The sequence below is a fragment of the Panthera uncia genome, assembly GCF_023721935.1.
Source record: "Panthera uncia isolate 11264 chromosome C1 unlocalized genomic scaffold, Puncia_PCG_1.0 HiC_scaffold_4, whole genome shotgun sequence".
Lineage (NCBI taxonomy): Eukaryota > Metazoa > Chordata > Mammalia > Carnivora > Felidae > Panthera > Panthera uncia.
The window spans coordinates 68,502,450-68,573,098 of NW_026057585.1; the positions used below are offsets into that span (position 1 = coordinate 68,502,450).

Below are 70,649 nucleotides of genomic sequence, written 5' to 3' on the forward strand. Positions count from 1 at the left end.
CTCAATTTTTATCTTTGGCGACTGGTACTATCAATTGTTTGAATTGACAGTGACAGGCTTACTTTGTTCATTTTTCAAGAGAATGCTAGTTATTAAAATACAATTGATTTTTGTCTGTTGATCTTACATCCTGAGACCTTGCTAAATTAAATTATGTTTCGGTAACTTTTTGGAACTATTTCCACTTTTTCTGTGCACGAGGTCATGTTTTTTATAAAGACATTTTTACTTGTTTCCAATCTGTATGCCTTTTGTTTTCCTTTGCCTTATTTTACTGTTTATGACTTACAGCACACCATTGAATACAGGTGGTAGTAGTAGATTGCCTTGTTTCCATTCTTGGGGGAAATCACTCAGTATTTCATCATTATATATGATGTTATATAGGTTTTTTTTTAAAAAAACAGATGTCGTTTACTAGATTGAGAAATTTCTCTTTCTTAGTTTGCTGAGATTTTTTTTTTTTAAATTATGAATGGTTGTTGATTTTCTTCAAATGCTTTTCCTGTATCTATTGAGATGATCATATGATTTTTCTGCTGTATTGTTAATATGATGAGTTATATTGCCTGATTATCAAATGATGAACCAACTTTGCATTCCTGTAAAAAAACATACTAGTTCATGATGTATCATTATTCTTTTTATATATTGTTATATTTTTACATCTGTGTTCACAGAGAATATTGGCCTGAAATTTTCTCTTTCTGTAATATCTTTGCTTGATTTTGATATCCAGGTAATGCTGGATTCATAAAATGAATTTGGAAAGCATCCTTTACTCCTATTTTTTTCCCTTCACTCCTATTTTCTGAAAGAATTTTTATAGGATTGGTATTGTTTCTTCCTTAAATTATGGATAGAATTCACCAGTGAAGCCACGTAGAGTTGGGTGTTTGGGTGGCTTTGTTTTTGTTTTTTTTGTTGTTGTTGTTGTTTGTTTTTTTTGGGGGGGGGAGGGTGTACAGGGTAAGGTGGAAAGGAAGGTTTTTAATTGTGAATTCAGTTTCTTTCATTGACATAGGGCAGTTATATTCAACCAGAGATGATATCCCTTCCCCAGGGAACATTTGGTAACATCTGGAGATATTTGGGGTTATTATAACTATATGGTGCTTCTGGCATCTAGTGGGCAGAAGCCAGGGATACTGCTGAAAACCTTATCCCCCACACAAAAAATTATCTAGTCCAAAATGTAAGTACTACTAAAATTTGAGAAACCCTGATATAGGGCTATTTGAATTTTCCAGTAGCAGTTTTAACAATTTGAGTTTTTTAAAGAATTTGTTTCACATAGGTTGCCAGTTTTCTTCACATAAAGTTGTTCAGAATATCCGCTTATTACCCTTTTAGTGTTTGTAGCAAGGGGCATCAACTATAGCCACAAACCAAACTCAGCCTCAGCCAATTTTTCAAATACTGTTTTATTTTTACACAGCCACCTTTCATTTACTGTGGCTCTAATAGAGATGAATGGTTGCTCAAGAGATCATATGTCCCACAAATCCAAAAATATTTACTGTCTGAATGTTTACAGAAAAAGGCTGCTGACCCGGTTTGTAGGATCTATAGTAATGTCCCCTCTCTCATCACTGATACTGGTAATTTGTGTCTTCTCTCTTGGGTACTTTTGTCAGCCTAACTACAGGTTTATTTTGTTGAATTTTACAAAGAACCAGGTTTTGGTTTTATGGGTTTTCTCCTTTCTTTTCTCTCTTTTTTTTTAAAAGTTTATTTCTTTATTTTTGAGAGAGAGAGAGAGAGAGCAGGGGAGGGGCAGAGAGAAAGGGAGACAGAATCCCAGTAGGCTCTGTATTGTCAGTGCAGAGCCTATTTCAGGCTTTGAACTCACAAATGTGAGATCATGACCTGAGCCATAATCAAGAGTTGGATGCTTAACCAACTGAGGCACCCAGGCACCCCTCCTTTCTTTTCTATTTCATAGATTTCTAGTCTTTATAATTTCTTTCTACTTAATGTGTTCTTCTCATTGTAAGCTATCTTTAAAAAAAATTTTTTTTAATGTTTATTTTTGAGAAAGAGAAAGTGGGGTGGGGGTGGAGGGGAGCAGAGACAGAGGATCCAAAGCAGGTTCAGTGCTGACAGCAGGAAGCCCGATACGGGGCTTGAACTCACAAACTGTGAGATCATGACCTGAGCTAAGTTGGACACTTAATCGACTGAGCCACCCAGGCACCCCTGTAAGCTATCTTTTAAATAAATTTTTTAAATGAGATAGAATATCTATTCTATTTAATATTTATTTACCATTTCTGGGACTGTTTGTTTCTTTGTGTAGATCAGTTTCCATTTAGCATTTTATTTTTCCTGAACTATCTTTAATATTTCTTGTAGAATCCAAGTCTGCTGACAATGAATTCTGTTTTGTTTGTTTAAAACATCCTTATTTTGTTTTCATTTAAGGATATTTTCACTTGATACAGAATTTAAGGATAAACATCTCTTTCTTTCAACACTTTATTTTTTAGAGAGAGAGAACATGTGAGTGGGGGAGCAGGGAGAGGGGCAGAGGAAGAGAGAAAGAATATCAAGCAGGCTCCACAGTCAGTGCAAAGCCCGATGTGGGGCTCAATCCCACAACCCTGGGGTCATGACCTGAGCTGAAACCAACTGAGCCACCAGGCGCCCCTTTCAAAGCTTTAAAGATGATTTTTCTTAGGAGAAGTGGGTAGTAATTCTTACCATTGTGCCTCTGTATGTAATGCATGTTTTCTTTTTGAGATTTTCACTTTATCACTGGTTTTCAGCAATTTGAGAATAGGTGACTTGGTGTGATTTCCTTTCTGTTTATACTGATTAGAGTCTGTTGAGCTTCTGGGAACTATGAATTTATAATTTTCATTAAATTTGTAAAATTTCAACCATTATTGTTTCCATTTTTTTTCTGTTCCAAAATATCTACTTAAGTTTTTTCATTTATAACATTCCTTCAAATAAAATAATATGGTATTCCCCACCACCCCCCAAAATTTGTTTTTCTCTCTTCCTTCCCATCTCTCACTTTCTCTCTCTTCTGACCATGTGATGTTGTCTCAGTTTACTTTTTCCTTGTTCATTTATTTTTAGTGTTTTTTTTCCTCTTGTGCTTCAGTTTTTATAGTTTCAGTTGCTGGGTCTTCAAGAGCATACCAGTACACATACACTTTTTTTTCTTCACTGTATAATCTTGTGTCAGTCTTGTCCAGTGAAGTTTAAATTTCAGATATTACACTTATAAGCTCCAGAAATTCTATTTGATTTATTTTATATGTTGCACTTCTCTCATTATGTTCATTTCCCTTAAATTCTTGGGCATATTTGTAGCTCTTTCAAAGTCCTTGTCTACTATTTTCTCATCTTATCATCATGTGTCTGTTTTTATTGACTATCTTTCTCCTGGTCACATTTGCCTGTTTTTGTGCATGTCTAGCAATTTTTTATTGAATGCTTGGTATTGCAAAATTTACATTGTTGAATGCTAGATTTTGTTGTCTTCTTTTAAAATGGCTTGGACTAGGGGCGCCTGGGTGGCGCAGTCGGTTAAGCGTCCGACTTCAGCCAGGTCACGATCTCGCGGTCCGTGAGTTCGAGCCCCGCGTCAGGCTCTGGGCTGATGGCTCGGAGCCTGGAGCCTGCTTCCGATTCTGTGTCTCCCTCTCTCTCTGCCCCTCCCCCGTTCATGCTCTGTCTCTCTCTGTCCCAAAAATAAATTAAAACGTTGAAAAAAAAAAATTTAAAAAAAATAAAAAAATAAAAAATAAAATAAATAAAATGGCTTGGACTTTGTTCCAGCAGGCAGTCAGGTTTTTTGTGAATCAGTCTAATCCTTTCAAGGCTTCTTTTTAAGATGTGGTATAGCCTATCTTCAGTATCCTCTTTCTAGGGCTAGCTTTAGCCCTACTGCTGAAGCGTCCACTTCCGGAGTCAATGCTCCAGGTGTTCAACAAGTTTAATAGGAATTCCCCACATTAGCTCGCCAAAACTCAAACAACTCCCAGCCTTCTGTTAACTTTGGGAATTAGTCAATTTATAGGTACCCAGTAGTTCTTAGCCTGGCTACACAGAGTGTTGCCCTATTCAATTGCAGCTTAATATTCAGCAACAGACTCAAGAATCCTCTAGGCAGAATTCTGGAGCTTTTTCTCTGGGTAATTCCTCCTCTCTATGATAAAACTAATAACACATTACTAACCATTCACTGAAATCTGAGTGATGAGTTTGGAAATGTTCCCTGTAAAACTTCAGCTTTCCTATATGTTTGAATTTTAATGAGCTGTTTGAAAATAATCAGATTACATACAACAAATACAATCCCACTATTTTTAAAGGTATTTTGTGAGATTATACATCACCATGAAATGGGTTCTAAGTCAGAAATGGCTGGGAAATGCTGGCCGTCCCTGTAGCTAGGACAACAGGTTGAAAGAGCTTCTAGGTTCAAGTGGCCCTTTGCCCCATTTTTGCAAACATAATCCTTCAGATTCTCAGAAGCTCCACTGCCATATTTTCATCTATGAAGCTTTCTGCAGCCTTACTGGCTATACTGAGTATCAATTACTTCTGAAGCACAAGGTACTCATTTTTGCCATGGTTCACTTTCTATCCATATATAACTATCTGCATATTGTCTTTTTCATTTGCAACCAGAGGTTGCAAACTAGTGAGCCAAAGCCAGCCCATAGATGTGTGTTATTTGGCCTAATGCTTTTAAAAAGTTAGTTGTCCACATTTAAAAATTGGGAGATGGGGACAGGAAAAAAAAAATTGGGAGAGCTAACATAAAACTTGGATTTCTGGCTCCTTACCAAGTGGTCTGGCAACACTGGCTGTGTATTCCCACATAGCAACAGCTTATGCAGTTGGAGCAGTTTTCCAACATCTACAGCGCCAGCTTCCCTCAGCACTCAGGTGGTTCAATTTGCAATGCCTAGACCTCTGCTGTCTAATATGGTAACCACTAGACACACGTGGCAATTTGAACATAAATTAATTCAAATTTAATTGCAATTAAATAAATTTAGAGGCACCTGGGTGGCTCAGTTGGTTGGGCATCCGACTTTGGTTCAGGTCTGATTTCACCGTTCAGGGGTTTGAGCCCCATGTTGGGCTCTGTGCTGACAGCTCAGAGCCTGGAGCCTGCTTCGGATTCTGTGTCTCCCTCTCTCTCTGTTCCTCCCCTACTCATGCTCTCTCTCTCTCAAAAATATTAAAAAGAAATTTAAAAAAAATAATAATAAATTTAAAACCTCAATACCTCAACCACATTTCAAGTGTTCAGTAGCCATCTATGGCTAGTGGCTACCATATTGGACAATACAGAATAGATACCAGTTGCCCCAATAATGTCCTTAATAACAAAAGGATCCAGTTTGAAATCACATGTTGCACTCAATTGTCTTGTCTCTTTAGTTTCCTTTTATCTGGAGCAGTTCTTCAGTTTTTCCTTGACTTTTACCATCTTGATACAAATGAGGATTACTTTGTACGATGTCTAGTTTTATAGAATGTCCCTCAGTTTTATTTATCTGGTTAGATTCAGCTTATCTATTTTTTGCAGGAATCAGTGATGCTGTGTTCTTCTCATTGCTGCCTACAGCCATGTGTCTCCTTAGTGGGGATACCAGCTTTCATTTAAGCTACAGTTTGTACATTCTCCTTTTGTAATATGTATCACCTTCCTTACCTTTTTTTTTTTTTTTAGGTTTATTTATTCATTTTGAAAGGGAGAGAGCACACATGCAGGTGGGGGAAGAGCAGAAAGAGAGGAGAGAGAATCCCAGGCAGGCTGTTTGGCTCATGACCTAAGGCAAAGTCAGACACTTAACTATCTGAGCCACCCAGGTGCCCCCCTCACCTAACCTTTAATTGATTCACTTATTTTTATTAGCTTGGATTCCTGTATTATTTTAAATTGAGTTACAACCCAGTACTATCATTATATATTTTGATGCTCAAATTGTTCTGGATTTGGCTAGTTGCTTTTGTGTACTTGACACGTCCCTATTGTTCTTTGAGCATTTCCTTCTTTCTGGAACAAACAAATGTCTTGTACTTTCCCAACTCTGGAATCACCCATTCCTCCAAGGAACCCTGGTTCCTTTTATTGGGGAATAAAGCCCTCTTTGTGGGCTGAGCTAAAGAAATATGTATCCCCTACATGTTTATACACTGGCATCTGTATTTACTTACATTGAAATCTGTATTTATTTAGATCATAAATACCTCAACACTGTTCAATTCCTTCTGGTTTCTTCCTATTTGTAACTCATTCTCTGCTAGCACTTATTACCTTCAATATACTAACTTACTAGATGTCTTCTACTCATATGTATGTAACCAATTTCCCATTGCCAGCACTGCCTACCCAGGTGCCCTTTTTTCATCCTTCTTGGAATCCACTACCTTTCCCCTCACAAACTTATTATCTCCTCACTCCTTTTTAAAATATGTGTGTATGTATGTTATTTCTTAAGTAGGCTCCATGCTCAGCGTGGAGCCCAATGCAGGGCTTGAACTCATGACCCTGAAATCAAGACCCAAGCTGAGATCAAGAGTCAGATGCTTAACTGATTAGGCCACCCAGGGGCCCCATAATTTGTGTATTTTAAAAAAGCAACCTTGGGGGCGCCTGGGTGGCGCAGTCGGTTAAGCGTCCGACTTCAGCCAGGTCACGATCTCGCGGTCCGTGAGTTTGAGCCCCGCGTCAGGCTCTGGGTTGATGGCTCGGAGCCTGGAGCCTGTTTCCGATTCTGTGTCTCCCTCCCTCTCTCTCTGCCCCTCCCCCGTTCATGCTCTGTCTCTCTCTGTCCCAAAAATAAATAAAAAACGTTGAAAAAAAAAAAAAAAAAGCAACCTTGTTGAATACTGAGACCAAAAACTGTCAAAAGACGCTTGTAAGAGAGAATTTCACATGGACTCAGCATTCGATGAAATTGAGCCATCCCTGTTCATGTTAACTGTGATAATGGCATCAAGGTAAATTTTGTATCATTAAGAGATGCATACTTGCTAGGCGATGGGTACACGGGAGTTGATTATTGTTCTACCTAGTCTTATGTTTGAAATTTTCAAATTAAATTTAAAAAAAGTACAAGAGGCAGCAGGTCTGCAGATCACTGGCCTTTATTAAGAGGAATCACTGCTAATTACATAGAAGCTACCTGCCTAGCTAAAATCCATGAGGTTCACATGAACTTACAGTTACACAAATAAACAAATGGCATGGTCAAAACCATAAGAAAGTATCCTGATGACCAGGTCATGAAGGCTGGGGTGAAGTCTGCACATTTATTTCAAGCTGTTAAAGAGTTTGTGGGCCACCTACATGGGGGAAAGAAAAGGATGTCATCAAACGGCAGCTTTAATATCCTGGCTTACAAGGTCCTTCATGACCTGGAACAATACTGCTTCTTGTCTCTCCACAGCGTTCCATACACCCACACCCCTCTTGAGCCCTAGTGAACTCCCTAGTTACTTGAATACTATCTCCCTTCTACCTGGAACTCTTTCCCACTTTTTTCATCCTTTATTTTTCCTTTAGAACTTAAGTTTACATGTAATTTCTTGTAAGCCTTCTCTAAACAAACTCCTATCCCCACACAAATGTGTCTCTCCTCTGTCTTCCCCACAGAAACTTATACGTCCCATATCACAGTGTTTATTAACTCAACAAATGTTTATATATAATATCTACTATATGCCAGGTACTGTTCTAGATGCTGAGTAAGCTACAATGGTAAACCAGGTAATACCTCTGTCTCTTAAGGAACTTACACAATGACAGAATTATAAAATACATATAAGATTAACTTCTGATAGGAATGCTCTGAGGAAAATAAAAAGGCAGGGAGGGCTAGCAGCTTTAAACAGGAGGATCAGTGAAGGCCATCCTGAAAAGGCTACACCCAAGAGAGTTTACTACTCTACAATCTTCAATTTCCCAAACTGAAACTATGTACCTATTAAGGAATTCCCCATTTCCCCCGACAACCACCATTCTACTTTCTATGAATTTGACTACTCTAGGTACCTAGTAAGTGGAATGACCTATTTGTCTTTTTGTGATAGGTATATTTTACTTAGCATGTCTTCAAGGTTCATATATGTTGTAGCATGTCAGAGTTTCTTTCCTTTTTAGGACTGAACAATTTCATTGTATGCATATACCACAATGGACATTTGGGCTGCATCCACCTTTTAGCTACTATGAGTGCTGTGACCATTCATGTACTAATCTGTTTGAGTCCTTGAACAGTCTCAATTCTTTAGGGTATACAACCAGAAGTGGAACTGCTAGATCATATGGTAGAATTTACATTTTTGAGTAAAGTACGTGATTTCTTTTTACTGTCAAATAATATCCCATTATACAGATATATTACATTTTATTTATCTATGTATCAGTTGATATATATCGTTTCTACTTTCTGCCTATTATGAATAACGCTTCTGTGAGTATTTGCGTACAACCTTTTATATAGACATGTTTTCATTTCTCTTGAGTATATAGGTAGGAGTGGAATTACTGGGTCATATTAACTCTAACTTTTTGAAGAACTGCCAGACCATTTATCTATAGGGCTATACCAATCTATATCCCCATTACTAGTGTATGAGGTTTCCAATTTCTCCACATTTCACCAACACCAATCTATTTCTTTCATGATATGGAGAATTACAGACACATATTTTATATATAAATTTTGCTTCTTTCCACTAAAATTATGTTGAAAAAGAAATGCCTCTATTCATATTTTATATGTAAATGTATCTATGATGTCATTTTTATTTAAAAATCTGATAGTATATACAAGAAAACATGGTTATCTCTAGCCAGTATGATTTCAGTTAGATTTTTATGTATTCATAAAATACCTTCCTTGATTATCACAATGTGTTTAATGGGGGTACATGTGTACATTTGTGTATTTCCAGTGTATATTACAGAATTAAAACACAAATATTGGATTGTTGAAGCATAAAATTGGTTGAATGGAGATCATTAACTTTTTCATGGGGGCAAATGTCATTTATTTTCTCCTTTTTACTTTTTGACCCCCTTCACCCATTTCTCCCTATCTTTTTGATTATAGCCATCCTAGTAGGTATGAACTGGTATCTCATGGTTTTGATCTGTATTTCTCTGAGGGGTAAAAGTATTAAGCACCTTTTCATATGCTTATTAACCAATCAGTTTTAATGTAACCAATCATATCCAACTTTTGCCTCCTCTGTAATTTATTTAAAATACCTTACTCTTACTTATAAAAGAGTCAAATACAAATTTTAAAAATTTAAAAAAAAAGTAAGGGGCACCTGGATGGCTCAGTCTGTTGAGTGCCTGACTCTTGATTTTGGCTCATGATCTCCTGCCTGGGATTCTGTCTCTCTCTGCCCCCTCCCCCCACCCTTCTCTCTCTCAGAATAAATAAACTTAAAAATAAACAAATAAATAAAAAGAAAGAAAACTTTTTGGACCAACTGCTATGTATAAGACACACTGAAGGATATAAATTATTATTTAAAAAAATTTTTCTTAATGTTTATTTTTGAGAGAGAGACTGCGCGCATGCACGCACATACACCCATGCATGCACACATGCACTGAGTGGAAGAGGGGCAGAGAGAGAAGGGGACAGAGGATCTGAAGCGGGCTCTGTGCCAACAGCAGAGAGCCTGATACAGGGCTCAAACTCACGAACCATGAGATCGTGACATGAGCCAAAGCTGACGCTTAAGTGATTGAGCTACCCAGGCGCCCCAAGGGTATCAATTATTTTAAAATAGCCTGTTACTTAAAGATACAAAACCCAGCTTTCTCACTGGATTCCCAATCCAAGTTGGGACATCATTTCTCTTCTTTAAGCCTCAGTTTCTTATCTGCAAAATGGGGATAACGACCCCTTATCTCCAGTGAAAACAGAATTAGATAAGACTATTTATGTAAAGTGCTCAGAACTGGACCTGACATATATTGGGCCAATAAGTAAATGCTTATTGACGGAACTGTCCTAGGATGGAAAGGCTGTCAGCACCAAGTCTGCCTGGCCACTATAAGTTTCCCCCTTCCTGACTTTAGGATGACTTACACAATGGTCCCTTGCATGCAGGAAGTCAAAGAGCTCCTCTGTGCAATCCTCCTCTGTCTTTGACCTGGAGGATACGCGCTCATCACAGAGCTCTAGCCGCTCCCGAGCCTTTACACATTTCTCCAGCTGCTCGCATTGCTCTCTCACCGTTGTTAGAGGATCCTGAAGGAGAAACACAGAGGGAACCAAAATGGGGTTATAGGAGGAGACCCACAACCATCCGCTTTGATTAATACAACCACCAAACCAAGGTGCTGCCTCTGAATTACCGTGCAGAAGGCCAGCTGGCAGAGCCACACTGCCTCCAGAAATGGCAGAATGGGGTCTCCCATTCAATTCTGATGCTAAGTAGTAGGGGAAAGTTTCACATTCCTGCCTTCCAAGGTTGCCAGTATGCACTGAAAGCCTCAGTCCTATCTGAAAAACAAGGTGGTAAAGGAAACCTAGCCAAACTTGAAGTAGATCTATAGGAGGCCTTACTTGTTAACATAGCATTTTGGGATATGTAATGTCTGTGAATTTGAATTCTCCTCATCTGACAGCCAGGCCTATGCAACCCCAGCTGTCCAGCTAGATAGGCAATGTTAACATGGAGAAGGACTATATAAGAAGAGTTCCTTCCAGAATTCTTTATTAAACCACAAATAGCAGGTAATTGAGTACTAGGTCCTCAACATGCTGCTCTGCTCCCTGACGCCATGACTAAAGCCCCAAACCCAGAAAAGACTGTTTCCCAGGCCCACACCACCCCCCAAACACTCCACAGCACAGGAAGGATTAAAGGCCTTTTCCACTTCCATCTTTTCCAAGGTGTCAAGTAAAGACACCTTAAAATGCCCTTAAGAGTTTCACGAAGCTCAAACTTTCTTTTACTGAGGTAGTTCCAAACCTGAGACGGCTCTTACCACTAATTCCTCCTCCTCCTCTTCCTCCTAAAAAAGGAAAACAAAATTAATGTCAGCAGCAATTTAGGAAATACATATTCCCAATCATACCGATTGTTGTAATTACTGAGGATAAGCATTGTATTAATTGTGTTTTTTTAAATTTTCTATATTTTATGATGCTTTGACATTGTAGGGCATTGCTACGTTACTAATCCAGGAGAGAAAGCCCCTCCCAGGGCTGGCTAATTTCTATGCAGCAACTTGCTTTACGGACACATCTTTCATATGTAAACCAACCAATCCAAAACCCTTATTACCAACTACCTCCTTTATCTAACTCTCCTACACTAAACCTGTTATTGCCCCTGCCCTAATCACCTTAGAGTCAAGTACCAAACAACTGGAGACCACCTCTATAGCCCAGAACCCAAGGAAATTATTCAAACTATCTAATCCTAACCTTGCCAGAGCTTGACTATCTTGCCTCACCCATTCTTTCCCTCAGAAACCAAAAGTCTGGTTTCCCTTGCTCTCTCCGCTGGTCCAGGCACTTTCCCATATGGCCCTGGGTGGTGTGGCCTTCCCCCCTTCTCTTGGAACCCATACAAACTCTTCTTTCAAAAACAGTTGTCTCCATGCCTGTAACCTTACCATACCTAATTAAAACAAACCCTGAGTACATTGCAACAAGGACACACTATCTCACTTTAATTAGCAACAACCTAAAGTGTGCAGGACACTCTAAAGCCTCTAAAGTACTTATCTGTAATCTGATTAATTACAACAGCCCCTTAAAGGGCTCCCAGTTTAGAAATAACAAACACTAATTAGACATTTTTTTAAGTGAGCTCTACACCCAGTGGGGCTTAAACTCACCACCCCAAGATTTAAAAAAAAGTCGCATGCTCTACAGCCTGAGCCAGGCAGACACCCCTAATTAGACATTTTCTGATACAGGTTCAAGCTGATGTTCACATGGAACCTATATAACTTAAAGTATTTTGTTTGGAATTCTGGTTTGTTTGGTCCTACTAGCACCAAAAATAGCTTAATTTCATCCTTACATCCCAAATGAAATTAGGAGGAAAACATTTTTTCTAGACACTGAACTTGAACTGGGAATATGAAAATGGCCAAACCTAAACTCTTCTATAGCCAATGCTTTCCAGTTACTGCATTTGGCTTGCTGAACCCTCAGGACTCTAAGTAAACTATCAGTGTTAAGTGCATCAAAAGTCTAGAGTAGTCCATTCACAAACTTGGAACCACGCCCTAACCTATTTACTTCTGATTCAGGGACACAACCTCAAATTTACAAATAATGTAAAAGATTCCCTGTGGGAGCATCAGCATAGGCTTAAATCTCAGGCATAGCAGAGTCTGAACTGCAGTATCTCAACCTGTCTAAATTAAGGTGTTTGCCTTCCTGTGAATGCACATGTCCACATTTGGGGAAGGGAAAGAAAAGGTATATACGAAGATTAAAAAAAAAAAACAAAAACCCACAACAAATTAGCTTGGCAATCCTTCATTATGTTTTCAAAATTCCAACACAATTGGCTTCATTCTAATGAAAGCTGGGAAGGGTAAGGCAGGTTCAACCCAGGCTATTTATTCTCACAATTAGCAAAGATCTCTTCTAAACATGAAGATGATTTTTAGGATGTCAAATTCCAGTTTTTCATTAAGGTTTCTTAACCTTGCTCTTTAAAAAAGATTCATACTGAAAAAGTTTTTCCAGGGGCACCTGGGTGACTCAGTCGGTTGAACATCCCAACTCTTGGTTTCAGCTCAGGTCATGATCTCACTGTTTTTGGGCTTGAGCCTCATGACAGGCTCTGTGCTGACAGTGCAGAGCCTGCTTGGGATTCTCTCTCTCCCTCTTTCTCTGCCCCTCCCCAGCTCACTCACTTATTCTCTCAAAAACAAAAACAAGGAGTGCCTGGGTGGCTCAGTCGGTTAAGCGGCCGACTTTGGCTCAGGTCATGATCTCGCGGTCCGTGAGTTCGAGCCCCGCGTCGGGCTCTGTGCTGACAGCTCAGTACCTGGAGCCTGTTTCAGATTTTGTGTCTCCCTCTCTCTCTGACCCTCCCCCGTTCATGCTCTGTCTCTCTCTGTCTCAAAAATAAATAAACGTTAAAAAAAAAATTAAAAAAAACAAAAACAAAAACAAAAAAAACAAAAAAATCCTCCCACCCACCAAATTGAAATCCTAACCTGCCGGAGTTAGAAACCTGAAATTTGTATCCCAGAAGCAAGACCTTTGTATCGTTTCCCTATTAGCAATGCTACTACGTTGACCATTTTGATGATTTTGTAGCAGAAGTATCACAGCATGTTTTGGAAAAACAAATCCAAATACAAGTCTGAAAATGGGACTACTTCATATAAAATTTCCAGTCAATGACAAAAACCAGGTCACACTAGATAAAAAGATTTATTGTCCAAAAGGTATAGATAGGTTCTTCATAAAAGACCTCAGTTTTCATAATTAAAACAAAAAAAAAAAAAACAAAAAAACTGACTACTTTCTTTTTCTCATCTGCTGCTGTGGTGAGCTCTACTGAACTTTCTGGTATACTTCCTGCTGAACTTCCTGAGGCAAGCTCCATTTCTTTCTGGTCCTCTTTCTGAAAATAAGACTAAGAAAAATCATGGGATCAACTAGTTTCCAACTACTCTGAATCCATAAACCCAGAACAGCTGCCCAGAAGTGACTAGAGAACAAAGCAAAGGATAGGAAATGTGACTGAAAACCAAAAGTTAGCTGGCTTCTCTAAAGCTGTACAGCACTGTGGCTAAGTCTTGGCTCTGGAACCATGTGGCTTGGGTTCAATTCCTCGCTCCATGATTTCTTAGGTGTGGTCCTTAGAAAAGATGTGTAACCTCTCTATGCTAGCTTCCTCACCTGTAAAATGACAACAGGAATAGTACCTAATACTTACCTCATAGGACTATGGGGTGGCTTAAAGGAATGAGTACATATAAAGAACTTGGAATGGAACAGTAAGCTGTCAATAAATTATTACTAGGTTGGAATTCTTCCTCTGGGAAAGAGCTCCCTCTTCCATCCTCACAGAATTATACTGCACACTCCTACACCGTCCCCAAATATACCTCCCACTCCCACCCCCACCAAAGAAAAAGAAACCCCTTCTTCACAGAAACTAGCATAAGGCCAGATCTCCGGAACCTCAACAGAAGATGTAGCAGGATTCCTGACCTGAGCGGAGGGAAGCGCTAGGGTTGGTCTGCTTGCTCCCTGACCTTGTCAAACCAGGATCTCAGAACACCTGATTGACTAAAAACACAGATACTATTTTTACAAAAGTTTAGGCGACACAGCATTTTCGCTCTCGTTAAACCGTCACCGCTTTCACAAGATGGGGAAACCAAGGTCCAGAGAAAAGCTAGTCATCTACTAGCCCAAGATGAATCGACGAATTCTGGGGGCTGGGTCGAGGGAACCAGTAAATCCCGACCGTGCAAACTCCAGGGGCGAATCCAAGGCCAACAGGGCCCCGCGTGTATTTTGGCGGGCTTGGTCTTGAGCCTCAGGGCAGTGAAGAGGCCCGAGTCGGTCGCCTTGCCTTACCTCTTTGGGATCTCCGGACCCAGTCAGCATCTTTCGCTCGTCCTCCAGCCCCATGTTCCGCTACGGTCCTGAATTCAACACCAGCAGCAACAGCGGCACCTATTCCACTTCAGGATCAAGAAGGACTTGTAAGGGTCACTCAGCGGATATCCGGCGATCTGGCCGGAAGTGCGGCAGACTCGTCGTAGTCGCGAACACACGCTCGGATTGGCATATACTACCGTCCACAGGCAGGGGACAGGGGGAGTTAGTATTCGTGCCTAAGGAGGATTTGCTAAGAAATATCCCCTTGATCGCGCCAGAGCCAAATACATTGATATACGAATTTATGTAAAGTATTGGCTTCTAAGAGACTTGGTAAGAATGCGCATTGACTCGACGTTCCTTTAGCGCAGTTCCCAGTCTTCCCCACATCGCTGATGAAACCGTCCTAACTGCTGACCTTTTCAAGATGGCGGCGCGAGGGTGCCACTCTCGGGATCGCGCACCTCCCCAAGATGGCGGCGCCCGAGGCCTGGCGCGCCCGGAGTTGCTGGTTCTGTGAGGTAGCGGCGGCAACGACCATGGAGGCCACGTCCCGGGAGGCGGCGCCAGCGAAGAGCTCGGCCTCGGGCCCCAGCGCTCCCCCCGCCCTGTTCGAGCTGTGCGGGCGGGCGGTGAGCGCCCATATGGGGGTTCTGGAGAGCGGGGTGTGGGGTAAGTCGCGGGGTGAGGGGCTACCTCTGGCAACGAGCGGAGGCGGCCCAGCGGCCGGGGGGCGCGGGGGGCGAGGCCGGGAGGCCTGGGGCAAGGCCCGGCCCGGGGTACTGGAAGCCGCACCGTCGGGTCGGAACACGAATTCCGTGACTGACTGGACTAGGCAGAGTAAAAGCAGGGACCAAATCGGCAGGTGGACCTGCACCGCGGCCTGGCTAGGGGGGCGCGGGGGGCGAGGGCAGGAGGCCCGGTCTGGGGCCAAGCAGGCAGGGCCCAGACGACAGAGGCTGGAGTGACGGACCGGCCGTGGGCACCGAACTGACGCTCGAGACGGGCCGGGCTGGGGAGTCTCGGATGTCGAACCGACGGGCAGAGATGGCCCTGCCGCTTGGGGGCGGGGGCCGAGGTTGGGAGGCCCGGCCTAAGGCAAGGAGGCCAGGCCCGGGGCCACCTAACCTGACTGACGCGCGGGGCCTCCGGTGTCTGCTTGACGGACCGCGGGTGCTGAGACTCCCGAGGCCAGGCTGACGGGCCAGGGCAGCCCAGTGGAATGGAGAGCGAGGGGCTGGGGGAGATGCCGAAGGCTTGGGGCGCCGAGGCCTGTCCGACGACCCAGGGCTGAGGGGAGCGCACTGACGACCGGGGCCTCGGGTGCCCAATTGCTTCAGCGCAGGACTGACTGACTGACGGGCAGGGCAGGGAACGCCGGAGGCCACTCGGACTGGCCTGAGCGGAGGAAAGGCCCGAGCGGGTGAAGGGAGGCCGGGAGCGGGTCAGCAATCTAGGGAGGCTCGAATGACGGACAGGCGGGAAGGGCCAGGGAGGCCCCAGGCGGGGCGACGGCCCGGGGATCCCGGCTGGGAGGGGGCGCGTCGCAGCTAGGAGGCCTTGGGCTGAGTCGGAGCCAAAGGAGGCACCGGGCCCGAAAGCTCGAAAGCTGCCGGGACCGACGGCCCGGCTCCGGGCTGAGGGTGCCCAGGCTGAGCGGCCAAGGCGGGCGGCCCGCGGCCCTGGGCCGAGGGGCCGGGAAGGGCAAACCGACCAGCCGGGCTGGTGGGCCTGGGAGTAGGGCGGCCCGGCGCAGGTCAGGTAACGCAGGAGAGAAGGCCCGCAGCCGGATGCGCACGCGGAGGCCGGGCTTTGGGGTGGGCCCCGCCGGCCCCAGCCTGGCAGCTGGTGAGGAAAAACTCGGGTCGGCTGGCGAACACTGATGGTGAGAGTGATAGACAGCAGAGTGAGGGCCGGGGGGGGGGGGGGGGGGGGCCGGGGGGCGGGGGGGGGGGGGGGGGGCGGGGCGGCCCGCCTGGGTGACCTGGGGGGGGGGGGGCCAGGGGGGGGGGGTAGGCCGGGCCGCACGGGGATGAGGGAGGCCTTGGGCCTGACAGACTGGTGGTGTGAGGGGGTGGGGTCCAGAGGCCCGGCCGAAGCTGGGTGAGGAGATCCAGGCCAGGCCCAGGGCCCAGGGAACCCGGAGGGAGTGGCAGGAGAGAAGAGGAGGCCCCCAGGCCTTGAAGGGGTGGGGGGGGTGAGGTTCTGGAGAAGGCCTCGGGAGTGGTGGTAGTGCCTTTGCCAGGAGGAAGGCCCTGGTAAGGTCAGAAGTGAAGGCTTGAGGTCCTGGGATTCTGAGTTTGAGTTGCACTTTGAGGAGATGGCTGTGAAGAAAGGGCCCTGGAGTTTGACGGGTTGGGCCTCCAGGAATAAGGCCCAAGGCTGTGGAGAGTGGTTAAAGAAGGCCTAGGGATGTGGGAAGGCCCTTGGTGAGGTGGGGGTGGGGCAGCGATCCTGAGGAGGCCCAAGTGTCTTCCTGTAGTGGGGAAGACTGTTAGAGTCCTCAAGCTGATGGGGGGAGGGGTTGTGGAGGCCCTGTGCCAACAGATGAGAGGAGAAGGGTCAGGCTGACCCATGGGGAATAGGTGAAGTCTCAGTGGAGCTGGGCAGGGGGCTCAGAAGAGTCCTGAAGAGTCTGCCTGGAAGAAGGCAGAGAGAGGATTGGCTCTATCAGCCTGGAGCTTCTAGAATGCTAAACTTGGCTAGGAGGGAAGAGGACTGGGTATAGAGGCCCCAAGTTGGGAAGAGGAGGCAGTAAAGGTAGAGGCTGGAAAGAAGAAAGGAAGAGCCTGGCTTAAGAAGAATGGAGAAAGGAAGAGAGGAGTTTGTGGATAATAGGGGATGAGAATCCCTATGGCTGTGAGAGGGGATGGCTAAACAGAGCAGATTGGAGAGACAGAGGAGGACGAGCTCCTATGGGCCTAGCCTAGGTAAATAGTCACACAGAAAAAGCTGAATCAGGTTAGGCCTCTTAGGAGGGCCAAGTAAGAGGCCTGGGAAGAAGTGCTGCTTTGGAGGAAGGTCTCAGTGTGGGCTAACAGCCAAGAAAGGCTTCCTGGAGGCAGTGGACTACCGTTGCTTTGTGTAGGGAGAGAGAAGGGTAAAGTGAGTAGAGGCAGCAGGAAAGGATACAGTGAGGAAACAAGTAGAATAGGTATGTTATACCTTGAATGCCAGGATATGGAGCTTGAATGCAATAGAGAACTTACGTTAATGTAATAGCTTAGGGAATTAATACTTTCATTCAGCAAGTACACTGAGTACTATGTACAAAGAATTGTACTAGACTGTGGACATCAAGATTCACTTATTCCACAAGTAAAGATAAAGGGAGATCCTAGAAGTTTTGAAAGATTTTACTTAGATATGGTATACTCTAAGATCTTAGACTGTTCTTGGCAGGACAGAGATGGTATTGACAGGATAAGGATAAAAATAGACAACATTTAGTGAGCTTATTATGGCCAGGAATGGTCTTAAAAAGATTACAGGTATGATCTTCTTTAATTTTTATAGCAATATTATGAGGTAGTTATTATTACTTCCATTTTAAAATTGAGAAAACTGAGTCTTAAAGATGTTAATTTGCCCAAGGATTCCTAAGTAATAGAATCAGAATTTCACTCAGTTTGGTCCAACTCTAGAGACTAAACTGTTTAGCCATAATACTATAAAGCCTTTCGGCTCTAGACATCAGCAAGAGCAAGTTTTGTTTTTATGATATGTTGAATTTAGAGTTAGGGCTGGATTATTTCTATTGTTCACCGGAAAGTACTAGTTCAGAATATAGTAGGGGCCCAAAGGATGGGAATCACCAACCTGGAAGAGTGGGAAGGGGATTCAGAAAAGGCTTGATAAAAGGCACATGATACTTGGAAGATGAATAGTTAATATGATGAGAATGGCAAGGACATTCCTAGTAGAGAGCAGCATGACAAAGGCACAGAGACAAAAAATAGTGTGACACGTTAAATAAATGTAAAAGTAATTTAGCATGGATAAAGCATAGGAGGCAAAGCAGGGAGCTGGAAAAGTTAGTACGGCCCAGATTATGTTGGACATTTTTATCACACATATTCAATAGGAATTTTTATTTGTTTTGTATTTTTATCTTTTTTTTTTTAAAGTTTACTTATTTTCAGAAAGCGAGATCAGGGGAAGGGTGGAGAGAGAGAGAATCCTAAGCAGGCTCCACACTGTCAGTGCAGAGCCTGATGCGGGGCTCGACCTCACAAACTGCTAGATCATGACCTGAGCTAAAATCAAGAGTCGGACACTTAATCGACTGAGCCACCCAGGCACCCCTTTTTATCTTTTTTTTTTTTTTTTTGAGTTTATTTGTTGTGAGAGAGAGCAGAGGAGGGACAGAGAGAGAGAGGGAGAGAGGGAGAGAGGGAGAGAGGGAGAGAGGGAGAGAGAATCCCAAGCAGGCTCCGAGCCGCCAGCACAGAACCCAATGCAGGGCTCATACCCACAAATTGTGAGATCATGACCCTAGCTGAAATCAAGACTCAGTTACCTAACCAACTAGGTCACCCTGGTGCCCCTCAATAGGACCTTTCAAATGCAGAATGCTTCATTATGCTTGGGCAGAAATGAACTGACCAGCTCCTAAATGAGTATATCAGCTTGCTTTATTATCTCACCCTTGAAGATGTGCATGTCCCTGAAATTCCAGGTGCTAACTAAGTGGCTAAAGATAAGTGGATTAGAGTTTGAATTAGACTTAGGTTAGCTACTGGAGGTTCCATTTGCCAAATGAGAAGTCTGTCCTTCTGTTTTCCTTTCCAATAGTATAAATAATGCTTGGAACCCTAGGAGAAAAAAATAAATTTTGTGGTTTTTTTTGTAGCTCTCCCAGGCCCAATACTTCAAAGCATCTTACCTCTGCTCAATATATATTACTTGGAGAGGATTGAGGAAACTGCCCTCAAGAAAGGTGAGTGTCTTTCTCTCTTTCTCATTCAGTGATTATAAGCCAGGCACCATAATGTTCTGGTAAATATTACACCTGATACCTGTGTAGAACTCACGCTTTTCAAAAGTACCCTCACACCTGCTTTCTTACCAGATTCCTTACAGTGTCCAGTGAAACACAAAGCAAATAAATGATCCCAATTATACTAATGAAAGTGAAACCATAGGCACACCACAATTAATAGCTAAGTCAGACTAAAACCCAGATCTTCTGAATCTTAATTTTTCTATTTTACCTTGCTGTTTCCCAAACCACTCATTAGATCTTTTTTTTTTTTTTAATTTTTTTTTTTTTAACGTTTATTTATTTTTGAGACAGAGAGAGACAGAGCATGGACAGGGGAGGGTCAGAGATAGAGGGAGACACAGAATCCGAAACAGGCTCCAGGCTCTGAGCTGTCAGCACAGAGCCCGACGTGGGGCTTGAACTCACAGACCGTGAGATCATGACCTGAGCTGAAGTCGGCCGCTTAACCGACTGAGCCACCCAGGCGCCCCTAGACAGATCTTTTAATAGCCAGCATTTATCTAATCCTGATGTGCCAAGCAATCTCCTAGGCACTTTACTTGGAGAAACACATTTAATCTTTTCAACAACTCTATGAAATAACTATTATTAACTATGTTTTACAGATAAGGTAACTGAGGTACAGAAAAATGAAGTAAACTTGCCCAAAGTCACACAGCTAGAGTGTGGTTGGCTGATATTTAAACCCAGGCAGTCTGTCTTTAGAGCCAGTGCTCTATACTAGTCTGCCATATTGCTCCTGTGAATCCAGAGAAGGCAACAATAAAGGCTGATGTACTTCACTCATGGTGGCCAAAGAGCAGCCAAATAAAAGTGATATTTCTCCCCACAGGCCTCTCCACTCAAGCCATCTGGCGCCGACTATGGGATGAGCTAATGAAGACAAGGCCTTCCAGTTTGGAAGTAAGTTAGCACCAGGTAGAACTCTGGCCTGACTTTGCACATTGAAAGCAGGAATAGCTTACAAACACAAGCTGGGTACTGGTAAAGTGCAGACACAGGGTTGGAATGAATTTGGGAGGAGGGCTCTGATGTCTTGTCACAAGGTTCTTTCCATTTGGCATTTGTCACTGGCTTGATTGCTCACCGTGTTTATAGGTTAACACAAAACAGAGGAAGGTAGTGATCATAATGGAAGGCAGAACCCAGATTCGTAGAGGTCTTGACAGGGCTGGAGCAGTGGTCAAACCTAACAAGATAAAATTTAACAGAATAAACCAATTCCTCACTTGAATCTAAAAAATTCCAATTGCATGACCTCAGGGAAAGAGGTGGAGGGGCCTGGCTTAGCAACTTGTATAAAAATGAGTAAGGGGGTTTGGTCAACAGTGTGCTAAAGTAATTCATACAATGACTATACCCTGAGCTGTGTGAATTAATGTAACTATAACATATGCTAAAGGACAAGGGGGATGATAGACCTGCCTGGCTTTGCAGTGGTCAGGCTACCCTTGGAGTATGGAGAAAGAAGTCAAGGCCACATCATGTGAGTCACACTTGGAACACTGGAGATGTTTTTCCTGAAAAAAAGAAGACTTGGGGAATATGAACTGTCTTGAAATATTTGAATGATTATTATATAAAAGAGGAATTAATAGACTTGTATGGGTAGAAGCTAAAGGAGGATAAATTTTTGCCAAAGTGATTGTAGAACTTTTAAACCCTGAACTTATTGGTGATGAAACAAGCTAATTCCAGAGGTAATAAGCTTCCCATCACTAAGTGTTCAAATAGAGTCTAGATAACTACCTGACACAAAGATATTGTAGAAGAAATTCAGCATTGTAAGAGAGGTTGGACAAGATGACTTTTAGGGCTTCTTGTAGCCCTGCAGTTCTATTATGTGTTGGTTCAGATATAACTCACTGGATCTCTCTTTTAAGCAGAATTTCTTTTGCTGCTCCATAACTAGGTGACAGAACAGATTGAGTTCAATAAACATTACTAAAACTTCCCACATGCCAGGTCTTATGTTAGATATTGGAAGTACAGACACAGTCCCTAATCTTCAGGAACTTCATGTTTAGCAGGAAGTCTGCAAAGAAATACATTATGCATGGGAGGATAAGTGGTGTGATAGTAACAAGAAGGTTGAGGGAGAAGGGAGCATGAAAGTGTTTCTTGGGAAGTAGTATTTGAACTGGTGGGTGAGGCCAAGTGATAAGAAAACAAGCTCTTATCAGGAATTGGAGATTTAATTTCTGGGGATGCACTGGGTTCAGTAACATTCAGCTCCATATCCTTCAGCTTTTCTACTTCCAGATCTGGATGCAACTCTTGAAGTTCAGTGAGACAATGCTAAGGCCCAACAAAATCTTCAGGCACTATATACAGGAATTAGGCCTCATGAGGAGAAGTAGATGCAAGATTTGAAAACAGTAACAGCTTCCTGAAACCTTTAAAGAAGCATGAGAGTCACTGTGGCCTAGTGTTTCCCAAGCAGTATGGTTGACTAGCAGTTGATGGAGATTGTAATATCTTTCACTTAGAATACGCTTTTTTTCCCAACATTATCTCAAGCTTCCTGGTAAAGAATATATGTTTGTTATCTTTTCTTGTCTCAGAGCATTTCAGAACATTAAGGAAACCCCAGGCTTGGTGGCCTAACAGTCACCTAGACAGAGGTCCTGACTTGGATCATATCCATTCCAAAGGGTGCCTCTTTTTGTTTCCCAGTTTTGCATGACAGTAACCTTAACCTCATAATTCAGAAACACTTAATAAGTGCCTGCTCAATTCCAGGCACTATACTAGGTTCTAAGTATACAGTGGTGAACAAGATAGCCATGGTCCCTGATTGCTTATAAAGAAATAGAATTTCAAATTGTGCAGTACTTTATGTGTATTAAGAGATCTGATATTCTGGAGACAAGGCAATGGGGAAATGAAGGATTATTCAGTAAATGATTCTCTAGTTACTGGTTCACTATTTGGAAAAAATCAAGTTAGAGCCTCATTTTACAATATACTCAAATAATTTCTATATGGAACTAAAGATTAAACTGTAAAAAGTAAAAGCATAAAACAACTAAACAAGAATAAAGGTGACTGGTTATCTAATCTCAGGATGGAGAGTGTTAATTATTAAATGGGCAGAACCAAAAAAAAAAGTATGGACAATAAATGCCAATACAATAAACACAATTTAAAGGTACATAAACTAGGAAAGAATGTTTGCAACAACATTTGTAAAACAAGAAGATACAGAGAATAAGACAAAGACAAGCTATTCCAGTAGAGTACGTAAAGATTGGGACAAGTCACAAAATATACAAAAATCTCCAATAAAGTGAAAACTATTCAATCTCAATAATAAAAAATGGGAAAATAAACTTATAACTCTTAAATTAGTGAAGTCTTGTTTTGGTTTGTTTTAAAAGATAATTCCAGGGGTGGGTGAAACTTGCATTTTAATATGGTATTGGTGGGAGCAGAAATGTTACATAACTGTCTTGGTGGGCAATCTGGTGATAATTGTCAAGAGTCTTTAAAATATTCTTAGACTAGAAATTCTATTTCTTAGAATTTATAGTACATAAAAGTTGAGATACTCATGAAGATTTATTTCAAGATGTTCATCACAGCAACTTAATATCAAAACCTGGAAATAATTTCTTCAATAATGCATGAATTATTGAATGTAGTATATCCAAATTTTCAAAATATTAACAAAGTCATGTTCTAAAAACATTTAAATACATGGTGGTAAAATGTAATGACACGGTGGTATAATGTTTAAAAAGCCCAGAATTTGAAATTGTTCAAAATTGTCTCAATGTTATAAAAACAATTATAGCTATATGGGGCCCCTGGGTGGCTCAGTCGGTTAAGTGTCCAACTTCAGCTCAGGTAATGATCTTGCGGTTTGTGGGTTCGAGTCCCGCATCGGGCTCTGTGCTGACAGCTCGGAGCCTGGAGCCTGCTTTAGATTCTGTGTCTCCCTCTCTGCCCCTCCCCACTTGCACTCTCTCAAAAAAAAGAAAATAATAAATGTTTAAAAATTAAAAAAAAAAAAACAATTATAGCTATTCACATTTACATATACATTCCAAAGAGTTGGTTTACAGATTTTATCTCTCCGCAAATAATATTTCTGTTGTCAGAAAAATAGTGGACAATAGTTTGTGAACATTTGCTGGCTCTGTTTAGTACAAGAAAATATTTAGCCTTCTCTAGTTTGTACACACACTTCTTCCTCCCCAGCTGGTGCCTAAGCCACCAGCCTGTGGATGGGCCAAGGACTGTGTTGGTAGACAAATGTTATTTTACCTCTTTGGTGGTGCCTTATTTCCCCTACTCTTGCCTGAAAGAATGTGTGTGGTTTTTTTTTTAATGTTTATTTATTTTTGAGACAGAGAATCCCAAGCAGGCTCTGCACTGATAGCGTGAGGCTCAAACTCATGAATTGTGAGATCATGACCTGAGCTGAAAACAAGAGTCTTATCACTTAACCTTGACTGAGCCACCTAGGTGCCTCCAAAAGAATGTGTTTAAATCTTTTATTTTTGGGGCGCCTGGGTGGCTCAGTCGGTTGGGCATCCAACTTCGGCTCAGGTCATGATCTCATAGCTTGTAAGTTCGAGCCCCACATCGGGCGGGCTCTGGGCTGACAGTTCAGAGCCTGGAGCCTGCTTCGGATCCTGTGTTTCTCTCTCTCTCTGCCCCTCCCCCACTCTCACTCTCTGTCTCTCAAAAGTGAATAAACATTAAAAAAAATTAAAAAAACAATCTTTTATCTTTAAATTTATTGAGTTTATTTTGAAAGAGAGAACCTGAGCAGGGAAGGCTCAGAGAGGAGAGAAAGACTCCCAAACAGGCTCCGCACCGCCAGTGCAGAACGCAATGCAGGGCTCAAACTCATGAACCATGAGATCATGACCTGAGCCAAAATCAAGTCCCACGCTTAACCGACTGAACCAGTCAGGCGCCCCAATTTTATTTATTTTATTTTTTGATAGACTGTGTGCACACATGCACAAGTGGTGAGGGACGGGGGCAGAGGGAGAGAGAATCTTAAGCAGGTTCCACACCCGGCATGAAACCCAATGCAGGGCTCCATCCCACAACCTTGAGATAATGACCTGAGCTGTGATCAAGTGTCGTAAACTTAACCAACTGAGCCACCCAGGCACCCCCAAAAGAATGTGTTTAAGTCATTTTGTATTCAATAATGTATAAGTTCACACAATGAATGGCTTGAACTAGATCTCTTAGCTTGTTTTCAGTTTTGAAATTAAAAAAATTAATGTTTATTTTTGAGAGACAGAAAGTGAACAGGGGAGGGGCAGAGAGAGGGAGGGAGACACAGAATCCAAGGCAGGCTCCAGGCCTTGAGCTGTCAGCACAGAGCTTGATGCGGGGCTCAAACCCATGAACCATGAGATCATGACCTGAGCTGAAGTCATGCTTAACCAACTGAGCCACCCAGGCACCCCTCAACTTTGAAATTTTAGCAGAGATTCTTCTAAAAGGTGGTGATGGAATAAAACGCAGTGAACTGCTGTCTGCTCATAATTAATTGACATAATTGTCATAACTAACTTTACTCATCTAATCCTCACAACTCTATGATGTAGGTAGGTTTAGTTACCTTCCTCACTTTATAGATGATGAAACTGAGGCAGATAGAGGTGAAGTTACTGTCTGAGGTTATAGTTAGTGAATGGCAGACCTAGGATTCAAGTTGAGGCAATTTGGCTCTGGAGTGCCTGCTCCTATTCACTATGTCATGCTGTTCTCACAGCAGTTACCACATGTCTGGGTGTTCCAGTTTCAAATATTCTCCCACTGTCTTCATCAACCAATAAAATGTGGGGAGAGGGGAACACTAATATTTAGTTACCAAAACAACATATTACATGTGCCTCCTGGTCAGAAACAGCCACAATATCTTGGTTCACATTTTTGTCCATATTTTAGGCCTTGACTGTCTCACTTGTGAAGTTGAAGCCTTGCTAGGTTACCTGCAGATGTTTTCCAAGGCTGTGAGCATAGGCCAGCAAATGTGTAGGAAAAGTGTTAGAGATAGGATTCAGGAATACCCGCTCTGCTTCTACTGTAGGCTGAGTGGAGATTTGGTTGTCAGGTAATTTTTCCTGGTCCCATAATGCCCCTACATTATTGCTGGTGAGAGGTCCTTCTCCCTTGTTGCTGCCATGCAATTAGCTCAAACACGAAGAAGTCATTCCCAATTATTACCACAGCAGGCAGTGTCATAGGGAATGGCCAGGGCAAAGGGAATGACACTTTTGCCTAAGAATAGGGGCCCAACTCCTGCCAAGAACCTCAGATATAAGTTGAGGGTGACTGTGGTATGAGCGAATGCATAGAGGCAGGGCAAATACCAAAGAGAAGTGCCTTTTTAGTCTTGGGAAACCTCAGGCCCCTACTGCCTTTGCTTCAGGCTGAATAAGCACCCTGCTTAACAGGCTCTGCCTCCATCAAGTTCATTTCACATTGCCCATCTGGGCTATTATCATTAGCAGTAACAGAAGTAACATTTTGTACTTTACAGTTTACAAAGTGCTTTGACTTGCATGGTCTCATTTGATCTTCACAACAAACCTGTGAAACAAGTGATATTATCCACCTTTTACAGATGAAGAGATTCAAGAGGTCCAGAGTATAGTGGCAGAGATAACACTTGTATCAAAGTCAGCAGACTTTCTACTGCACCTTAGGAGAGAATGGGAACTTAAGGAAGGCTGTGTGCCCTTTTGGGGGTGGGGAGGGTAGGTAGCAGTAAATGCTGACCTCTGATATATATCAGAATCATCTGGGGGAAGTTTAAAAAATAAAGATGCACAGGCCTTGGTGGCTCAGTCAGTTAAGCGTCTGACTTCGGCTCAGGTCACCATCTCGTGGTTTGTAAGTTCGAACCCTGCATCAGGCTCTGTGCCTGACAGCTCAGAGCCTGGTGCCTCCTTTAGATTGTCTTTCTCCCTCCCTCCCTCTCTCTCAAAAATAAATATTAAAAAAAATTTTTTTATGGGCCTTACTGCAGATATAACATAAGAGGATCACCAAGTCTGGGTAGCTGACATGAATTTTGGAGAAACAAAAGCTCCACAGTAAATCTTGATGTGCACCAAAGGTTAAGAAACACCTGCATTCAGAGATCTTCTAAATGTACCAGAATAGTCTGATAAAATCTCATGTGCATCAAAGCCAGTAACTATTGCCTTGGAGAATCCAAATCTAGGATTTGGACCTTGATCTCCAGGAATTTTTCATCTGGTTGGGATAAAACATGTGCAGAGACACCACCATGAGACAAGGTTACCAATGTCTAACACCTGAGTAGTCAGATTATCAGAAGAGTCCCACAAGAGAGGCAGGGGAGGGGTAAAAGGGGGCACACAGAGACACTGAGATGAATAACCTCAAGAAGAGTAAAATGTTAGGGCACCTGATTGGCTCAGTCAGTTAAGCATCCGACTTTGGCTCAGGTCATGATCTCACAGTCTGTGGGTTCAAGCCCTGCATTGGGCTCTGCTGACCACTCAGAGCCTGGAACCTGCTTCGGATTCTGTGTCTCCCTCCCTCTCTCTCAAAAATAAACATTTAAAAAATTATTTTTTAAAAAAAGTGAAATGTTAGTAGGTCTTCTCAGGAAGCCTATTTGGTCTGGCAATGAAGAGCATTTCTGGCAGATGTAGGAAAAGCACGTAGAAGGCAGGTCTCGGTCAATAAGGTGATCAGTTTGTCCAGAACAAAACATTCACGTGAGCAAGATGTGAGAGATAAATCTTAGAGGCCACATTGTACAGGGCTTTCCCTCCCAGGCTAAGGAACTTCAGATTAACTCTGAGCAATGGAAAGATTCTGAGGGTTTTAAGGCAGAATGTAGTCAGGCATGTTTTACAAAGACGAATCCAGTGGACTTGTGTATAAAAGTTTGGGAAGGAGAAAATGAGATGGGGAAGTAATCAGGAAGCTAATGGTCAGGTGTGAGGGGGTAAGGGTCTGAACAAATGTGGTAGTGGTAAGAGTGGAAAGTTGGGGTCAGGTTCTAGAAACAAACATGGAAGAAACTACAGGAGTGAATGTTTCACTTGAATGGCAGTCACTATAACAAAATAATCTCTGGAACCAAATTTCCTGGGTTCAGATCTTGATTCTACTATTTACCTGTGTAACCACAGGCAGTAACAACATTTGTGCCTTATTTTTCCTATCTGTAAAATGGGGATAACTAATATATGCCTCAAAGATGTGAAGATTAATTTGTATAAATTATTTAGAATGTTGCCTGACTCATCAAATAGCTATTGGAACAGAGGAACTTGGGGAAATGATGGTTCAGTGGGTAGCCCTTAGTATCACAGCTGTCTGGCATGTTCTCTGCTTTCAGAGTGTGACCTGTTGGCGAGCCAAGTTTATGGAGGCCTTTTTTTCCCATGTTCTACGTGGGACCATTGATGTATCTTCTGACAGGCGTCTCTGTGACCAGCGCTTCTCACCTCTTCTGCATAGCTCCCGCCACGTCCGACAGCTGACCATCTGCAATATGCTGCAGGGTGCGACTGAGCTGGTGGCTGAGCCCAACCGCAGGGTTCTGGAGACCCTGGCCAGTTCCCTGCACACCCTCAAGTTCCGCCACCTGCTGTTCTCTGATGTGGCTGCTCAGCAGTCTCTTCGGCAGCTGTTGCATCAGCTTATTCACCATGGGGCTGTCAGCCAGGTGTCGCTGTATTCCTGGCCTGTGCCTGAGTCAGCCCTTTTCATCCTCATCCTCACCATGAGTGCTGGCTTCTGGCAGCCAGGCCCTGGTGGTCCACCTTGCCGCCTCTGTGGAGAAGCCTCCCGAGGCCGGGCCCCATCCCGAGATGAAGGGTCCCTCCTGTTGGGCTCACGCCGGCCTCGCAGGGATGCTGCTGAGCGATGTGCTGCAGCCCTGATGGCCTCCCGGCGGAAGAATGAAGCCAAGCAGACGGCCAGAGCTGCACCTGCTACCCGGGTAACACGCCGGAGCACACAGGAGAGCCTGATAGCAGGTGGGACAGACCCTAAGAGGGATCTGCACCCTCCAGCAACCTACGAGGCTCCTGGCACCAAGCGGCCACCCTCTGCTCCAGCCACCACCTCCTCTGCCTCTGCTTCCTCTTCCACATCCTCATCCAAACGGGCTCCAGCTAGCTCAGCCCCACAGCCTAAGCCCCTAAAGCGTTTTAAGCGAGCTGCAGGGAAGAAGGGTGCTCGCACCCGTCAGGGGTCTGGAGCAGAGTCTGAAGACCTGTATGACTTTGTTTTCATTGTGGCTGGTGAGAAGGAGGATGGGGAAGAGATGGAGATCGGGGAAGTGGCTTGTGGAGCTTTGGATGGATCAGATCCCAGCTGCCTGGGGCTTCCAGCACTGGAGGCCTCCCAGCGATTCCGAAGCATTTCCACCTTGGAGCTATTCACAGTTCCGCTCTCCACAGAGGCGGCTCTGACACTGTGCCACCTGCTGAGCTCCTGGGTGTCTCTGGAGAGCCTCACACTCTCCTATAATGGTGAGTGCCCTGCAGGGGCAGAGATGGGTCTCACAGCAGCACCATCCGTGTGCCCAATCCTGCAGAGGGGAATAGGGAATGCGATCGAGGAGCTGGAGATGTGGCCCAGCCTGCGTCAGAGTGGGGCAGAAGGCACATACATGAAACAGTGGCAGACTTTCAATGCTAGGGAAGAACATGAGGTTTATAGGCTTTAGAGTTGGAAGGAGTTCCTGAGAGGCAGTGAGAACCTTAAGAATGGGTACATTTTAGATATGGTAGGCAATTCCCATATTGTGGGAACAGTATAGTGTATGCAGGCCCACCAAGTCTAAGGTTGGGTCCCACCACTCATATCAAAGCAGCTATACAGACAAGGTGTAGACCACATTTTTATCAGACCAGCAACCTGTAAAGCAGTCCTCAGTTCTTACCCACCTGGCTGTGCCCAGCGAGCCAAACTTCAACTCTGGGTAAATCCATCAATCTACTTAGGATGCTGAGCACTTGGAGAAAATCACAACTGTGCAGACCAGTGCTACTGTATATTCAGTCATCATCCTTATATGAATCCTGTGTTTGTAACATTAGCTCCCATTCCTACTACTTCCAAATCCTCCCTTTTCCTTTCTTAGCAGATGACTTCACCTCCTTCAGAGAAAATAGAAGCCATCACACATGAACTTCAACTTATTGTTAACCAACCTATAAACTCTCCTACATCTACACTCATCCTTTTCTCCATCATAATGGAAGAGATGGCCATCCTATCTAAGACTAACTCTTTTACCTGTTTTCTGGATCCATACCTTCTTGCCTTCTTAGGAAAGCTTGTTTCTCAGATGCCTTAGTAATAGGAACTTTTATATATTGCTTAGTATGTATCTGGCATAATTTAAGCACTATATGAATTGAATCCTTACACCAACCCTATGAGGTCAAGTGGCTTGCCCAGGATAACTTCACTGAGCCAGGAGGCAACCGGCTTCATTCTCATTTCCACTATCTCAAAATCTATTTTTCTCTTCTCCCTCTCTGGACATTACCTCTCATATCTTAATGTCCAGAGTTTCTCAGAGCTCTGCCACTTTATACATGCTTCCTGAACAATTCTGTCCATTCTTGTAGTTTGAAAGGCCAACTATGCTGAAGATTCCCCAATCTAGGACACTGGCCCAGATCCTTCTCCTAAACTCCAGAACTATTTAGCCAGCCGACTACTAGATGTCACTTCATAAACCACAAGACCCGCAGCCTGAATGCATCTTCTCCCCTGATAGCTCTGTTCTGTCAGTGACCTCACAGCTGACTCAGCTGCCCAAAAGAAAGCTGGGTTCTTTCTTTTGCACCACATATCTTTATGATCTCTCAAATCCACTTACTTCTCTATCTCCACATCCTTAATTTGAGCCATGATTACTTCTCACCTGGATTCATCATTTCAGTAGTTCCTCCTGACTTCATACTCACCATACAATTCACAGTCTACACTGCAGCCCAAGTTTTTTTTTTTTTTTTTTTTTTAATGAAAAGGTCATTTAAAAACCCTTGAATGGTTTCCTGTCACCATACTTAATTTACTTACAGGTCATTTGTGTTCTCACTCCTGCTTACCTTCATAGTGGCATCTTGAACCCCCCCCCCCCCCCCCTACTTTACACAGCAGCCACAGTGAATATTTTCAGTTCTTGGAAGCTGCCACTCTTCCTCCTTCAGGCTTTTATATATACTGAGTTCTCCCTGCCAGTCCCTCCCGTACCTCCTTTTAGCCTGTCTCCTTTGTGTTCTTTACAACTCAGCTGTAAAGTTTTTACTGAGGGAAGCCGGACTGGGTGCTAAGTACCCATCCTTTGTGCTTCTACAATACTCAACTTCTCCAGTTCCCCTCACACATTTTTGTTGTTAATCAGCCTACATAGGCAGGAACAAGAGCTGTTGCTGGCTACTGTCTAGCAAAAACACACAAAAAAAGTATTTACTAGGTGCTGGGTGAGGTTTAGTTGAAATGGATCAACAGGGGCCTTCTCAGTCCAAGGGGAGATAAGTAGGTTCCAAGAAATTATTTGCTTTGTGGCATTAAGCATCTGCTCTAACCCTTCTGCATCCTGTTCCCTTTTGTGGGATGTGGTTATCCTTTTCTGCTCTATTCCCACCTAATTAATCTTTTAAAGTATTCCCTATTGAGTCATTGCCACTCCCCTTAGATTTCAAATGTTCCACGTGACCTATAAGAAAAGTCCAGAGATTTCTGCTGCCCTCTGGGCCTGTCATTTAGCTGGCAGCACAGTATGCCCCACCACATCCTCTTATTTTGTGACTGCCCTGACTGATGCTTGAGGGCATGGCCCAGTACAGTAGACATCAGTTTGCTGGTTACCTGAGGAAAAAAGCAAGACGATGAATAGTTGAGACAAATGATTTTTAAGTAATCTGATCGGAAGCTCAAGAAAATTGGTGGTCATCAACAGAAATATCTGGAGTGGTCTCTGAATGTTATTCTTGCTGACACTCCCACATGACTGACCTAACCTCTTTCCTGCCATAGGCCTGGGCTCTAACATCTTCCGCCTGCTGGACAGTCTGCGGGCCCTGTCAGGCCAGGCTGGATGCCGCCTCCGTGCCCTGCATCTCAGTGATCTGTTCTCACCACTGCCCATCCTGGAGCTGACACGTGCCATTGTGCGAGCCCTGCCCCTGCTGCGGGTCCTTTCTATTCGTGTTGACCACCCCAGCCAGAGGGACAACCCTGCCGTGCCAGGGAATGCAGGGCCCCCTAGCCACATAATTGGGGATGAGGAGATACCAGGTGAAGCACTGTGCGTGTGCGTGTGCATGTGTTCACACAAATGTGCAGGTGCATTTGTGTGGAAAAGGTGGGAAGACCTAATCCAGACCTAGCAACACTCATTCCTGGCTTATCTGAAATCCATTCCCTCTTTAGAGCCTGCTGTTAAAGATGACCATGGGCTGGACAGGGCCCAGACCACTACAAGCCCAATAGAAAGTGACCATGGCAGATAAGTCTCCAGAAAAGGGGTCTAGGTCCCCCTTCTGTATGTCCCCTTGGATCCTGTTTCCTAGCTCACCACTCTTGCACACTCCTGTTTGCTTGTCTGAATAGTCTAGTCTTCCTGGACTAAAAGCTCCAGGAGAACAAGGACTAAATCTCCTAGTACTCTCTTCCCAGAACCTAGTGTTATAGCAGGCACTTAATGACAAGTAAACAAGATTTTTCAGTGAGCCTCTAAAGGACAGGATGGGACCTGCTCTGAGAATAGAAGAGAGATGGCCCACTGGAATCTTTTCTCCCTATCATATCCAGAAAACTGCCTGGAACAGCTGGAGATGGGATTTCCACGGGGAGCCCAACCAGCCCCACTGCTCTGCTCTGTACTGAAGGCCTCAGGTTCTCTGCAGCAGCTGTCTCTGGATAGTGCTACCTTTGCCTCTCCCCAAGATTTTGGGCTTGTGTTACAGACACTCAAAGGTAGGACCCAGCTAGAATGATAAAGGGAGGGTAGGAGACCCTGTTATTCTTTGGGAAAGCTAAGGCCCATGGCCTCTACCCCCATGCAGAGTACAACCTAGCCCTGAAGAGGCTGAGCTTCCACGACATGAATCTGGCTGACTGTCAGAGTGAGGTGCTCTTTTTGCTACAGAATCTGACTCTTCAAGGTAAATTCATCATTCAGAACCTGGGGCATTGCTGGGTCCTCATTGTGGCTCTGCCACTGTTCTTTTCTTGGCCTTATATCCTCAACTATAAGTTATAGAAACTATCATCTTCCTTCTAAAAGGACCCAAATTCAACTCCTCCTATACTTAACATGGGAAAATTACTCAAGTTTTTCTTACCTTTCAGTGGCCAACAGAAATAATGGTGGTGGGGAAGGATAAATATGCTGTCAGGTTCCCCTCATACTCTTGTCCCTAATCCCCACCCCTGCATAGAGGGCAAGCAATGGATAGAGGGAAAAGAAGTGAATGGAGAACTGTCCACACAGAGGACCTCTCTAGGGTGAACCTCTGGGTTCAGTCTCTGGTTTAAATCTGATTTAGTTCCAGTCTTGCTTGGGGTCTTGGACAAATTCCTTTCTCTTTCTGGGCCTCTATAAAATGTTCAGACCCCTTGCTAAGGCCAACTGGGGCAGGAGGGGCAGCAACAAGTCCTAATGTTAGCCATCAGAATTCATTCTAATTTCTCTTGACAGAGATTACCTTCTCCTTCTGCCGTCTGTTTGAGAAGCGCCCGGCCCAGTTTCTGCCTGAGATGGTTGCTGCTATGAAGGGCAACTCCACACTGAAGGGCCTCCGGCTGCCAGGGAACCGTCTGGGTGGGGGCAGGGCCCTGGGAAGGGACAGGGGTGAAGGAGCCAGTCCTTTGACCTCAAAATTCAGTGGAGGAAGGCATAGGCCTCTCCACTGGGAACATGGGGGTTGGAATATAGTTGTGTGCTGGGGCTTTTGGAGGCTGGGCTTCTCCCCACCAGAAACGGGTTGGGATACCCTTGTTCCCTGTTCTTGGGTGATTAGACATTTCTCCCCTTCTCCCCAGGGAATGCTGGCTTGCTGGCCCTGGCAGATGTTTTCTCAGAGGATTCATCCTCCTCTCTGTGTCAGCTGGACATCAGGTACATGGGGAGGAGGAAGGGACAAGGGATGGAGCTCTAAGGATATAGACTAGGGATTGTTTCCTGGGTGTCTAATCATCTCACCCCTACCAGTTCCAACTGCATCAAGCCAGATGGTCTTCTGGAGTTCGCCAAGCGGCTGGAGCGCTGGGGCCGTGGAGCCTTTGGTCACCTGCGCCTCTTCCAGAACTGGCTGGACCAGGATGCAGTCACAGCCAGGGAAGCCATTCGGCGGCTCCGGGCCACTTGTCACGTGGTTAGCGACTCGTGGGACTCATCCCAGGCCTTCGCAGATTATGTCAGCACCATGTGATGGGGCCCACGCTTCACAGGCCCATGCTCAGCACCATCAGCTTGCAGGGGCTGAGACATGGGCTGCCCAGAACTCCCAAACACCAATTCTGTCTTTCTCTTTCTGCAACCTTTTTTCCTCTTTTTCCTTCTTCCCTTGCACTGAGGTCCTGGAGGTCTTGCTGGGCTCAGCAAAGGCACTCTCACAACTGGGTTTAGAGCCTTTGGGCCCCTTACCCACTACTCTTGGAACCCTGGGCCAGGTTACAGTGCTCATCAGTCACTGAGGACAGCTCCTCTCCCCCTGCCTGAGGTTCCTGCTTTCCTTCCTCAAGCAGGTACCCAGGCTTTAGAGAAGTACAGGAGTGTCCACTACCAGGCCTCTTCTCTGCTGGGCTCACCATGCTGCTCCCAAGCCTCAGTCCCTTTCATACCTTTATTCCTTTCTTTTTTTTAACCAAAAAAGTTTTTCTTATAAAATAAACTTTGGGCAAACATCATGCAGCCCTCCTTGATGATTTTTGTCCCAGAGAACAAAATTCAGTAGGGTCCTATGGGGCAAGGAGCCCCCTTTCCCTGTCTCCTTCCTCTAACAGCTACACCCAGACCAGCTGGTTATCAGTGGAGACCCCGCTGCTCCTCATGAGACTGCTGGTGGAAGACGAACGTGATGGCTGTGGAGGCAGCATCCCAGGCGGCCTGGAGTACCTCATCCTTAAGCCCCCGTTTATCAGTGTTATGGTTCCACTGAGCCAGGTCTGAGGTGCAGTCAGAACCATCAGGGGGTGGCCGGACCTGGTGATTGTTGACACAGCGGCAGCAGCGCAACCTGGGGGCAGAGGACAGAGCCGTGGTAACTATAGAGCCCGTCTCCATGCTGTGCAGGGAGTTCAGAAGTAATGGCCAGCAAGGGCACCCCACCCACCTGTCATGTGTGTCACTGAGGCTAGCCTCATCCAGGGTAAATAGCTCCTTCAACTCGCCGAGAGAGAAGTGCCGCTCCACATCCTGTTCCTCATCCACCACACAGCTGCTCAGTGCCTTCTTGTGGCTCTGGCGCTGAAAGATCTTCTCCTCAATGGTTCCTGCCTGGGGTGGGGGTGCCCAAGGATGTACAGCTAAGTCATTCCCAAACATAGGGGGCAGGAATACCCAGGGGTTGAAACTATAGCCACCCAAGAGAAGGGGAAATGAATGAGAAGTAAAAGTCCTATAGCAACACATCTGCTCAGCTGAGCCCGTTTTCCCAATCTGTCTCTTGGGAACATGACTTGTAGCCACTGCTCACCCAGGATATTTTCTGTACGAATGGAGGGTTTCATGTCTTGGCTAAATTCTTTCAGAGTGAGCTGAGGTTTGCAGCAGCTTCACCAGACCTCCACACCAAGCCCAGGCCTCTCACACTCAACAAATATCATTTGGGTATCCTATGCCTGGCTCTGTGCCAACACTAGGATACAAAGAAGAATTAAATATGATCCTTATTCCTGAACTCCTAGGCTTCTGGGAGAGACACATAAACTAATTGGCACAATAACAGAAACCTGCATAGGATTCCCAAGGGCCCACAAGAGGGGTAGTAGAGGGGGAAAGTGATGAAAAGCTTGAAGTAAAGATGATCCTTGAGTTGAATCATAAAAAATGAATAGATGGTTTACAAGGGAAGAGAGAAGGAAAGCTCGTAGGCCCCACATAGGACAAAGGCATAAGCCTGGCCTACTGGAGGACTGAGGAGTTGAGCCTGTCTTGAGGATGGTGGGAGTATAGTAAGAGCTGGGACTGAGTAAGTCAGCAGAGGCCATACCGGAGAAATATGGATGCCAGGCTGAAAGAGCTTGGCCTTATCCTGCAAGTGATGAAAAGCAAAATCAGGATTTTTGGAAAGTTCATTCTGGAAGCAGTATGTGAAGAACAGGTTAAGACCAAAGGTAAAGCATTAGGAAGCTGCTGCAGTATCCAAGTGAAAGAGAACTGTGACTTTAGCACAGGGTAAAGAGGAAGGTTAGATAAGGAAATTGCCAGAAGACAAATAGTGATTTGTTGTTAGGAGACAGGGAATGGTCCAGTAGGATGATACCCAGATTTGGGTTGGTTGGATAATGGAGCCATTAAATGACAAAATTCAGAAAGGAAATGAATTTAGTCACCTTGCATCTAAAGTGTTCATGAGACATACAAGTGGAAATGTACAATAGGCGATGGAAATATGGGTCTAAAACTCAGGTAAGAGATCTTGGCTAAACATTTAGAGATTTGTCAATATAATGAGTGTAGGTAATCACAGAGATAGGAAAACCAGAGTGGAATTTCCAAAGAGAATAGAATTTTAAAGACTAGTAGTCAACAGTGTCAGATACACAGAGGAAAAATCAAGAGTTTCTTGTTCTGGCAATTAGGAAGCCAATATTACATTCAAAAGCAAGTTCAAAAGCAGTCTGAAGAGTGAATAGAAGATGAGGAAGTGAAGTTAATCTGTAGGCTTTGGAAAAATGTGACGGTGAACGCATGGAAAGTAACCCAAGGTAGTGGCTACAATAGGACAGAGAGTTAAATGGTGAGAGCTACCTCAGCATGTTTATAGACTTAGGTAAATAAGAGAGACCTTAATCAACTAAGAAAGAAGGAAAACAATCCAGGGCAGAGCTGGAATGATGAAGCTCAAAGAAGGAAATTATCTTCCTCTGAGATGGGAAGGGAAGAGCAGGTCTAGAGATACAAAAAAGACAGGTAAGAGAACTCAAGCCTGGTAGCCTACATTTTTTTCTGTGAAGCAGAAGACAAGGTCTCTACAAAAAGAATGAGAGACAGGGTTAGGTAAGAAACTTGAGGGAAGTGGTGAAGGCTTGAAGTGGCTGTTGAAAGAAACGAGATACAGCCCAGCCCAAAATGGAATATGTGAATTTGTGGTAGTGCTAATCTACACCCGCAAATTTTATCTGGTGCAGAACTTGAGAACAGTTGTAGTGATCCAACTGGAGTATTACAGAAAGAGTGACTGAAAGGATGCACAGTAGGAATCAGGCCAAACAAAGAAGTGAAGCCAGACTGGGGGAAAGGTGAGGTACTAGGGACATTTAGGCTAAAGCAGATATAGGAGATATGAGAAAACTGGAAGGACAGGAAGTTGAGAATAGAATGATAGTTTTGGGTACTGTGTATAGTTTTGGTATTACTAAAGTTCCAGAGTGTGGCCTTGGGAGTAACTAAATGGGAAGGAGTTGAACTGGTCATTAGAGATGAGGTCAAGGAAACATGGAAGCCGGAGTGCTAGATAACTGCATAGTCCTTGAAGTCAAGATGATAACTGAATCTGGGGAAGAAATGAAGGACTAGACTAGGCTGGTATCCAAAGTCATCAATGAATTAGGAAACTAGCATAGGGTAGATGACAGTGACAAGGAAGAAAAGAGAGTAGTCAAGTCAGAGAACATGAGCTTTAAAAGAGAACTACAGTCTGTATGATTGATCACTGAGAACTTGGGAGAATGCCAATACTACTTCTTAGTCCCAGGGGACACATGGAGTATGAGAAGATTACAAGTCAAGTGCACAGTAGAAATCAAGGTATGAGGGAAAGCAGGTGTCCTGTGAAGAGATGAGGCCACAGGGGAGTTTGTCAACCACTGAACAGGTATCAGGAGGCATAGGTTTTGAAGGAATGGGGTGGAGAGAGGGAGAAAGAACAGAAAAATACAGGGGTCTGGCTAAGCCCATAGATTGGCCACTGCTAGAGGCAGAGGCAAAACAGGTACTGAGAAAAAACCCAAGATGGTCCTAAAGGTCTTTTTCATGACCCACCCCTACTCTGACCACTGTCACCATCCTTACAGACAGCAGGCGATAGATGTAGCAGGTCTTCTTTTGACCATCACGCCAGACCCGGGCCATGGCTTGTTCATCATTAGCCGGGTTCCAGTCAGGGTCAAACATGACCAGTCGGTTTGCTCCAATGAGATTGAGGCCACAACCCCCAGCTTTGCTGCTCAGCATGAAGACAAAGTCAGGGCTCTGGAAAGAAAGGAAGCAGGAGAAAAGAACCTCTTGCAGCCTGAACTGGAATCCTATTCAGTCCAGCCAACAGTTCTCTCTCTCATACATCTGTACTCTTATGCTGTGAGGACCACCAATTTGCCTACCAATTTCCCAGCCCCACCATCACCAACCAGGCTAATTCCACCACACCCACCAAGGGCGGAGGGAGACAGAGAGAGAGAGAGAGACCCTAAAGCAGAGCACCCATCTAGTTTCTCTATCAACCAGTGATTCTGATGTTACTGCATTGGTAGTATGGAAACAGGGGCTGTACATTTACCAATGGATTGTTGAAGCGCTCTACAATCTTGGCTCGCTTCTTAATGGACATTGTGCCATCCAAGCGGACATACAAGTACCTGAAGGGGAATTCAAACATCAAAACCCAAGAAGGAAGCAGAGGCTTGCTACTGAAGGACTTGAACTAACCAGGCTTGAGGCTACTCATGTAGAGCCTGAGGGCCTAAATTCCCAAAGGGAGAGGCAGGGGACTAAGGGCTAGGACTCTGTCCTCTGGAAGTACCTGAAGGGCCAGGGGCTATTCTGCTTGGAGATGGAGTCAGGATCATCACAGTAAAAGAACATATTTTCTGGGAAGTCCCCCCTGCACCCATTTCTTGCCCATATCCACCAATCAGAACACCTACCATCTACTCTTCCTAGGGGGATGGTAGGGGAGGCACTCCTTTGGCAAACTGATTTGACTCTTCCCTACCTTCGGGCCCGGCAGAGCTTCTCAAAGAGGTCCAATGTCTGAGTGTAATTGGACACCAGCACTACTTTGTCACTGCTGCGGCTTCGGGTCACTGCCAGAATGTAATCAAGGACCAGCATCTTACCTGGGGAAATCATCAACCATTAGCTCCCAACAGGCCATCCCCATGGCCCAGGATTCTTACTTTTGATATCATGCCTTGAGGCAAGGATACATCTAGCACAAAGAGACAATTTCCCACCTTTCCTCCCAGAGGAGCCCAAAGACTGGCTTACCTGATAGCTGGGGCTCTAGAGCCTTGGAGCTATAACCAGGGGGGAATATTTCCAAGGCACCTTCAAAGCCACCCTCCTCTTCCACACACTTGTCATAGATTAGAGCTGGATCTGAAAATAACAACAAAAACAAAACCCAAAATGCCAGCTACAGTGCTTTCCAGTTTCCACTTCGATGCTCATTGGAATCTCCTCTAGAAGCCTACCCAGCAGACCTTCCTCAGCGCCAGACTTACCAGGTCCCAATTCCCAGTTTGCAGTAAGTTCCATCTAGGACCACCTTGCTTACTAGTGTGTTCTCCCAGCAAGAAGGGAACTATACCACAGAGGGCAAGATTTGTTATTTTTCCTCCTGTCCAACATTTTATATGCACAGGTGTGCGTGCATACTCCCATATACTCACAAGTCCCATATACTCCCAAGCATCAAGCATGGGCTGGGCAAAGGGTAAGCAAAATTTTCCAAAGCAAAGGGTCTGGTACGGAGTACAAAATGTAGGGTTCATGCCTTGGGGAGGGCTGGAATCACAGGTGGCCTTTATGAGGACTCTAGACAAGTTTTGGTCAAGGTGGCTGGACCTTACAGGAGCCTAGCCTTCCTTGCTTACTCTCTCAGGGGACCCCAGGACATGGACCCAACTCACGATTACAAAGCTTCTTTAGCAAGGTGATGGAAGAAAGGGAAGACACACTCATCTTGCCCTCACGCAACTCTTCTGCTGGCTTGGCCTGTCTCAGAAACTTCTTGTATAACTCAGTCTGAAGGGATGTCAGCCTGAAAAAAGGGTAGCTGGGTTAGTGGGAAAGGCTGGACGACACCTCTGCCCTAAGAATACTGTGAGAGCCCAGCCATGCCTCAAGGGCTGAGTTTTTACACACTCTACATCCCTCAGTTGAGTTCAGTACCTACAACAAACCACCTGCTCAATTTTCACAGGCAGATATTTAGAAAGGATATCAGAGGTCCTCCGTATCAGGCACCTGGGGAGAGAAGATAAAAAGGCAAGAGGCTGGTAAAAATGCCCTGCTAACTACTAGAATAAAAGCTACCACCCAAAGAACCCAAAAGACTGTCTCTTTTGTAGAATCAAATGTCAGAGACACATCAGCTCTATGGCAAAGAAATCTTTATCAGGGTCTCAGTCATGGGAACAGAGACTCTTTCGAACAGTCTAGCTTACAGTGACAACTCTTCCTCTTCAAAAGTTTAGCTAGTCTTCAAGAGAAGGCCAAGATCTCCCATTAAGCCTGGTGCTCAGACAGGAGAAGGAAGCTGCAAACCACCAAGTCCTTAGAGGAGTTTCTACTTGCACTTGCCCAAATACCACATAGCCCAAGGTTCAATGAAATTAAGCCCATACCTCCTGGCCGACCAGGAAGGACAGGGATCAGACACCTAAGGAGCAGCTCCTAAGAATATAGTGACTCTCCTTCCTGCCATCGAAAATTGGGAGGGAGAGAGGGCGGGACTCCAGGATATAAATCAAGTGTACTACCTACAACAGGGAATCTAGAATGTACTTGCCTTTTGGATTATGTGGACCCTATGGAAAAGCCCTCTTAGTCTGGGAGCCACACCCATCAGTCAGATCTATTTCTACCTGTCACAGAAGACTATGGGGTCTGAGAAGGGAAGCCTGGTGCTTTAGGTCTAAGACTGACTGACAGGAAGCTTCTGAAGTATTAACAATGCTCCAAGGGATATTCTGTTCAGGGAGACCAGCATGAGAGAAGAGCTTCCTCAGCAGGATGCTAAGCAGCCCAAAGCCAGACCACAGGGCCCAGGCCAGGAAGAAAGCAGGAACTTGGCTTGCAAGACCTCTCCATTTATTCAGTGGCTATAGTCAGGGCACAGATCCCACTCCCTTCCCAGCCTCATGGGCCAAAGCACCAAAGGATTGGACTTGGATAGTTTAGTAGGCAATTCTGATGACCTAACTTGGGGGAAAATCCCAAAGAAAGGTGCTGCTGGGGCACCTGGGTGGCTCAGTCGGTTAAGTGTCCAACTCTCGGTCTTGGCCCAGGTCATGATCTCATGGTTCATGAGTCTGAGCCCCGCATTGGGCTCTGTGCTGACAGTGCAGAACCTGCCTGGGATTCTGTCTCTCCCTCTCTCTCAAAATAAACACTTTAAAAAAAAAAAAAAGGTGCTGCTGCCTAGCCCAGCACCCACCCCGCCATTACCTATTCACAATGCTGGTGAGCTCCCGTAGCCGCTCTTCTCCTAGTTGCCTGTCAGCCTCACTGGCAGCTGCATCTCGACTCTTCAAAATTGGCAACTCAAAATGCTTCTTGAACTCATGGGCAGTTCCTAAGACAAGAGAGAAGGGAAAAATAAAGTACTACATAAAAAAAAAAAAAAAAAAAGTGGGGGAGTCTCGCTCTTTTACATCCCACTTCTAGCCACTTGCTCTTTTTGCCATGTGTTCCCCTGCACCCCTCCTAGCCAGGCCTCACAAAATTGAAGAAATCAAGGACTTTTTGCTCACAGCCAAATGAAAGGATGCCAAATCTGCCAAGATCAAGAAACGTAAGGGCGCTTGGGTGGCTCAGTCATTAAGCACCTGACTTCAGCTCAGGTCATGATGTCACAGTTTGTGAGTTTGAGTTCTACATTAGGTGAACTCGAGTGCCACTTTGGGTGAGCTCAAACCCTGCTTCTCTCTCTCTCCCTCTCTGCCCCTCATGGGATTCTCTTTCTCAAGGGAAAAAAAAAAAAAAAAAGGGTGCCTGGATGGCTCAGTTGGTTAAGCTTCCAACTTCAGCTCAGGTCATGATCTCATGGTTCAGGGGTTCAAGCCCTTCATGGGACTCTGTGTGGACAGCTCAGAGCCTGGAGCCTCCTTCAGAGTCCGTGTCTCCCTCTTTGCCCCTCTGGCACTCTCTCAAAAATAAACAAAAAACAAAAAAAAATACTATATCAACTTCCTTCTTAAAAAAATTGAAAACATAAGGAAAACATAAGGATAATATGAAGGTGAAAGTTTCATGCAGCTTGGTCATCACAAAAAAAAAAAAAAAAAAAAGGCAGAGAAACTGAAGCAATCCCTACCCCCAGGTCTGGCAGTGAAGGAGCTGAAATGAACCTGGCACACTGATTAGAACTGTATTAAAATTTTTAATTAAAAAAAAAAAAAAAAAACCAGAATGATTATCCCACTGCCAATAATGACAGACTGCTTTGTTACAGACCACCTTCCTGCCAAGAACAAAGCTGAACAAATTATAGGCAATTTCTGTTTGAATGGATCAGAAAGCTAACCAAAGCAGTGGAGACTTGAAAGGCCAAAGAGGTTAAAACTCAAATATATAACTAATTACATTATATATAAATGGACCAAATAATCCAATTAAAAGACCATACAATTGTCAGACCGGGCTTTTTTTTTTTTTAAAGCCCATCTATATGCTGCTCATAAGAGATGAAGTAGCATGTATGATACGTGCTACAATGCAGCTGAAATATTATACTAAGTAAAAGAAATCAACACAAAAGGTAACATATTGTAGAATTCCATTTATATGAACTGTCCAGAATAGACAAATTCATAGAGATAGAAAGAAGATTGGTGGTTGCCAGAGTTTGAGGTTAAGGAGAGACAGGGAATACTTGTTTAATGGGTACAGAGTTTTCTTTTGGCCAGGAATAAAAAGGGCAGGTTATCTCACATATGAGATCTCTAAATGGCCAATAAACATATTAAAAGGTATTCAACTTTATTAAACATCAGGTAAACACAATAAGGTATCACTAAACACCCACTAGAATTACTAAAATTAAAAAAAAAATTGGGGGGGACCCCAAATCTTTAATTTTTCTCCTTGCCTGGTGCAAGGACTCGAGAGACACCTGAGCTTTACAAACAGGAGACAAACGTCAGCCGCCAGGGCCCTCACCAGGTTCAATGCAGGCACGAGGCCCCTCCCCTCAGAGTGCATCACAGACTGGCCCCCATGTGGCCCTGAAGTTCGGCTCATCAGTACCCTGACAAGTCCATGGTGAGGGCAGGGAGGGCAGAAAAAATTTTTCTTAAGATAAATATTAGTCATGGTATAGAGTAGAGGTGAGCTAACTACAGCCATGGGTCAGCCACATGTTTCTGTAAATAAAGTTTTATTAGAACACAACCATGCCCATTCATTTATACTTTATGGCTGCTTTCATACTACAGTATGAATTGAGTAGTTGTAACAGAGACAGGCCTGCAAACCTAAAATACTACCTATCCCTTTAAGAAAAAATTTACTCACCCCTCGTGTAGAGACACTAGAATTCTCATACACTTCTGGCACACTTCGGAAAGAAAGCCAGAGTATCTACTAGAGCTGAATACATGCATAACACATGAACTAAACACATGCATACCCCAGAAATTCCACTCATAGGACAGAGAATGCATATGTACACAACAGAAATGCATACTATGCTCAGGTAAAGACATGTACAAAAATGTTTACATCATTATTCAAAAGAATAAAAAACTGGAAACTCAACTGTCCAACAGAACAGATAAAGCCTGGTATATTCATGAAAATGAAATACACAAACAAGAAAACAAACTACTGCACAACATGGATTGATCTCACAAACATAATGAACAAAAAGAAACTAGATGCCAAGGAAGACTGTATTATTCCATTTACAAAAGTTCAAAAATAGGACAAACCAATCTTGAGTCAGAAGAGATTTCTGGGGGAAAAGGTGAGAATAATGATTAGAAGGGGGTGCCGCTGAGATGGCGGCAGTAATTGATCTGATAGTGGTTACACAAATGTGTTCACATGAAAATTCTACTGCTTAGCTGGTTCTTGCCTAAAGCCATCTTCCTGAGCAACAGCAAGTTGAGGTGGCACTAAGACATCCTCCCATAGATATTTAAGCGCAAGAACTGTCCACCTGTGGTTTCCAGAGGCTGGGAGGTGAGGGAGGATGGGACATGGGGAGTTATTATTTAATGGGTAGAGTTTCAGTTCTGAAAGATGAAAAAAGTTCTGGAGATGGATGGTGGTGATATTTGCACAACAATGTAAGTATATTTCAGGACACTGAACTGTACACTAAAAAGTAGTTTAAAACAAAACAAAACAGCCTAAGACAGTCTGTTCTGAGGCCAAAGCTCTCATGAGGCAGCTACAATGCAATGAGCAAAAATGCCTAGGGGTAGTGTTTCCACCCCCAGCTCATAGTGACACCATACTGTGCACAGCCCCTGCTACCTCTGTACTGGAAAAATAGCTACAGTGGTCCTTGCTGAGCTGTTCAGCAGAACCACGGTCTCCCAATGGCTTTGCTACTCCCTGACAAGAGAAGCCTTCCTACAAGAGTGACTAGTGACCCACATGTTATAACTAGCATTCTCTCCTTTCTCCCTTCAGCTAGAGTTATACTCCCAAGGCCAAGGCAAGGCTCCTCTCCAATGTAGCAGACAAGGCTGGAATCTTACCTAGAATGCCCGAATTAACAAAATGTACCAAGCTGAAATACTCAAGGAGATCATTCTGGATGGGGGTCCCAGAGATAAGCACCCGCCGGCTGGTGTTCAAGCTGTCCAGGGCCTGGTAAGTCTGATTCTCAGAGTTCTTAAGTCTGTGTCCCTGCAAGGAAATTAATTCTCATTTAGGCCTGGGCATGATAAGGTATCCCTAATGATAGCAAAGTCTTGTGTAGACAGGAAAAGAGGAAAGAGGAATCAAACATTACAGGTTCTGGCACCTTAGGAACTGGGCAGGGCACAGCAAGAATGAGAACCTACCTGCTTGCTTACGGAGAAATGTCATGTTCAAGAGACAGACCTTCAGTTTCCAGACCACTCATGTTACATCCATCCATAAAAGAACTATTCCCTGGATTATTACCTCACCTCCTTTTCCCTGCCCTAACCTCCAGAGCCCTAGGAGCCTGCCTATCCTCTTCAGAGACATTCAGCCACATTAGTGACCCATGCTTTCAGGGAATCCTCCCTTCCCACTAGCCAAACCAACCCAGAACACCTCCTGAGCCAGATGCTTTCTGGATTGGTTTACAGGCCATGTGTGGGTTGTCAGAGTCCAAGTCCCTCTGGACTTGGCCCAGGCTCCTCCTTCCCGCTCCCTGCAGAATCCTAAGAGCCTCTCTTCCTCCCTTTGTATCTCGTCCCCAATTCGTCACCCATCCTTCATACACACCCTGTTACTTCTCTCTTTTAAGCCCTTTTCAAGGAAGTGGTAAAGGACCCTATCATCTTCCCTCTTTCCCCAAGAACCACATGGGCAAGATCAAGCCTGCGCCTGTTCTATCCACAGTCCCCATTTCAGCCCCAAATGCAACCACCAATGAAAGAATGGACAAACAAGTCAGCATGCTCCCTCTGGATAGCCTTGTACGATGAAATTAAACACAGACCCTCTACTGACCCTCCTGTGTCTAGGATCAAGTCCAAGCTCATTAGTTTAGCACTTCTCAGTAAGACCCCAGCTAACTTCTGTGACAAGTCTTCACAGCTCGTCTTAGTCCAGGAAGCCATAACTCCTCCTCGCTCCTAATGTTGGAGTTCCTTAGGTCTCTTTGCCCATGCCATTCCTCTGCCCAGAATTCTCTCCCACAGGCAAATTCCTCAATGTCACCTCCGATGCAAAGCCCTCCTCACTGACCCCAAGCTGTTGGTGTCTCCCACTTCCATGCTCCTATGGCACTCTGTACATAATAGCTGTTTACTAAATCTTTTCCAAGTGCCAGGCACTGGACTAATAAGCAGCACTTCCTGTATATTCTCTTCTATAATCCAGATAACAATTAGATGAGTGGGAATTGTAATACCTATTTTAGAGAAAATGAAGTTCAGAAAGGTGAACACACCAAAATCCCACACTGGTAAAAAGTAGCAGAACTAGGGGGTGCCTGGGTGGCTCAGTCGGTGGAGTGTCTGACTTCGGCTCAGGTCATGATCTCGCGGTTCATAAGTTTGAGCCCCACGTCGGGCTCTGTGCTGGCAGCTTGGAGCCTGCAGCCTGCTTCGGATTCTGTGCCCCCTCCCTCTCTGCCCCACCCCTGCTTGTGCTGTCTTTCAAAAATGAATAAACATAAAAAAAAAATTTTTTAAGGAAGTAGCAGAACTAGGATTTGAACTCAGGTCTGTGTGATTCCAAAATCTGGGCACTGTACTACTCTGCCTCTCGTCTACTGCTACACAGAGTACTAATCATACTCTACTGTATGTACTCAATCTCCTCACCTAGACAGGAACTTCTTAAAACAGAGACCATGTCAGATTTGCCTTTATATAACTTGGTGTACATGACAGAGTCCCCCACAGAGAACTGCTCAGTAAATGTTTGTTAAATGAAAGAATAACCAACGTTGCTATTAAAGAAGAATTAGACATAGAATTTTAATCTTTAAAAACGACTGGATGGGGGCGCCTGGGTGGCTTAGTCGGTTAAGCGGCCGACTTCGGCTCAGGTCATGATCTCGCGGTCCATGAGTTCGAGCCCCGCGTCGGGCTCTGTGCTGACAGCTCAGAGCCTGGAGCCTGTTTCGGATTCTGTGTCTCCCTCTCTCTGACCCTCCCCCATTCATGCTCCGTCTCTCTCTATCTCAAAAATAAAAATAAACGTTAAAAAAAAAAAAAATGACTGGATGTTGTATACCTAAGACTAATACAATGTCATGTCAATTACATTTCAATTAAAATAATTTTTAAGACATCCAAAACAAAAAAATAAAAAATGATTAGAGGCTCCAAGCACTAGTCCTGAAAACAGAAGGCTGAGACTTTGGAGTCAAAGAGGGAAATAAAACTTGAAGCTTGTGAGGAAATTCCCCAAAAGACCCCAGGGAAGGGCACCTGGGTGGCTCAGTCAGTTAAACATTCAACTTTGGCTTATGTCATGATCTTGCGGTTCTTGGGTTCAAGCCCCACGTAGGGCTCTGTGCTGACAGCTCAGAGCCTGGAGCCTGCGTTAGATTCTTGTCTCCCTCTCTCTCTGCCCTTCTCCTGCTTGTGCTCTGTCTCTCTCTCTCTCAAAAATAAACATTAAAAAAAAATTTTTTTTAACAAACAGAAAAACCCAAAAAATACCCTAGGGAAATAGGGGTCAACAATTGGGTCCCTCTAAACTGAAGCTCCCTGAGGGCAGATATCAATGGGATTCCCAGGGCCTGATGCATGACAGGCACTTAATAAATAATCCAACAAATGAACTGGGCTGACACACTATCCCTGTGGGTCTCTGTGGAAGTGAAAGCCAATACCAGCTCCCTATGGGAACACCCCAGCTCCAGACCCAGCTCCTCCCACCATCACCCACAGATTTAAAACCCAAACTCTCTGGGTTGCCTGGCTGGCTCAGTCAGAAGAGTATGCTACTCTTGATCTCAGAGTCCTCAGTTTGAGCTCCCGTGTTAGAGATTGCTTAAAAATAAAATTTTAAAAAAATAATAAAAATAAGACCCAAACTCTGGCATCTCAGCAAATCAAATATTTGGCCAGATGAAAAGCTGTCAGAGCTCTTATTAATAAGCTGCTGCTGAATTTCTATTCTGGCAGAGTTCTCCGTTTATCCTTTTTAAAGACAAAAGGGCCAGTCTTTCCATACCTAAGCCAAGCTTCCTATACCACGTTTTGGATTATATCCAAGGCAGTAAGGGATAAGAGCCCGGTCTTAAAACCCCAGGCCTGAATTCAAGTCCCAGCTCACTAGGTCCTCACAGGGGAAACCCTAGGCAAGTCACTGCACTCCTAACCTCCAAAACGGAGATGACAATGATGTCAATCCCTCACCTATTCATACACTTTCCAAAATGCTTCCATAGATCTCTCTTGATCAGGATCGTGTCCCTTTCAGGTATACCCTGTGCCATCCACTGTACAGAAGTCACTGAGTCTCTGAGCAGTCTCTTCTGCATTGTGCTTACAAGTGGCAACACCAAGGCTGACCCCATGTCTTCTGACTTGCCCTGCCTAGCTCAGGTTACTGTGAGGGATCAAAGATTTTGTACACAGAGTTATTACGCAGCACTTCTGTGTTCCAGAAAGACCCATCAGCTAGAAGGAAGTTGTGGGTATGAACAGGACAAACTCCTCCTAGAGTAGGCAGTCTTCCAGGACTGGCTTCCTCAGGTCTCTGACAATTGACAAACTGCTGACAAATAAAAGGTAGATGAGTAAAAAGGCAGGCCAGGATGCTAAGTGTGACAAGCAGCAGCCTGGTCCCTTCTGCCCTGCAGAGTCAGCTCAGAAAACAAGAGAGAATGAGAAAGAAAAGAAACACTACAGAGCAGAATAAAATCCAGATGGGCTAGGACCCTGAGCTTCATAGGGTTTATCACACATATACCCTACCTCAACCTCCTATATCCTTTACTCTTACAAGAACAGCCCATCAAGGTATCAGAAGTTGGCACACTTGCCCAACAATGACTAACTCTTTATTAAGGAAAAAGCCTAATTGGGAAAGAGCTTATAAGTAGCAAGCATGGCATCCCAAAAGTAAGCCTTTCTTCTCTGTCCTGTCCGAAAAGTCCTTCGGATACTGAGCTAATAACCTACAATTCCCAGAGCACAGTCAAGCTTCCCAATCAGTTGACAAATGGGGGCCAAGTCTTTCAGCCACATCTCCACTAAAGACCCAGGGGTGTGCAAGGTGGCCTTAATTCTTCCCAAGAGGTACAAATAATGGTAGCAGCCTCAGGGTAGCCAAGCACCCTGAAAACCTGGAAAATTCATATTTTAAGTTTATTTATTTTGAGAGAGACCTTGAAAGCGCGAGCAGGGGGGAGGGGCAGAGAGAGGGAGAGAGAGAATCTTAAGCAGGCTCTGCACTGTCAGCGCAGAGCCCAACGTGGGGCTCAAACCCACAAACCATGAGATCATGACCTGAGCGGAAACCAAGAGTTGGACTCTTAACTGAATGAGCTACCCAGGTGCCCCTGGAAAATTCTTTATACTGGGAAGCTCCCACCACCCTCATTCCTTTCTAAGTAGTAGCATCATTACCACCATTCATGCATAGTGGTGGAAAAGGCTAGTAAGTAACTACTGCCATATTTCCCTCTGTCCCAGCGAGTCAATACGGACCGGTGTAAGGTGTATGGACTGTCCACACTGGACTTTCCTACCTCTGTGCTTCTGTTCATATGCATTCCCCCAGCCTAGAATAAAAAACAGAGTTCTGTGACCTTTACCAAAGTCTTAGGACATACCAGGCACTTGGTAAGAGCTTTCCCTCATTTACCTCATTTAACCCTCACAATAACCCATGAAACAAATATTATAAGCCCATTTTACTGACGTGAAAATAGAGGCTCGGGTGGTTAAGTAACTTGTCCGACGTCATTTTACTGGTAAGCAGAAGAGCTAGAATTTGAAAACAAGTCTGACTCTTGGGGTGCCTGGATGGCTCAGCCGGTTAAGTGTCTGACTTTGGCTCAGGTCATGATCTCACAGCTTGTGGGCTGGAGCCCCACATCAGGCTCTGTGCTGACCCCTCAGAGTCTGGAGCCCACTTCAGATTCTGTGTCTCCCTCTCTCTCTCTGCCCCTCCCCCACTCACACTCCATGTCTCTCTCTCTCTCAAAAATAAATATTAAAAAACAAACAAACAAACAAACAAAACTAGTCTGACTCCAGAACCTGTTCCCTTAAACACTTACAGTCTGTCTCCACCTATCCAAATCCCTCTCATCCTTCAAAGTCCTTCTTCAGTCTAAGAATACTGACTGGAAGCAATCAAACAGCCCACAGTACCTCACCCTCCTCAAGTTCCAAGCACTGCTTAATCCCTTTTGGCAGGCTGGTATCAAAGGCTCTCCCTCGCACTTGCGTCCTCTAAGGCAACAAGCTCTGTCCTTAATATTCCCTGGTGACTGGCACAGCCTTTGGATGGCAGTTATTAGGAGATTTCAACACTTCCTCCTACCACCCAGACTGCTGAGAGGCAAGTACCTCATCACAGATGACCAGTCCAACACTCCCTTTCTGGAGGATTCCAACATGAAGGCGGAATGTCTCATAGGAAATGATAAGGATGGGAGAAGACACTCGGGCTCCACGCTGGTTCATGAATCCTTCTACAACAGAAAACAGGTCAAGGGAACAAATCTTAGAATACCTTAAACAAAAAAAGTTTCACGGTTCTTTAATTTAGCCTGAAACTACTTCAATTATTTTCCATGGAATTCTCTTCCACCCCCTCAGTGCCCTCAACGTGCTGGCCATCAGTGAGCATACACACAAGAAGCGAGCAAGCTCTATGGAAGAGTTAGGCTCCATACCCAGTTTTTGGTCTATCTCGTCCTTAGAGCCTCCATCAATGGCCAGAGGTTGGATCCTCCCTGCAAGCCATTTCCCAACTTCATTGTACCAGTTCTTCACTAGGCTGGAGGGTGACACCACCACTGCCTTGTCAATTTCCGGTTTGCACTCTGGACTCTGGCGCAAAAGTGTCCACATCAACGTGATGCACTGCAGCGTCTTGCCCAGACCCATCTCATCAGCCATGATACAGCCGTGGCTGCCAGGGATGCGCCGACTGGTGACACACTCCCACAGAAACTTTACTCCCTGGGGAACAACAGCATTCAGGCCACTTTGATCCACACTGCTGCAGCCCCAGGGATGACAGCCTCCCATCCCATACCTCTTTACCCCAGCTCCCCTTACCTCTCTCTGATGGGGCCGTAAGACCTTACTGAGAATGGGATCAACAACCACATGGACAGGGAGTTTTTCCCTGAGAAAACACAGCAAAGAAAATATAGTGCTCAGACATGTGCAAGGCCACACCCTCAGGAAGTTGTGTCCTGCTGATCCAGAGGCCAGAGGCAGCTGCCTAAGAGAAGACCTTCTTAGCCTGATAATCAAACCATAGCAAAATTTTGCTCCAGGAGTTAGAAGGTGAGGAGAGGGCTCCCTGTGTCATCAATCCCTCCTGCTCCCTTGAGCAAGCTTGGCAGGAAGGGTGAGGAACCCCCACCAACTGGACATGCCCACAAGCTCTTCCCCACACACTCTCCTTCCCCACCTACCCACTCTCTAGATGATGCAGTGGTCATGACAGCACTCTGAAAGCATGCCAATCCCAAGGGGGAAAAAAAAAGTCACACCAAAATTCCCTCTGCCCTCCCAGGTATGTGCACTTAACAGAAAACCAAACCTGTTCAAGAAATACCAATGCACATACTTGTCAAGCTTCAGCTGGTCGTGGGCGCTCAGAGGGGGAGGCTCATACAGAACCAAGGCACCTTCTTCCAAGGGGTCATGGAGGGCCCGGCGGACCCCAGCCCTTTTGAGGCCCAATGCACGAGAGCCCAGAGGACCTAGAAACCAACAATCTGTCACCTGGGGCTCTATATTGAGATCAGCACGCCTAGCTTAAATACTTATCTTTCATATGACCTTTAAGCTTGCATATGACCTTCTCTCTCCCAGAACCTCTCCAAACCCAGCGGGGCACCTCTACCTAACCATTATCCCAACCTGCTTCAGATCAGTTTTTCCCCATTTTGTTTCTTCCATTTAACTATAAACTTCTGGAGGGTTGGGTCTTGTTCATCTCAAGTCAATCCTAGAAAGGTGTGGAACCGAAAGGGCCTTTCAAGATGGAGGGCTCTTGAAAGTTGGCCTCCTCCCTCTCCAGTCCCAGTTTTAGCACAATAATATGCTCTACAAAGGTCAGGGAAAACGCTGTAGAACCCAGGTCTCAGACACAGCCAACCTCAGACACAAGATGCTACTGAAATTACTCAGACTGAATGAAGCCTGGGCCCGTCAACCACCTGGGCCCACCAGGAGATTCCTGAGCACAGGCACATCCCCACCAAGGAGATGAGGGGCAGTCAGGTGTGGCAGCCCTTGCTCAAACTATCAAATACAGCCTTCATGCAAGCCTCTGTAGCCATTCCATACACAGACACCACTGGGCTGGCATCTTCAATTCCAAAGTAAGCATGTATTACAGAAGGAGAGGTTTTCCTCTATTCATTTCATCATACATTTGCACATGATTGATTCAAAAGATAGAAAAGTCTCTATTTTTACCTTGATAATTTGGAATGGGAATTTTAAAAGGTTTTGACAAAATGCTTCGAATAAAGGCTTCCTAAAAAGAAAAAGAAACAGGGATTCAGGACTGATTGGTGAGGTTTGGGGATAATATTTCTACAAATGCAGTCTAAAATTTAAAGATAATAAATACATTCAGAGTATTATATTTTGATTACATCTCACTCAGATGCATTTAGAACATAAGGAGGGGCATATTAGTTAAGCGTCTGACTTTTTTAATGCTTATTTATTTTGAGAGACAGTGCACATGGGGAAAGGGCAGAGAGAGAGACACAGAATCCAAAGCAGGCTCCAGGCTCTGAGTTGTCAGCAGAGAGCCTGATGCGGGCTGGAACTCAAGGACCAGGAGATCATGACCTAAGCTGAAGTCTGAAGCTTAACCAACTGAGCCACCTAGGCACCTGAGCACCCAAGCGTCCGACTCTGGATTTCGGCTCAAGTCATGATCTCATGGTCCATAAGACTGAGCTCCCCCACCCCACCCTACCCCTGGTCAGCACAGGGCCTGCTTGGGATTTTCTGTCTGTCTCTACCCAGATTACATGCATGTGTTCTCTCTCAAAATAAATAAAAACTTAAAAGAAAAAAAAAAACATAAGGACATGTGTTCCTTATTAGGTTATTAGGTTTTATACAACAGCTTTCATCTTTGAGGCTTTACATAAGATTCCACAAATACTCAGGGAGAGGAGAGTGCCACTGGCAAGTAACCAACCTCAATCAACCACAAGGCTTAGACCCATCCGCTCATGAAAGGCCATGTCAGTGAGGACAATTAAATATTCCCTAGGGTGCAGCACCTTAAGGAGAAAATACCAGAGGGGTGCCTGGGTGGCTCAGTTGGTTAAGCATCCAACTCTTGGTTTAGGTGATCTCACAGTTCATGAGTTCAAGACCCACATCAGGCTGGGGCAGGAGAGAAGGTAGGGGAGTCCATAGCACCAGCCCCTGAGCCAACTCTGACAACTCCCATTAAAGTTCTGGGGTTGGTGGGTGTGGGTGTGGGTGTGGGTGTGGGTGTGGGTGTGTGTGTGTGTAATGTCCCTGAGCCCTCTGGGGAATTACAATGGCCTGTGAACCTCAACAAAACAAGAGCTAAAACCCAAGATAGCAAAGAGAAAAAACAGAACCCCTCACAGTAGTTTTAATGGGTAATACATTAGTGGAAAAAGAAATAATGAAAAATACTCCCTTCAAACAAAAAGGTTTAATAGGGAAAAAAGCACACCTGTCTTGCCCTGAAATTTTTTACCTTTTTATTCTGACCCAATGCTATACTGATCATAAATTTCTAGAAACTCAGTGTACTTTAAATAGGAAAAATGTAATGAACACATTTGACAATCTACTGGAAGACAGAAAAAGAATGTGGAGAACTGAACTTCATCACATTAAATAACATGACAAGGGAAGGTTGGAGGAAGGCCCAAATTCTCTGTTAATTGCATATTTCTTTGCAGCTGAATAAAATCTTTTATTGACTATAATAAGCATATTGACTATGCTTATTATAATTATGAATAGCAATGATAATGAGAAACATATATGAACAATGCTATCAAAAAGTTACTCTTCAAAGGAGAGGAAAAGAAAGGAGATGGACCCTCCTTTCTAATTTAGCTTCAATTCTAAAACTGAATTTTTTCAAAGATTTTTAAAAAATTATTTATTTTTTTTTTACATTTATTTTTGAGAGCCAGAGTGCAAGCAGGGGAGGGGCAGAGAGAGAAGGAGAGACACAGAATCCAAAGCAGGCTCTAGGCTCTGAGCTGTCAGCACAGAACCTAACATGGGGCTTGAACCCACAAACTGCGAGACCGTGACCTGAGTCGAAGTTGGATGCTTAACCAACTGAGCCACCCAGACTCCCCTAAGATTTTTTTTAAGTCCCACATTGGGTGAGCTCAAGCCCCGCTTCGGGTGAGCATGAGCCCCACTTTGGGTGAGCACAAGCCCTGCTTCTCTCCCTCTCTCTGCCCCTTGTGGGATTCTCTCTTTCTGCCCCTCACTCACTTGCACCTCCCCCTAAGAAGAAATGACATGACATGACATGACATGAAATGAAATAAAAAAGATTTTTTAAAAGTAATCTCTACACTCAATGTCCCAATGTGGGGCATGAAACTACAACCCCAATATTAAGATTCTCACACTCCACTGACTGGGCCAGCCAGGCACCCCCAAAAAACTGAAATCTTCTTTTCAATATGTTCAATACAGAAGGCTAGATTTGAGGCTCAGGGTAGCCAAAAACTTATGCACAGATTTGAAAAGCAAGACTTTCAATAAAACCCAGTAACCATAGAGTCCGCAGGGAGAACTGCAAGTTTGTACAACTAGCATGAGCATCCCTGGCCAAAAACACGAGGGCACAGCCTGTAAGACTTGCAATGGCCTGCTTCAGAAAATCTGGTCTGGTAAGACTGACAGAGGCAGGGGAGAGAGCATGCTCTCACTTTGTTTAGTTACTGAAAATTCATACCATCCCTTCCTTCTGATAGAAAAGGAAGAGTATCCCTCCTTCCCACCAAGGTCAAAGCTTCCCTCTTCCAGAGAGATTCACTCAATCAGTTCTGCTAGATCTTTCCTGTATCTCAGCCTCTCCCTCTCTACTACCACTTTCCCACCAGCGTTCAAAACATGCTTAACTATCTTAAAAACAAAAATTCCTTTGACCTCTTATCTCCTCCCTTTCAAACTGCTACAAATTGTCTGCCTCCCTTTTCTAATCTTCCACTCTTCGTATCTTCTGCCATTTCTACTCCTCTGAAATGACTGGCCAAGATCACCAATGGCCTACATGACCTTAATTCCAGTGGACATGTCCCTATCCTTATGTTGGTAGAAGACAAAGCTGGCCACTCCTTCTTCTCAAATATTCTCTGCCTTTGAATTCCATGACACCACTCTCCTACTATTCTGACCTCTAGGTCAGGACCTAAAACCTCATGCTCAGCCCCCTAATGAGCTCTTCTTTCTCTGCTTAACCCCCTTAAAAGTCAGTGTTTCTCAGGGCTCAGGGTTTGTCTCTCAGCTCCTGAATGCACACTCACTGTGACACTCCAATACACTTTGGAGGTGTCAAATATCATCTCTATGCTGAGGATCCCAAATCTATTCCCAGTCCCCAGCTTCCTCTTAGGCTCCACACCTACCTATACTTGCAACTATCCCCAAACCTAGATATCTTATCAGACTTCAAAACACATCACATCTAAGTGCTCATCCCCAGGGCTGCACTGTAAGATTTTTCTGGGCCTGAGGCACTTTTGCCTTTAGAACACACCTAGAACACTCCCCACTCTCTTCACCTGGCTGACTCCTCATATCCTTGAGGACTCAACCTAATCGTCCTACCCCTCAGATTCAAGTCTTCACCAACCTCCAGGTGGTTAGACGCCTGTTGTATACTCCCACTACACCTGCACTTATGTCATATGCTTACATAGGACAACTTGAATGAATCCTGAATGAAGAGTCCCATAGGAAGGGAAGGAAAAATAAGATTAAAACAGACAGGGAGGCAAACCATAAGAGACTCTTAAAACTAGAGAACTGAGGGTTGCTGGCTGGGTGCTGGGTTGGGGGATGGACTAAATGGGTGATGGGCATTAAAGAGGGCACTTTTTGGGACGAGCACTGGGTTGTTGCATGTAAGTGATGAATCACTAAATTCTACTCCTGAAACCAATACTATACGTTAACTAACTTGAATCTAAATTAAAAAAAAATATTTTAAAATTTTTAAAAATTAAAAGAAAAAAAAAAGTCCCAGAGAACTACACACCATTTTTAACGGCTCAGTAAACCATTAAACAATGTATTATTTAGTGAATTATATACACATAACTATCACAAAAGCAAGGGATGATGAAGATAATTCAGGATAGGGGTTACCTCTCAGGATGGGAAAAGGGATTATGACTTTGATGTTTTAGTGCAGGATGGCGGGTTCACAGGTGTTTTTTATCTCACATGTTATATGCATATTCCTTTGTATTTATCAAGTATTACATAAAAATGTTTTAAAATGTTTGCTGAACGCACAAATAACTAATGTCCACTATATATTCCCATTTTTCCTCCAAAACGTCCCTGTAAAGGAAAAACACACTCCCGTATGTCTCCCCCATTCTACCACAGTACTTCACTTGACACCAGATGTGTTTTCTATATACAAGAAATTATTCAGCACCACCTGGGTGTCCTATAATTTAACTCATTTCTGACACTACCTACCTGGAGATAGCATCAGATCCCACATGTTAGGGCTCAGTCTCACAAGCCTGCCTCTCCCCACCACTTTAGACACCAATCTGAAACCCAGGTTGCTCCCTGTGCTTCTGACCAACAAGCTCTAGATCAGAGGGTCCCAGCCCCCTCCTGGGGTTTAATTCATTTTCTAGAGTGGCTCACAGAACTCAGGAACTAAGTTTACCCATTAGATTACCAGTTTATCACAAAGGCTATTAAAGGACATGAACAGGGGCGTCTGGGTGGCTCAGTTGGTTAAGCATCCAACTTCCGCTCAGGTCATGGTCTCATGGTTCAGTTCGTGAGTTTGAGCCCCGAGATGAGCTCTGTGCTGACAGCTCAGAGCCTGGAGCCTGCTTTGGATTCTGTGTCTCCCTCTCTCTCTCTGCCCCTCCACGGCTCGCGTGAGCACACTCTCTCAAAAATAAGCAAACATTAAAAAAAAATGTTTTTAATAAAATAAAGGATATGAACAGCCAGAAGATATAGAGCAAGGTCTGGAAGGGTCCTGCGCACAGGAGCTTCTGTGTCTCTGGAGTTTGGGATGTGCCACTTCCTGGCACATGGATGAGTTCCTGTTCACCTATTCGTAAGCTCTCCAAACCATGACCGTTTGGGGTTTTATGGAGGCTTCATTACATAGGCATGACTGATTAAACATTGGCCACTGGTGGGTTGGTTCCCCTAGCAAGCAGCCATCAAGGTTAGGCACTTTACAAATGAAATCTCATTAACATAAACTCAGGTGTAGCTGAAAGGGTTTTTTATGAATAATAAAAGACACCTTTATTACTTATTCACTTAAGAAATTCCAAACATTTTTGGAAGTCCAGGCCAGAGCTCAATACAACAGTCCTCAGAAAGTTTGGTGGAAAAAGCTTTGGTGAAACTAAGCAGCTCTGACTACTCTGCAACTGTAATTTGGGACACATTATTTAATCCCTCTGAGACTGTTTCCTCATCTTAAAAAATGAGTTACATGAGATAATGTCCAGAACCTGTCATAGTAAAGATTACATTTGATTTTACTATAGGAAACACGTGAAACCTGTAAGTTAGGCTGAGTGAGAGACTGAGCTGGCATGGGGATCGTGGTTCCAATACCCTGCCATGGCCTTCCCTTTCCTCAGGAATCTGAGCCACCTGAGATCTGGTGCCCAAATAGCTCTAAACAAGGGGAGATTCCAAGTCAGGAACATATCTCAGAAGGCAAAAGGCCAGGACTCTTCCAGGCCCTCGAGGCTGTGGGTGGACCCACAGTAGAAGCCTCCCTAGACAAAGCAAGAAAGGTGCCCCCACAGGGCACACACATTTACCAGCAGGTAGCAATTCTGACTTACATGTTGACTACTGTCCAGACTGGGTGGTCGATTCGTTAGTTGAGTCAAAGGTTTCCGAAAAGGCGACAGGAAACACTCTTTGCTCTGGGTCCCACTGTTGGATTTCTGTTTCTTGGGAGTCTAGAAGAGTATTGGGAAAGGTGAAATCTGGAAGACCACAGAGTTTACCAAAATGACAACTACATTTAACACACTTATTAAATGCCAGGCACTGTGTTAAACTCTTTACATGTATTATCGTGTATCATCTTCACAGTAATCCTATGATAAATATTTATTATACTCATTTAGCAGGTGAGAAAACCTTAGGTTAATGAGGTTACAGAACTTGTCCAATCTGAAGAAGGGTACTGGATGAAGTGAATGAAGTGAGCCAGTCAGCCCACACCAAGGCAGTGAGGACACTAGCACTGAAAGCATTTTTTAGTAGCAACCAGCCGCAAACATTTATGACCCAGCTGCAACGAAGTGCCGCCCCAAATTCAAGTCTGAGACCCATGTGAGTAACAAGGGGCAGCCTTGTCCCTCACAGGTAGAGGAGCCTCCTACACACCAGCAATGGTGCAACTACAGAGCAAGACCCCATGGAACTATCAGGCAAGCCTGTAGCAGCTTGCCAAAAGTACTTGAACTTTCAATGATCCTACGAGACACACCTGAAACAAACACCGGGTCTCTTCCCCTCTCACATACAGCCCCTGCCCAAAATTGTCTTCTAGACCTTCCTTAGCTAATCCCTTCCTCCAAAGTTCCAGTGGCCAAGCCCTTCTTTAACTCCTCTCTATCTCTGAAATACATGCTACATTATCCTGTTGATTTTTATTTATATAGGTCCTGCCCACAGCCAACCCCAGAAAGCCTCAAAAGCAGGCAACAGAGCACAGGACCCAGATCAAAATCAAACTGTACTTGAGTATTAGGAGGGACCAGAAGGGCACCACTCCTCTGATCTAAGCCCAAGTGAGCTCAGGACCCTAAGGCAGGCCCTATAGTATTCTACTATTCTGTGATATTGGGCAGGGGACAAAGAGGAAAAAAAGCAGGCAGCTAGTTGCTATTGGGGAGCCATTTTTTCCCCCAAGGAAGCCAAAAGGCCCAACCCAAGCCCAACTCTTTGGCTTTGAAATATCCTTTTCTATCAGAAAAATTGAGGCTATGTTAGCTTTTAGTAAGCACCTTGAGAACAAAGATTTTATCTTGTTCAATGCCTCATGATGCAAAGTAAGCACTCATTAAAAGTTTACCAAAGAGGTTTCTGGAGGTGACCAGCTTCATTCCGTGTAACCCCAGAAACCAAGTCCAGGATTCCTTTCTGTCCAAAGAGTCCTGCATCCCACCTGTCCTATACCCCTGTGGGGTAGAGTACTCACCACTGTCCTAGGCTGCCAATCTTCCTCATCACCAGGTCTGCCTTCCGGTTTTCTCTTGGCCAACCGGCTAGGAGCTAAGCTCTTCCTCTGTAAGGGGAAAATGCAAACTGAGCATCTCCAGAGATCCTGCAGCCTGAGTCCACTAGACCCAGACACAAGGCTCCCCACAGTCTCCCTTATGCCCATACTTACCATCCTGGGCTCAGGATCATAAAATGTCAAGTACCCATCAGCCAAATATCAAAGGCACCCAACAGCTGAGAATGCAGAAGCAGGGCGGATTAAAGCGGGCTGCTGTATTATTGAAAGCATGAGCTAATTAAAGAGGGCGTGTGGATGGAGGGAATCCAGCCAGGGGCTGGAGTTTGAGCCCAAACTGTGAGAGTGTCGGTCGCCAGTTAGCCAAGGCGGGAGAGCAGGCCAAAGAGGAAGTATCCAAGGAAAGGTGAGCAAAAGTCTGGGATAGAGGGAGGAGGCAGATGGAGTGCCAGATTCGGCAGAGTTGGGATAATGGTCCAAGCGGACGTGATGGCAGGCAGTAGTTGAGGGGGAAAAGTAATCACAGGCCAGGGGAAAGGGGCTGGGGTGAAAAGCTGAGGCCTGGGGAGGGCTAGGCGCTCGAGTGCGGAGGGGTTTTTCCCAGGTCTGGAGCGCGGGAGCCAGGCCAGGACTAGGGGAGGTCGAGCAGGGGTCCAGGCAGAACAAGTAAAACACCCAGGCTTGGGAGGGGAATCCCAGGAAGAGCTGGAAAGAGCCGCAGAAGTAAATCCGGGCCCAGGGAGTCCGGCTTAACTTTCCTCTTCGCAAAGCGCGCGTTAACAGCCACCGGGACTCTCCGGACGCGCCAGGCCCAGTGAATCGAACCTCCCGCGGTGCTGCCGCCGCATCACCCATTGGCTGCGTTCGAGGAGTTCGGCGCTCGCGGCCCCAGGAAGGGGGTGGGCCTAGTGCTGTGGTCACCGATGGGCCGAGACTCCTCCGGAGAGCCGACTAAACCGACCTGCTAGGAGGTGGGACTTAGGGATGACGGGCGGGGCCAACAGTGAAGTGCGCAGTTGGGCGAGGTGGGCGGAGCAAGCGGGGCTTGCAGGCAAATAAAGTGACATTTGCATCAGACTGGACTGCGGAGGAGTTGCCCCCTGTCGGCAGAAGGCTGGGTATTATGAAAGACGGCACGTGTCTGCACTTCCCCTGTGCTGGACCTGGAGTTGTGGTCCAGGGTCGGAATCAGATCTCGCCCACTCTCTGGATGGGGATAGTCACTCGGCCGGGACTACCTATCACCAGGTCTACTCCGCAGTGATAGAGCCCTCAGGGGAAGTAATTTGTTTGGTCCGGGGTTTCTTGAAGGAAGCTGTTTCTTTGCTAGGCAAAATCAAGTTGGTGGAAGTGTGGTTCTTGGAATCAGGCCTGATCCCAGAGACTTAATGATTCAATCTCTCAAAACTTCAGTTTCTGCACATCTAAAATGTGCATTCTATTAGTATCTTTTTTTTTCTTTTTTTTTTTTTTTTCTATTAGTATCTTCCCCTGAGAAGATACTATGTTCTGTATCTTATTCTGAGAATTAAGTAAATTAGTGTTGAAAGTACTCAACACAGAGGGCGCCTGGCTGTCTCTTTTGGTGGAGTGTGATACTCCATCTCCGGGTTCAGTTCGATCCCCGGAGTGTGGGTGGGTGTGGAGCCTACTTTAAAAATAAATAAAATAACATCTTTAAATAAAAACACAGTGCCAGGCACAACCTAGGTACTCACTAATTATAATAAGGGTATACATAACATTTACTACAAGCACTTCCAAGCTTCTTACATATAATTCATTTAATGCTCATTACTATGAGATAGGTTTATTATTGCCCCCATTTTATAGGTGAAGAAAACAGGTGCGGAGAAACCAGTAACTTGTCTAAAGCCACATACGTAGTGTGTGGCTCCAGAGTCATTGTTCTTAGCCACCATGCTAAGGAGGGTCAGAGCCAGGTTTTGTGGGGCCTAAAGCTTTTGTAAGTACTTGTTGAGACCCTCTAAAATTAGGCACACGTTAAAATTAGGTACACATATTAATATTTACTGAGAATAAAGGAAAAAATACCCAATTATGGAATCTTGGAAATGTGGGTCCCTTTCTTCTGAAACCTCTTTAGGCAATTAGAAATGCTTCCTGTTGCAGTCTGGTTTCTTCCTAGTTAGAACACTGGTTACAAATCTCTAGTAACTTCCAGCACTCCCAGAGGCTATGCAGACAGGAGTCTAAGGGTCTAAGCTTACCTTTAGCTTGATGGTAAATCTGCCTCTGATGATAATTTTACTATTTGGGCGGTGGAGGGCAATAATGTTTTACTCACTGATTTTTTAAAGTTTATTTATTTATTTTGAGAGGGAACGCACGCACATGGGAGAGGGGCAGAGAGAGGGAGAGAGAGAGAGAATCCCAAGCAGGCTCTGCACCATTAGCACAGAGCCAGATCTGGGGTTCAAACCCATGAACTAAGAGATCATTACTCCAGCGGAAGAGTTGGAAGCTCAACCGATTCGGTCACCCAGGTACCCCTTTACTGATTTGTTTTAAATTTATTTATTTATTTTGAGAGAGAAAGGGAATCTCAAGATCCCAAGATCCCAAGAGGGTTCCACGCTGTCAACAGACCCCCAATGAGGGGCTTAAACCCACTAACCATGAGATCATGACCTGGACAGAAATCAAGAGTGGGTGGCTTAAGCGACTGAGCCATCCAGGCACCCTGTTATTATTTTTTACTTTAGCGATTCTGATAGGTGTGAAGTAATATCTTGTGATTTTAATTTGCATTTCCCTAATTGCTCATAACATTGAACATCTTTACATGGGCTTATTTGACATCCGTATATCCTCTTCAGTGAAATATCTCATATGTTTTGCCCATTTTCTAATTGGATTCTTTGTTTTTTAATGTTGTGTTTTGAGCATGTTTTATATGTTCTAGTCCTTTGTCAGATATGTGGTTTGCAAGTATTTTCTCCCATTCTGTAGCTTTTTTTTTTAATCCTCTTAACAGAATCTATCACAGAACAAGCATTTTTAACTTTGACACAGTATAATTTATCAATTTTTCCTTTTATGGATCATGATTTTGGTGTTAAGTCTGAGAACATTTTGTCTAACCCTAGATCTAACCATAGATTTTTCTCCTATGTTTTTCCTAAAGGTTTTATAGTTTTATATTTTACATTCAAATATGTAATCCACTTTGAATTGCTTTTTTATAACGTAACATTTAGGTACAAATCCACTGTTTTGCCTATGGATGTTCAATTGCTCCAGTACCATGTTAAAAAAAAAAAAAATCATTAAAGAAGACGATTTAGGTGATACAAACAAACTTAATTTAATACTTCATGAAGTGGACAGTATCCATTTGGAGAACTGTGAAATGGGACAGAAGGCAGGAAGCATTTATAGGATAAAGACTAAAGAACAAGGAAGAGAAAAATATAAAATATCTGATTGGCTGGGGTAACATAGTGAAACTTATCTGGGGTGGGAAGGAACAAGGAAATAAGTATAGAGCCCAGAGTTGGCTCGGTGTTTAGAGATTGGCTGAGTGGATGTACTGTGTTTCTGGTCAAGCAGAGCATTTACAGGGACATGAAAGTTATCTAAGTTTCTGTTTGCTGATCTGGCACCCTGGGCAGGATTGGCTCCAACTTGGGCCTAGAAATTTACTTCAATAACCATTTGTTAAAAAGTCTGTCTTGGGGTGCCTGGGTGGTTCAGTCGGTTAAGCATCTGACTTCAGCTCTGATCATGTCTCGTGATTCGTGTGTTCAGGCCCCATGTTGGGCTCTGTGCATATGGCTCAGAGCCCGGAACCTGCTTCGGATTCTGTGTCTCCCTCTCTCTCTGCCCTCCCCTGCTCGCGCTCTATCTCTCTCAAAAATAAATAAACATTAAAAAACATTTTTTTAATTAATTAATTTTTTTAACGTTTATTTATTTTTGAGAGAGAGAGACAGAGCATGAACAGGGGAGGGTCAGAGAGAGGGAGACACAGAATCCGAAACAGGCTCCATGCTCTGATCTGTCAGCACAGAGCTTGAAGCGAGGCTCGAACTCACGGACCGTGAAATCATGACCTGAGCTGAAGTCGGCTGCTTAACCGACTGAGCCACCCAGGCGCCCCCTTTTTTTTTTTTAAAGAAAGAAAAGTCTGGGGCACATCGGGCTCTGTGCTGGCAGCTCAGAGCCTGGATGGAGCCTGCTTCCGATTCTATGTCTCCCTCTTTCTCTGCCCCTTCCCTGCTTGCTCTCTGTCTCTCAAAAATAATAAACATTTAAAAATTAAAAAAAAAAAAAAGAAAAGTCTATCTTTCCTCCACTGAGTTGCTTTTGCCCCTTTGCCACAAATCAATTGTGGATATTTGTGTGGTATGTTTCTGGGATCTTTATTCCATTCCATTGATCTATGTGTCTAACCCTCCACCAACACTGCACAGTCTTTTTTTTTTTTTTAATTTTTTTTTTAACGTTTATTCATTTTTGAGAGACAGAGTATGAGCGGGGGAGGGGCAGACAGAGAGGGAGACACATAATCTGAAGCAGGCTCCAGGCTCCAAGCTGTCAACACAGAGCCCGACACAGGGCTCAAACTCACCAAGTGCAAGATCATGACCTGAGCCGAAGTCGGACGCTCAACTGACTAAGCCACCCAGGTACCCCTTCACAGTCTTCATTACTGTAGGTGTATGTAAGTATTGAAACTGAGTAGATTTCTTCCTCTCATTTTATTTTCTTTTTCAAAGCTATGTCGGCTATTCTAGTTCCTTTGCCTTTCCATATAAATTTGAAAATAGTCTTGTCAATGTTTACAAAAAAATCTTGCTATGATTTTGATAGGAATTTAATTAAATCCATGTATCAGTTTGTGGAGAATTGACATCTTTACTGGGTTGAAGCTACTAATCCACGAACAAGGTATATCTCTCCATTTATACAGATGTTCTTTTTTTCATTCATCAGCATTGTGTCATTTTCAGTATACACACACCTTGTACATGTTTTTTTCACATTTACACCTAAGTATTTCTTTCTTTTTTCTCTTAATTGTAAACAATATTATATTTTTATTTTCAGTAGCCATGTGGGCATAGCTAGTATATTGACTTTTTTTTTTTTTTTTTTTTTTTAAGTAGGTTCCATGCCCAGCATGGACTTTAAACTCATGACTCTGAGATCAAGACCTGAGCTGAGATCCAGAGTTGGACACTCAACCAATTGAACCACCCAGGCACCCTAACTTTTTTAAAAGTAATCTCTACACCCAATGTGGGGCTCAAACTCACAACCCCAAGATCAAGAGTTGCATTCTCTACCAGTTGAGCCAGCCAGGTGCCCCAAAATGCAATTGGTTTTTTATGTTTATTTTATATTCTGTGACCTTGATGAACTTACTTGTTCTAGGTTTTTTGTAGATTCCTTGGGATTTTCACATGGACAATCTTGTCATCTACACACAGGGACAGTTTTATTTCTCTTTCTAGTGTGTATGCCTTTTAGTTCCTTTTCTTGCCTTATTGCACTGGCTTAGAACTTCCAGCACCATGTTGAGTAAGAGTGGTCAAAGAAGACATCCTTGTCTTGTTCCCAACTTAAAACAATCTTTGACCATTATGTTTTTGTTGATGCTTTTTTTTTTATTTTTTTTTTATTTTTTTTTTATTTTTTTTTTTTTAACGTTTATTTATTTTTGAGACAGAGAGAGACAGAGCATGAACGGGGGAGGGTCAGAGAGAGGGAGACACAGAATCTGAAACAGGCTCCAGGCTCTGAGCTGTCAGCACAGTGCCCGACGTGGGGCTTGAACTCACGGACCGAGAGATCATGACCTGAGCCGAAGTCGGCCGCTTAACCGACTGAGCCACCCAGGTGCCCCTGTTGATGCTTTTTAACAAGTTGAAGAGTACCCCTCTATTCCTATTTGAGGTTTTATAATGAATGGCTTTTGAACTTTGTCAAGTTCTTTTTCTGTGTTAATTAATACAATCGTGATTTTTCTTTTTAAACTGTTAATATGGTGATTTTCGAATATTGAACTGGACTTGCATCCCTGAAATCAATTCTGTCATAATGTAAAATTCTTTTTATATATTATTGAATTCTATTTGCTAATATTTTCTTAAGGACTTTTACATCTACATTCATGAAGGATATTAGTCTGTGGTGTGTCTTTTTTTGTACTGTTTTTGTCTGGTTTTTGGTATAAGGGTAATACTAACTTTATAAAATGAATTGAGAACTATTCCCTTCTCTTCTATTTTGTAGAAGAAATTGTGTAGAATCGGTGTTAATTCTTCTTTAAATGTTTGGTGGAATTCTTCAGTGAAACCATCTGTACCTGGGGATTTCTTTTACGCGAGTTTTTAAGTTATGAACTAAATTTCCTTAATAATTATTGGATTACTCAATTTTTTTAATGTTTATTTTTGAGAGAGAGAGAGAGAGAGCATGAGCAAGGGAAGAGCAGAGAGAGAGGGACACAGAGAATCTGAAGCAGGCTCTGTACTATCAGTGCAAAGCCCAATGGGGAGCTTGAACCCACGGACTGTGAAATCATGACCTGAGCCGAAGTTGGATGCTCAACCAACTGAACCACCCAGGCGCACCAGGGACTATTCAAATTCTCTATTTCATATTGAATAAATTGTGGTAGTTTGTATTTTTCGAGGAATTGGTCCATTTTGTTTAAGTTGTTGACTTTATGTGTGTAGAGTTGTTTGTGGTATACCCTTACTGTGTTTTTTATGTCTACAGGGTGTATAGTGATATTCCCTGTTTCATCCCTAATATTATTAATTTGTGTCTTCTCTTTTTGTTCTTCATAAGTCTTGCTGGAGATTTATCAATTTTATTGATCTTTTCAAAGAACCAACTCTTTGTTTAATTGATTTTCTCTATTTCTGTTTTTGTTCTGTGTTTACTTAGATTCTGCATTTGTTTTTTTGGCACCCTTTAATCACAGGGCCAAACTAATGACCAAAGTTTACATCGCCTCTGCAATCCAGCTTTCACAGGCATGTGAAAATCATATTACAAACCGTAATCCCAAGTCTATACCCCCAACCACTTCCTTTATTTAACCACACATCAAACCAATATTTGCCCTACCCTAAATCAACTGGGGCCAGGTACCAGACAACCAGAGGCAGCTCTTATGCCCTAGAGCCCACCAGAATTATTCAAATTAACCAATCCTTAACTATTTACCCCAACATGCCCTACATTTCCATGGAAACTCCAGTGAAGACTATGGCCTATTCCTTCCCTTTGCTCCTTTCTGCCTCTGATTGACACTGGTGCTTCCCCCCATGGTCCTAAATGATGAGCTGTGCTTCTTGTTCTATGGGAATTATGAATAGTAACATTAAACTTTTCTTTTAGTGGCATTGACTTCTCTGTATTATCAGTCACCTTTATAAATTAAGACCTGTTAATCAGTTTTCAACTATACTGTTTTCTGTTCTTGTCTTTATTATTTCTTACTTCTGCCTTCATTGGGTTATTTTGCTCTTCTTTTTCTAGATGCTTGAGGTAGAAATGTATTGATTTGAGACTTTTCCTCTTTTCTAATGTATCCAGGAGTGCCTGGATGGCTCAGGCAGTAAAGCATGACTCTTGATCTAGGGGTCACGAGTTCAAGCCCCACATTGGGCATGGAGCCTACTTAAAAAACATTTTAATGTATGCCATAACTTTCCCTCTCCACACTGCTGTAGCCGTGTCCCACAAATTTTGATATTTTGTATTTTCATTTTCATTCCATTCAATATATTTTTTTCCTTGAAACTTCCTCTTTGACCAATAGATTATTTAGAAATGTGTTTAGTTCCAAGTATTAATAAATTTTGTTATCTGTTACTGATTTCTAGTGATTCCACCATGACTAGAGAATACACTCAATATGATTTCAATTTTTTTTTGTTATTGAAATTTGTTTTATGGCCCAGGACATGTCTTGGTATATGTTCAGTGTGTGCCCTAAAATAACGTATATTTCAGTGTTGTTTGGTGGGTTGTTATGCCATGTCCATTAGATCCTGTTAGTTGACAATATTATTATTTCTAATATTTTTGCCCATTTTCTGTCTAGTTCTGTTAGAGAATGGTGTTAAAGTCTCCAACTACATAGGCATACCTCATTTTATTGAGCTACACTTTACTGCACTTGGTAAATACTGGGTTTTTTACAAATTGAAGGTTTCTTGCAATCCTGTGTCAAGCAAGTCTATTAGTGCCACCTTTCCAACAGCATTTGCTCACTTCATGTCTGTCACATGTTTTTAATTCTCTCAACATTTCAGACGGGGTGAGGATTTCAGCTTTTGTCCACTGCTGGAGACAAAATTTGGAGTCAAAGTCTAGCCACGTTAGCTTCCTGATAAAACAAAAACCATTCTTCAAAGGAACATAACAGAATTCAGAATTCTAAAACATATCATTCCTAGTGCCCAGCATCCAACAAAAAATAGTAAACATATAAAGAAACAGGAAATGTGACTCACAAGTCAGTTAATAAAAACCTCCCCAAGGGGTGCCTGGGTGGCTCAGTCAGTTAAGTGTCTGACTCTGGATTTTGGCTTAGGATCTCATGGTTTGTGAGTTCAATCCCTGCATCAGGCTCCAAGCTGACAGTGCAGAGCCCGCTTGGGATCCTCTCTCCGTTCTCTCTGCCCCTCCCCCAGTTGTGAGCAGGCACATGTGCTCTCTCTCTCTCTCCAAATAAATAAACTTAAAAAGTAAAAATAAAAATAAAAACCTCCCCCCAGATGACACAGGTATTAAAATTAGCAGACATGAATTTTAATGCAGCTGTTATTAATAGTTTCAAAGACAAAAAGGAAAATGTATGCACATTAGATACCTCTACATACCTATTAAAAGAGCTCAAATTAAAAAAGACTGACAATATTAAGGGTTGCTGAGGATGCAGAGCAACTGAAACTCACATACATTGCTTTTGGAACGTAAAATGGTAAAGCACTGGCAATGTCTTACAAATTTATACTTGCTATATAACTTATCCATTACACTCCTAGGTATTTCTTCAAGAGAGATATTTATTCAAGAAACACATGCTTAAAAAAAAGTTGACAAAAAGTCTTGTACATAAATGTTCACATAATCTTAATTCAGAGCAAAAAAAACCCAAACAAACTGGAAACAACTAAAATATCCATCAATAGGTGAATGGATTAACAAATAGTGGTATATTCATACAATGGAATACTTCTCAGCAGTACCAAGTAACAAACTCTTGATAAATACAACATGTATGAATCTTAAAAACATGATGCTGAACAAAAAAATAGAGACATGAAAGATTAAAAATTTATTATTCTACTTATATGAAATTTTGAAACAAGAAGCAACTAATCTTGATTGACACAAAGCAGATCTGTGGTTGCTTGGAACCAGGGTAGGAGAGAGCCTAACTGCAAAGGGGCAGGTGATACATTTTGGAAAGGATAAAAATGTTCTATGTATTGATTGTAATAATGATTACGTGCATGTATACATTGTCAAAACTCATCAAACTATATACTTAAAGTAGGTTCATTTTCTTATATGTAAATTATACCTCAATAAATTTTAATTTTTTAAAAATAATATGAAGGCGAAATAAATACAAGTTCAGGTCAGCAAAAACAGAGAATCACCACCACCAGACTTGTGCTACAAAAAATGCTAAGGAAATTTCCTTAGACTAAAGGAAAATTACACCAAATAATCTGTAGGAAGGAATGAAGATCACCAGAAATGACAAATAGGTGGGTGTGGTAGGAAGAATAATGGCCTATCAAAGATGTCCTTGGCTTCATCTCCAGAATCTGTGAATATGATAGGTGACCTGGCAAAGGAAAACTAAGGTTGCAGAGGGAATTAAGGTTGCTAATCAGATGACCTTGAGATGGAGAGATCATCTGGATTATCTGGTCCAAAGAAATCACAAGTATCCTTATAAATGGAAGTGGGAGGCAGAAGAGTCTGTGTCAAAGAGCAGATGCCCTCTAGAACCTGGCAAAGGAAAGGAAACAGTTTCTCCCCTAGAGCATCCAGAAAGAACGCAACCTGGCTGGCACCTTGATTTTAGCCTGAGACTCATTTCATACTTCTGACCTCCAAAACTGTCTGACCTCCCGAACTGTAAAGTAGTTAAGTCTGCATTGTTTTATACCACTAAGTTTGTGGTAATTTGTTACAGCAGACATAGGAAACTAATACTGTGGTTTAATATAAAAGTCTGGCTTAAATTTTTTTTCTTCTGTTAATCTCTTTAAAATGCTTATTACATGTTAAAATGATCACTATAAGCCATATTCTGCAGTTAACAACACATGCAGATATAGTACATCTGACTATAGTAGCTCAAAAGACAGGACCAAAGTTGGAAAATGAACCCACACTGCTGCAAGATTTCTATGTTTTGTAAAGGAGTAGAATACCTATTCTATCAATCAGTGAGGGAGGGGTGTTAAAATCTCTAAATAGGGGGGGCACCTGGCTGGCTCAGTAGGAAGAGCATGTGAATCTTGACCTCAGGGTCATGAGGTTGAGCCCCACGTTGGGTGTAGAGATTACTTACAAATAAATAAGTAAATAAGTAAATAAACAAACTTAAAAAACAAAACTCCAAATAGGATTGTGAATTTGGTTTTTCTCCTTTTACTTCTGCCGATTCTTCTCTTCACATAATTTGCAAGCTCTTTTATTAGGTGCATACGTGGCTTACATGTAAACCACGTATGTATTGATCCTTTTATCATTGTGAGACGTCTCTCTCTTTCTCTAGTAATTCTCCTTGTCTTAAATTTATTTTGCCTGACATTTCCTTGGATCAGTGTTTGCATGGGATATTTTTTCCCATAGTTTTACTTTCAAGTTATTTACATCTTTGTATTTAAAATGCATCTCGTGTAGAGAGCATATATTTGGATGTTGCTTTTTTATTCAGACTTATAGTCTCTGTTTTTTTTTTTTAATTTTTTTTTAACGTTTATTTATTTTTGAGACAGAGAGAGACAGAGCATGAACGGGGGAGGGTCAGAGAGAGGGGGAGACACAGAATCCGAAACAGGCTCCAGGCTCTGAGCTGTCAGCACAGAGCCCGACGTGGGGCTCGAACTCACGGACCCGCGAGATCATGACCTGAGCCAAAGTCAGCCGCTTAACCGACTGAGCCACCCAGGCGCCCCTATTCTCTGTTTTTTAAAAATTTTTTTCTTAACGTTTATTTATTTTTGAGACAGAGAGAGACAGAGCATGAACGGGGGAGGGTCAGAGAAAGGGAGACACAGAATCTGAAACAGGCTCCAGGCTCTGAGCTGTCAGCACAGAGCCCGACGTGGGGCTCGAACTCACGGACCGCGAGATCATGACCTGAGCCCAAGTCGGCTGCTTAACCAACTGAGCCACCCAGGCACCCCCCTATTCTCTGTTTTTTAATTGCAGTGCAATTATAAATGCACTTACACTGTAAGACTGCCATTTGCTATTTGTTTTCTATTTGTCTAATCTGTTGATGGAACAAGCAGATAAAAATTCATCAAGGATATACTAAACCAATACTATCAAATACTTTGACTTAATTGAT

The 70,649-nt window shown here is 43.7% G+C and overlaps 3 protein-coding genes across 4 annotated transcripts; 1 reads left to right on the top strand and 2 right to left on the bottom strand.

Moving 5' to 3' along the window:
• Nucleotides 1-7,104: 7,104 nt before the first annotated feature.
• On the bottom strand, nt 7,105-14,704 carry LOC125912658 (cytochrome b-c1 complex subunit 6, mitochondrial). 2 transcript variants are annotated; one of them, XM_049617275.1, is made up of 4 exons: nt 14,571-14,704; nt 10,994-11,020; nt 10,089-10,250; nt 7,105-7,320 (listed from the first exon to the last, which is right to left on the bottom strand). In XM_049617275.1, the coding sequence occupies exons 1-4, from the start codon at nt 14,622-14,624 to the stop codon at nt 7,288-7,290; spliced, it is 276 nt and encodes a 91-aa protein (XP_049473232.1). In that variant the 5' UTR covers nt 14,625-14,704; the 3' UTR covers nt 7,105-7,287. The 2 variants fall into 2 exon arrangements, with proteins under 2 accessions (XP_049473232.1, XP_049473233.1); XM_049617276.1 differs by lacking the exons at nt 10,994-11,020; nt 14,571-14,704 and adding an exon at nt 10,358-10,435.
• A 67-nt stretch (nt 14,705-14,771) lies between these two features.
• Nucleotides 14,772-34,494, top strand: LRRC41 (leucine rich repeat containing 41). Its single transcript, XM_049617272.1, has 10 exons — nt 14,772-15,266; nt 19,447-19,533; nt 20,432-20,502; nt 27,953-29,093; nt 31,618-31,878; nt 32,395-32,559; nt 32,649-32,747; nt 33,284-33,406; nt 33,628-33,703; nt 33,797-34,494. Exons 1-10 carry the CDS (start codon nt 15,068-15,070, stop codon nt 34,014-34,016), a joined length of 2,442 nt encoding a protein of 813 aa, XP_049473229.1. The 5' UTR covers nt 14,772-15,067; the 3' UTR covers nt 34,017-34,494.
• Nucleotides 34,495-34,583: 89 nt separating this feature from the next.
• On the bottom strand, nt 34,584-60,007 carry RAD54L (RAD54 like). The gene is made up of 18 exons (XM_049617274.1): nt 59,216-60,007; nt 59,024-59,110; nt 57,654-57,773; nt 52,033-52,093; nt 51,176-51,311; nt 50,656-50,725; nt 50,268-50,556; nt 49,939-50,063; nt 44,461-44,611; nt 41,201-41,327; nt 39,923-39,997; nt 39,661-39,791; nt 39,017-39,127; nt 38,742-38,865; nt 38,307-38,385; nt 37,823-38,002; nt 34,920-35,083; nt 34,584-34,823 (listed from the first exon to the last, which is right to left on the bottom strand). The coding sequence occupies exons 1-18, from the start codon at nt 59,216-59,218 to the stop codon at nt 34,613-34,615; spliced, it is 2,244 nt and encodes a 747-aa protein (XP_049473231.1). The 5' UTR covers nt 59,219-60,007; the 3' UTR covers nt 34,584-34,612.
• Between the last annotated feature and the right edge of the window lie 10,642 nt (nt 60,008-70,649).

What these genes read in the sequence shown, in the direction of transcription:
- LOC125912658 (XM_049617275.1), bottom strand. Translation starts at nt 14,624, where the DNA reads ATGGGGCTGGAGGACGAGCGAAAGATGCTGACTGGGTCCGGAGATCCC. An exon ending in GGTCCGGAGATCCCAAAGAG is followed by an intron (nt 11,021 to 14,570) that starts GTAAGGCAAGGC and finishes TTCCTTTTTTAG; the next exon opens with GAGGAAGAGGAGGAGGAGGA. An exon ending in AGGAGGAGGAGGAATTAGTG is followed by an intron (nt 10,251 to 10,993) that starts GTAAGAGCCGTC and finishes TTTCTCCTTCAG; the next exon opens with GATCCTCTAACAACGGTGAG.
- LRRC41 (XM_049617272.1), top strand. Translation starts at nt 15,068, where the DNA reads ATGGCGGCGCCCGAGGCCTGGCGCGCCCGGAGTTGCTGGTTCTGTGAG. An exon ending in CAAGGCCTTCCAGTTTGGAA is followed by an intron (nt 20,503 to 27,952) that starts GTAAGTTAGCAC and finishes CTCTGCTTTCAG; the next exon opens with AGTGTGACCTGTTGGCGAGC. An exon ending in ACAGAATCTGACTCTTCAAG is followed by an intron (nt 32,748 to 33,283) that starts GTAAATTCATCA and finishes TTCTCTTGACAG; the next exon opens with AGATTACCTTCTCCTTCTGC.
- RAD54L (XM_049617274.1), bottom strand. An exon ending in ATTGGCAGCCTAGGACAGTG is followed by an intron (nt 57,774 to 59,023) that starts GTGAGTACTCTA and finishes ATACTCTTCTAG; the next exon opens with ACTCCCAAGAAACAGAAATC. An exon ending in TGTTAATTCGGGCATTCTAG is followed by an intron (nt 41,328 to 44,460) that starts GTAAGATTCCAG and finishes CTCTTGTCTTAG; the next exon opens with GAACTGCCCATGAGTTCAAG.